The following is a 72,089-nucleotide window of genomic DNA, read 5'->3' as shown; positions in this document are numbered from 1 at the left end:
GGACAGATGCCCCATCTGCACCAGGATTCTTCTATTTGATTTAGCACATTCAATTAAAAAAAGGTCACGAGCGAATCAATAAAACTCCAGCATATATTGGATTCGTGTTGCATCTTTCTTTTTAAGGTCCAGCTTGAGGTTTTTTTTTAAGATGACGTGTGTGTATGAACTCTTTACTCGACGCCGAAGACACAAGGCTTATAATAGTCCCCTCATTATAGGATAACGTGCGGACTGCTCTATTTCAGGCAATGGCCCATCTGTGTCTACGCTCACCGACGGGCCGCAAATATAGCCAGACACTTCCAGGCGGGAAGTCCATCAGCGCAGGGCAACCCTGAGACTATTAGACACCTACAACGAGGGGAGGACGGGGGCGGGGGTAAGGGAGGTACGCTCAGCATGTGAACAACTGGGGCCCATGTGCATGCTTGTCTCATAAATGTAACCCTGCTTCACTCTTACGGCGCAAGAGCGAGGAAAGATGGGGCGGGCCTCAAACCGACACACAGACGCGGGGCGCGTTTGAACGAGACACACTTTTCAGTTGGATCACAAACAAAACGTTAGAGAGAGGGGGGGGGGGGGTGGGGTCCGTTTGACCGGATGATGCTGTGGCAAAGAACGACCACGACAGATCCTGGGGTGACTGTAATAACCCCCCACACACACACACACACACAATGCTGCAGTAGAGGACAGCTGTACTTAATTCATTTGATACGGGTGCCTGCTTGACATTGCTGCATCTCTGCAACAAAGCATGTCGAGATGGACTGAAGAGCACGCAGGGGCACATCTCTGTGCTGCTTTCTATCTATCCATCTATCCATCTATCCAGTTCTACACACCCCTGCTAAAGAACAGGAATACATGTGCAGGATATGTAGGCCAGTCTGAATACAGACTGATGGAGCATGTTCTCACTACAGTGGAGGTGGAGATCTAAGTATAATGCAGTGTGAGGAGGAGTACTTTAAATCTCAGCGGAGGACAGTCCATGTCTCTCTGTGTATGTGTATGTATGAGTGTGTCCTACAGGGTCGAGGAGGTGAGTGAAGGTGGTGGAGGCGGAGGAGGTGGCAGACCTGGGGGGGGGGGGGGTCTCAGCGAGAGAGAGGAGAACTTTAAACAGTGCCAACCTGTGAGATAAGTGCATGTGATGCAGCAGAGGAGGAGGAGTTGGAGAGAGGAAAGCAGGAGGAGGAGGAAAAGGAGGAGGAGGAGAGTCATTGAGTCACAGCATGGCGGTCCGCATGAACAAGGAGGGCGAGGTCCATGAATTCTAAACAGGTCTAAGCACTTTGAGGTCTATGTGTATGTGTGTGTGTGTGCGTGTGCGCGTGCGTGCGTGTGCGTGTTCTAGTGTACTTCTTTGAGCCCACCAGCCAGAGAGAGCATGGAGTTCTTATTTAGCACAGGAAGCGCAGCTCTGCTTAGCAACCACAGCCCTCCTCCAATCACAAGCAAAGGGAGCAGACTTCAGCCGAGGATGAGTCTTTTCTGGGAGTGCACGGAGTCTGACGGAGGACTCTCACGCACCAAACTGGTTTTTAATGCAAACTTTTTATGCAAGCTCCAATATGGCTGGCCGACAAAGACAAAAGTATACGTTCCCCGTGTCTGTGCTTTTCTAACGTCTGGATCCAGTAGAGGATTCAACGCGTTCTAAACCAGCCTAATCCAAAAAATATTAATTATGCATATCCCAAAGAGCAAGGTAGTCGTGTTAATCCCCAAAACATTCATTACCCCCCCTCTTCTGCAGCCACACACACACGGTACCGCGCAGCAACTTGGCATCACGCCGACCGCCATGAACCAATAGCAGACGCCAATGTGACTTGCTCGGCATTAAAACAGGAGGGTGGAGTGAGATTTGGACCAAATGCTCTGTCTGAACACTGAGCAGTCTGTTTGGTTTAGGTGCGTGAGCTAATCCTTATGATCGCTCTGGAGGTGGTCAGTGGGCGGATGGTAGGCGAGAGCAGCATGCCGATTTGTCATATGGCACCAACAGGGCCTACTTCTGCTTTGGCTAGTGCGTAGCCAATGTGGGCTAGCAGTTCTGCAGCGCGGAGCTGTAGGTCATTAAGTACAGGATTTTTTAAGGGAATCGAAATATGGCAATCCTGCTCATGTCTCCGGCCTCCGCAGACTCAAGAGAAAAGCACTCGGATTGTGCATCTGCAGTGTTTGTACTCTCGACAGTACTTCTAATTCATGCTCTAATTGCAAAATTCCACGGGGACTGGCAATAAGCCGTGAGGACGCTTTGAGTGGGCCAGAACGGGAAAACAGAGTCCAAGGCTCGTATTCATTCGGTCCGTGTTCCTGAACACGATGTCCGGAGACGACGGCGGTTTTCCGACCTGCACCGATGTCTCTGCATTCCAGGGGTTATGTCAGATGGTCAGCGTTTAAACCCCTCCGCCCCGACTGCAGCAGCTTAGCCGCTCAGCCAGCAGCAGATGCAGACTCCAGGATTTCCTGTCTCTGCACCAGATGGGTTTAACTCTTAATCACAGAGCTAGAAAATCAGGAGGTGATCGAGGAGGCATTGACGACGGTTGTGGAATAACACTAACCCAATACGGGCATCTGCTCCGCCATGGCGGAGTGACTGGCATGTCGACTGCAGTCACAAGCCAGTGCTCCTCTCCTCACTCGTCTCATCACCACTGATCAGCACAGACGATCACGCTCCCTCAATCTACAAGCTTTACAAGCCTCCCACAGATAAACGTCGCTGTGCTGCGTCAAAGATTTTACAGGGGAACGGATCAAAAAGAGAAGAGATTCCAGAAATGCCTTCTCTTATCCAGTCAAATCTTCTTTTCCTGCAAATCAATTTCCTTCTGGATTGCCTTTAAGGCCCCGTTTTTATTGTACGCATGTGTGTACATTTATATGTACATACATAATGTAAATGTATAAGTATATTGTTGATGTTTTTTTCACGTTGTTTTTTCAGGTGACTTCATGATCTCTCATTTCCATGAGTGCTAAATAATAATATTTGTTTTGTAGGAATATGTTTAAACATCTTATTAGAAATAAGTGAACCATGAACAAATCAGACAACCTTGTATGCATTAGTATGACTTTTTTTCATAAATGGCTCATGTTAATATCTCTTTAAAGCACCAGAATTCAAAGTGACGGAACATAAATTACTACCTTTACAACTAATGAGCTCTTTTGAGCTATTTTACTTAAATATTTAATGCCAGGAATACACTTTCCATACTGCAAAATAGCCTGGTATATAGATCCCAAATAGAAATTGATGCCAAATGACACATACATTTACAAATAAATAATTTAACCACTTTTAATTGCTCAGGATTATTGATTCAAAGCAGGTGTTTACGTTAGGATATCACGATAAGATCATAAATTGCAAAGTGAGTCCACTGAAACTTGATAGGCCTTATCTCCTTCAGACATGCAGACACCACACCAGGCTCCAGTGTCTCGGAGCGCAGAGCCAGGAAGCTGGTTGGATTGCAAAACTCAGAAACGTGGATTTTCCCACCCTGGAAGAGGCTGCAGGTTCTAATCCGAGCCACACACCGGCGAAAGAAACGAGACACTAACAAAGAGGACTGGCTGCACTTCACAGCCTCAGAAAGCCATGGGACTCAAACAAAGGAGACGGCAGGTCTTTAGCACACATCACCCATGACAGAACCCCAGCTGATGCCCTTTAAACATGGGGTCACCCCTGCCAGAAGGAGGGTCACAACCCCTGGGAGCTCTGTACACCCCCTTTGCCTTGACACCCCCATCCCTTTGGCTAAAACCGCTCTGTCCAGCAGCCACTGCAAAGATGAGGCGACGGTCTTCAGTGGGGGGCTGGTCATTGGGGAGTTGGCTTTTGGGGTGAGGGGTGTTGGGACTCGGGCGCCTGCTCGCAAAAGATTGATGTTCCCAACAGAAGAAATCAACTGAGAGGAAATCACAAACTACCAAAAACATAACCACGATTCACCGGGAGTGAGACACACGATAATCCTGTTGCCGTGGCTGAGCTGGATCGCAGACTGGGTCAGCGCCGGGCAGACAGACCCATCACGCAGCGAAGAGATGAGCCATGTCAGCTTTCAGAGCTCCACAGAGGTCGGCAGACAGATGGGAATGGAAATGAGCCGGCAGAGAGCTCATTTTAAATCTGGCCCCCACACATCTGATCCAGCCATTACACTGGCCTGTTGGCATCCGTAAAGACACACACAAGTGTAGACCAACACAGCCAGGTGATAAAGATAGGGGGATTTTTTCCACTCATTCATACAATCACTTTTGATAACACCTCATAGCTGAAAACACACCAGCCTTTGCCCTTTCGACAGACACATGCCGGTTTGGTTGCTCCAGGTCTGAGGCTGATTTCATCAAGTCAGGAGAACAATGCGGTGAGAAGCGACAGACACTGGCCTCAGCCGAACGGCTTTAATATCCCGTTCATTAAGGAAACCCGGCACAATTCTGCTGCGTCAGAGCATCGATCACGTATCGCCTCAATGTTTTCATTTCAAACACTTTTTGGAATTCCTATTTTATTCCTATACTCATTTCCCATAATTCCTATTTCCTGAACATTTCCATGCTAATCAGAATTTTTTTTACATTTAAATCATACACTCTTGCACGATGCTCTTCATTTGAATGGCATTTACAATTCAATTTAGAGATATTTTTAAGCAAAAATAATCAAGCGGGGTTGGAAGTAAAGAGCATTGAAAGCACAAGGAATTGGTGCTTCTTGCAGTCGAGGGTAATTTTTGTTATCTGTCCAATGTATATCCCTCAGTCCTTTATCAGACGGCCATCTGGTCAGTGAACTGGACACAAGGGCATGTGATTGGATGGTGTGAAAAGAATGGGGGGAAGGCTGGGTCAGTGTCTTTGGGAAAGGTTCAGAGGTCACGGCCCTTTGACGACACATGTCAAGGCCCGGCTCACACATAGCCTGCATGGTCTGAATGAGAAGGCCTGCAGCCTCCTCTCAGCAATCTTCCCTCATCTGCACATTAAGCAAAGGCCCAAATGACCAAAGGGCTGGATTTGATAGAAAACAGACACAATGGCTGCCTGGTAACATCCCACGTCTGCTCTGCCTTCTGCTTTTTGTGTGGAGGCTGCAAATAATTGGTCATGTTTCACTTTGTGCATTCAAGAAATCTCTGGAGTAACTAGTGAGTTTAAGAACAACCCCCCCCCCCCCCGCCCCAAAAAAAAACAACCTATACTTCACCAAAAAAATAAATCCAGCACATCAGATACTTAATCAGCAATTATCTCCTGCAGCAGCCGCCACAAGCACAGCGTGAGGTGGGAGTCTAGACAGACGATACGGGCAGAGGAGGCAACCTGCGAGGTTCTCTGATTAATAAAACACTCTGACATCAGAGGGAGGCTGAGGCAGACTGATAGCACCAAGTTTTTGTTTCATGGGTAAGCCGAGCCAAGCGAAGCCAGTGCCCCCCCCACCCCCCCACAAACACCCCTTCAGCAGCTTGGCCTGCCAGCCAGGCTGATGTATGGCAGGGCGCTGGTGTGCACCTCCATGAGGGCGGGGCCTGTCTGCTAACTGGGACACGACTGACAGTGAACCACAGCCAACATGCAACTGCCCCTTTTGCCACACGGGTTCATCGATGCTACCCCCCCCCCGAGTATTTCACACGCCCCGAAAAAGACTGTGCGCATCGGAGACAGTATTTGGAGAAAACATATATGCATCGAAGGTGATACGTCATCTGTTGACTACAGGTAGGAAGACATTCGCCACAGGTGCAAGATCCCCCCCCCCCCTCCCTCCCACCCCGCCCCCGTACATACTGATGTCTATGGACTGGAGATTTTGTCAGGAGTCTGTGACCAATTTTGCGGATCACATGGCATACATTAGAAATGGCACCTGCGTATTGCCTTCAGGGTGCGAGAACCAAGCGCATCCTTTCCGCCGCGCTTCTGTAAGGCAGCATCGGGCTCAGTGAGGCCTCCCTTTGAGACGCCTCCTCCTCCTGCATGGCTCCCGGTCAGACTGGACCAGCTCCACGGTGATGCATGCAGTGATGTCCAGTCATTAGCAGAGTCCCACACAGCAGCTGCCCTGTGACGAAGGCACAGCCACCTCGTCTCCCGGTCCTTTGTCCATGTTGAACACGTCCAACCCACGCGAGCAGTCTGGGCAGCAGCACGCCCTCCACACAGAAACTCACATCTCATCACAATCCTCATTAAACTATCATCACCTTTCCCAACTCGTGGCACTATAGTAGTCTCCCCCGCCCCCCGCCCCCCTTTACACTAATATCATCAGGGCTCCATTTATCAAAATGCCCTTGGGGGGGTGCAGGATGGGAGGATTTGCTGTCACCTCTTGGAGACATGAGGTGTAACATAAGGAGAATAGAACGTGCATCACGCACGAGAAGGTGAAGCAGGAACTTACTCTGCAGGAGACCCCGGCCCGCTTCAGGTCATACTTTCCCTTCAGCTCCTTCAGCAGCTGCTCCAGGTGACTCTTCTCCTCTTTGTCCGTGTACTCCGGATCCAGGAGGACATAAGCCCGCCAGTTGGCAGAGTCGAACCCCCAGTGGACCGTCCGGTTCTCCAGCCTTTTGTGACTGTGGACCACAAACTTGTGAGGTGGGAACATGAGCCTGCAGTCCACGCACTGGATGCAGGTGGCCCCGGGCCCCGCGTACAGCTCCGGGACAAACACGCCTCTGCAGCGGCCGAAACATTCGTGGTAGACTTTGAAACTCTTTTCGGTTCGCTCCAACTCCAGGGAGCCCAAGTCCTTGTTGCAGTGAGGAGGGAAAGCCCCGCCGTAGACCAGCGCGTTGCAGAGGCGCTCGGCGTCCGTCTGCGTGATCAGGCCGCAGGACGGGGCCGAGAAGGGCAGGATGCCCACCACCTTGAGGATCTCCAGCTGGTCCGCCGTGCACCGGGAGCAGTAGATGTGGAGGTCGTCGCACACCGAGTTGATCTGCTGCAGGGAGAAGTCCCGCAGGACGCTGTTGAGGATCTGCGGGAGGCAGAGGCGCTTCTCGCCGCCCACCGCGAAGCAGGAGATGGGCTCCCGCTCCAGGACCGTCTCGCACCTCTCCGTGGAGCGGTCGGACGGGATGAAGAGTGGCCCCGACATGATCGGGGGCGCCTGGGCCGGTAAGCTCAGCACGATCTCGGCGGATTTGCCATCTTTGCTGAAGAGCGAGTCCTGGTGCCAGCGGGCGAAGAACGCCGCCGGCCCGCCGAGGGAGCGCATGGAGCTCAGGTGGAACTGCTTCAGAGTTTGCTGAAGTCCGGGATGGGGCTGAAAGCTCGTGACCTCCATGTTGGAACCGATGAAGATGAATCTGTGTTTTTTTTTGTTGTTAAAAACTCTAAAATGAAAGCTCCGATTGACTTGTCGGCTCGGGCGTGCTCAGCATCCGGCTACGCGCTCCGCAACGCGCTTTTCCATGTCACCAGGAGAAGCTTCCGAGCGCGTCCATTCAGAAAAGTGAAGGCTGCTCTGTTCACGGGGGCTGCTCTGGTAACGCAAGACGCAATTAAAGTCGACGACGTCCGACTCGAAACTCGTGTTATCCGACGCACGGTCACCGGGTACTTTCAGTTTTCTTTTTTGCGCTCCTGCGGTTTTACGCACTCCTAATGCGCGCTTGAAATATGCTTCGTCTGCTCAAACTAGAGGACGCTCCGTCTGTCTCCCCTCTCAGTCAATGTGTGAGTCTCTCTCTATCCCTCCCCCCTCGCTCGCTCTCTCTCTCCCTCCCCCCTCACTCGCTCTCTCTCTCTCTCTCTCTCTCTCTCTCTAGCTCTCTCTCTCTCTCTCTCTGTTTGTTTGTGTCTGGTTCAGTCATTGAATCCCAGCCAGGAATGTGACTGACTCCCTGGGCTGGCTCTTCCCTCAGCCAGTCGTTCCTCCCTCTGCTACATGGCAGCTGCACATGAAAAGAGGGGAAAAAGGAAAGAAGAAAAAGAAAAAACCTGAAGGGAGGAGCGGCGGAGCTTAAGAAAACAGAGTAAATTGGAAATATAAAACTCAACTTTAGTGCTAAACTGTTTAGATCAACATGTGTGCCTTCCTTTAGAAACGCGTTGAACATGTAAATTAAGTATCGGTACAGGTTGCGTGTATTTTACTTCACAACTGATGTCACATGCTACTTAAAAAATTATTCAATTAAATATTTTACAATTAAAGAGCACACTACCTAACATTATAGGCTACATCAGTTCTAATTCACCCCACGCCCACTAAGTAAAGTACTCCATTAAAAATGCATGAATGCATCTTTTAGAATTTTCAGATTTAAGACCATTTTGCTGGTGCATGGTCTTTATTTAATTAAAAAAAAAATATATTTTAATATTTCGTCCAAAAATGGAAGCCTGAAGTCAAATTACTAAACCAGTGTTACCATGACAATGAAGGCCTAAAGCAAAACTGTCACATTAATAACTGAAAAGCAAAACAGGTACACGTTTTGATTAAAACTCTTTTAGCTGTCATTAACCTTTCCAAAAACCTGCATTAATTTCAATTACCATGCTGTCTTTAAATGTTATGCTCTATCTTCCAATGGGCATTTACAGATGAAATCTTTAGTCCTGTTTTGTACATGTCCACTGGAGGGCGCCACACATTGTCCAATGCATGTGGTAAAACATGGAAAATTCTGGGCACAATATGTCAAAAAAAAGGAAAGAAACAAAGCGTACACATACAGTGAAATTTTATTAAACGATAAGAACAAAAAGTAGGTCATTTAAAATAAATACGGCGCCACCAAACTTACAGCACGGGATTTAAACAAATCACCAGAAAAATGGAAAGACAGCTTTTAATTTTGGGTTCGAGTGACGTCAGTGCTGGTTCATAGGGGCCACATTCACAATCTGCACACAGATGAAAGATGATGTTTGAGGAATAAATGTTAAACTTAACAAACAAAATCAAAATCCTTAGTATAAAAAAGATTTTCACTTTTTAAAATGTTTTATTTAAACCCAGTTTAAGCATCTGAACAATAAAATGCTTGGCAGTTTTAATCTGGTTTAACAGATCATAATTGCTCCCAGTATTTGACGCTTCACATTGGACATCATACAGATGCCATTTTCATGTACTAGTGTTTAAAACATATATATATATCTAAAAAAAAAAAAAAGTCACAAAAGCTTTCAAACAGCATATCATCCAGTGGCCAGTGTAAATTCTTAAATTACAAACCCCAAAAACATTGTGGTACATCTAATCCTTGGGATAATTAATACATTAAAATTTCCAACAAAATTAATTCCCCTTTTCCCTCCTTTGAAAACTACATGTTACTATCCACAGATAATATAACAAATGACCTGAGCCAATATTCTATGGATCAAGAGAGTGACTGAAAATATTCTCCTTTTCGGAGCCTGTCTGCAGACCTCCCCTCCAGCCGCTCGCGGCCTCCTCTAATCTACTTAACAGTAACCTAGGAAATGGGTTTAAGAAGTGTTGCCGTTAGTCCACGTAACACAGATATGTTTATTCATGGAAAACTGGCAAAATAAGAGACACTACTCCAACTCAGGAATCTTATTATCATACTGCGGTGGCGGCGTGATGGGTTCAATGGTCACTGGATTATGGGTGGGGGTGCGGATCTGGATGCGGAAGTCCTTCAGGTGCAGCTTGTCTGATTTGATTCTCCTGACCCGGAGTGGCCGCAGCAAGCGGCTGGCCCGGCTGGTGCTACGGGTGGGCAGACTGGGGTTCGGTGCGAGGCCAGGTGGGTCGGTCTGCGGCCGTGCATCTTCAGCGGATGCTGCTGCAGGGCCACTTGGCGCGGTGTCCTGGGTGGGTTCTGCTCCCTCATTTTCTACGGCAGCTATGATGTCCTCGTAGGACGGTAGCTGGGAGGTGCTGTCGCGAAGGTTGCTGCGGCGGACAGGGTACTCGTCGCTGCCAACGACCTCCTCGTAGCTCGGCACGCTGAAAGCAGTTGGGTCAGCAGCTCTGTAAAAGAGTATGAGAGGCGTATCTGAGCCAAGTGGTGCGATGCAGAACAGGGAAACATCTAAATGATTATCTTATGTTGATATGATGACGCTAACAAAGAGTGGCGCATTCAGTAAAAACAGAAATATCACTCATGTTTCAAACCATATAATGTCCAATATTCAGTCTTTTATAGGATTGTTCTGGTGTAGGCGAAGGCCCGACGGACGTATGTGGCTGCATACGTCCGTCCGGCCTTGTATCCGTCGGGCCTCCCGTACTGGATCAGGCCATCAGAACAAATTACTTTGAGAGCAATAAAACTACGAAAAAAGACGCCACGTCAAATAGCCACCAACTTATTTTGCTCTCCATAATTCATTCATAATATGTCAGGAGGATTATTGCAGTTTTTTTGTGACAGGTAACATTTCTTTAGATGAATGTGCTGAAAAGCAGCAGAGACTCACGGCTGCCCGGCCACATGATCCATGAGGGCGACTCCCGTCGCTGCTGGCTGGCCTCGCCTAACGCTTGCTTGTCTCTTACTCCTCACACCAAGACAAATGGATAGCAGCAACAAGACTACTCCAACTCCAACCAGCACCATAGCCACTGTTGACGATTTTGTGCTTTCTGGGTCCTCTTCTTCATCGTCTCGCCCAGCGGTAGAGTTGTTTGACTTCGTGGATGAGCTGTCGGAGGACTCTCCGTCCATTGGTATCACAGTCCACACAATCATGACAATACCCAGGGCAATGAGCCCCACTCCCAGGGCACACAGGGCATAGTGAGCCCCTGAACCAGAGCCCCCTGACCTGGAGGATCTGTTACGGCTGCTTTCACAGCATATACCCCGACTGGAACACATCCCTGCAGGGCAAACTGCAACAAAGAGGACATTCAGTAGAGCAAGGACAGAGTACTTCACCAAGAGTTCATAGAGCAGCCATATAAAGAAAAATACATTTGAACAAATACTTGTGTCATAAAATGTGGTGTAATACGACAGAACAGACAAGAAAGGGCACTGCAGGAAAGTGGCTTCCTCCACCAAGGCCCAGATGTTCCTGGTAAATCTATTTAAACCCTAATCCAAACTCCAACAGACGATGTGTGATTATTAGTCAGAAAGTCATTGGCTCTTAGAATCCTCAGTGCAATATTAATTAGAGGGCGTCTTCCCTAAATAGAAGCAAACTCAAAGCTGTTTCAATAACTGTTCCATCAGGAGACGAATCAAACTGATCTGTAGGCTGGTTAACCTGAACCCTGGGTGTTTAAGAGAGCAGGTTAAAAAAAGCAGACGCTTGCGTGTGGAGATAAAGGAGGTTAATGACATCCGATGGTGGAGTAGCCACACAACACATGTCCCAACATGGCAAACAAGACGCAGCGAGTGATTCAGCCTTCAGGAAACGAGTGACACAAACATTTGGACGATGGTATTTGGAAATAGAATCGCAAGACCTGCCAGCGTAAAAGTACCGGTACACAATAAAACTAAATGGAACGCATTTCCAATATATTGAATCACAACAGCTCAGCAAAATAAAAAGCTTCTTGTGTGACGCACGTGTTTCTGTCATTTGATTACTTTGATCAGGCGTTGAAGAACTGGACTTCTGGCTGTCTGTATGTAAGGAATGCGTTCAGACACTTTACTGGACACATGGCACAAGGGTCAGTCTTTGATCATCGATTATTTATTAAAACCAATCATTCAAACGTACTCGGGACCTTTCACTGCAGTGTGAACGTCTACAGCTTTCATGAAAAGAGCCAGTCCTGCCTCTCAAATGGTTCTATTTAAATAGTTTTAGATGGCTGAAACTTAAATTAAAGCACTAAAGACATAGTTTTGCAAGGCAGAAGCAGGATTTTTGGGAGATCCTGACTCACTAGTCAGGAAGTCCCAAAGCTGTAATACCGTCTACAGATGTGCTGCCCTGGTAAATAAAGGCTGCCGTAGTTGAATTCACTCACTTTTGTCTTTGGTTTGACAAATTGAAGCTAAATCTGGTTCTACATGCTCTTTGCTGTTGTGACAGACGCAGCTGTGTGCATGAGCATCACTGCTTGGAGAGCTACGTTCATATTACTATTACTTCATCCCAATTGGTCATGAAGATATTCATGATTTGAAGCGACCTGCATCCAAATGTACCACATGAGCATATCCGTCCTCTGAAGGGGAAGGAGTGGATTCCATGCATGGATCCGTTTTTGATTGAGTCATCAATAACACATTGCCATGTAAGAGACATCCTGACCATTCAGATTCATGATGCAGGGCAGGACTACATACGACAGTGAGTCAAAAAGATCCAATAATGTTGTGTTCACATAGCCCTGGAAAAAACAACAACGCAGGACTGAGTCCCATCAGCCCACGAGACCCCGTCCTGCATCAGCACCACCGTAGCACAGGATTCATTTGAAGGGGGCTTGATCAAATTATCTTGAATTAAAATGTTGGTTAAAATGATATCAATACTGTAAATCAATAGTGAATCCAATTTTACTAAAACGATTTATAATGTTTATAATTTATATTATATTTATAATCTCCGTCTCCCATCACAGTTTAATTGAGCAACAGAAAAACGGGATGAATGTGATTTATCTCACACAAACTCAGTTCTACAAACCAAAATAGATACAAAATAAATTAATTTATTTAAAAAAAGTCCTGAAACTGATTATTCCAGAAATGTCTTTTCAGGTCATTTTCAATCACACCTTCTCAGAACTGGACGGGATTCAGGTACGGCCTTGATGATAAACGATTTGACACTGTGTTGGCTGTAAATAAGAAATATGCTGTTCACACAAAATATGAACCTGTTTAGTCTTTATCGGCTGAACCACATTAGGACCGTAGTTTAAGACTAAATGTGGCACAATGCGCTTTATCATTATTGGGCCCGGTTTTATTCTGTGGAATAAGACTGTGGTCGGGTTTTACCCTTGTCCTGAACAGAAAACCAGACATTTAACATGAAGAAGTTCAGGATTTCTCTGGCTTTCAATATTGTTGGAAACATTTGGATAATGTATCCCATATATATATATATATATTCATTTTGTACATTTCCACATGGAAATCCTACATTTTTAATATTAAAACATTTTACTTAAAAAGGAGTGGCATCTCTGTTTTTAGGTTGGCTGCTGCAATAATGATCAACACTTGGGGCGGCTGTGGTTTAGAACTTTAGATTCTAGATTGGGTCATCCAATAATCAAGGTTGGTGGTTCAGCCCAGTCGTCCTCCGTTGTGTCCTTGGGCGAGGCACTTCACCCTGCACCTTCCCCTCCGGCGTTTCACAATGGTATGAATGTGAATGAATGAAAATCAGAGCGTCGTTGTAAAGGAGAACTGGTTCTTTGTTTCACTTTGAGACGTGAACGCGCTCGTCTGACACGTTCGATCCAACGCTGCCTTTATTAATAACCAAATATCTGTCGTATCGATCGATTCACGGTGGGCCACTGGAGCAGTTGTTAGTGGAAACCCCGACTGGTCTCAGGTTAAACTTAATAATAAAAGTATTCCAATGACACAGACTTTACATGTATGAAAACTGCAGTACTGCTACCGGTCATGTACAGGTAGATTCCCCTCCATGGAACCAGTATGAGGTGAAAACAGGTGTGATCTCTGACACACACGCACACGCACACGCACACACACACGTCGGCGACTGACCTGCAACCTGCACAAAGACACGCCCAACGTGGAAAACCTAAAACATGCCATCAGGGTCATTTCTAAAGGCAGTTTGTCTCGTCTTCTAATGAACTGATCGATCTTCCCACTGCGCCGGCCTGCTGGACGGACGGGGACCCGTGCGTGGGTGCGTGCGTGCGTGGGTGTGTCCTGTTCGACATCACCTCCAGAATAACTGTCTTTCCAGTAACGATCGCAGGCTCGACGTGGGTTTTCTGCGTGAATAAACCCGAAGCGTAAACCTGTGTAACCTTACTGACACCGGAGTGACACTATAACGCGCGCGCGTGTCCGTCCTTCAGCCAGCGCGCGTGCGTGCGTGGGTTCAGCGCCCACGCTGTGTGAGATCGATCTGCCTGACAGGAGCGTCCAATCCACTCAATTTACAGACACGCACGCACGCACACACAGCTCCGATGAAAGCCCACGCACGCGAGAATAAAGGGCCATCGAGGGGCCGTGCGCGGGGGAGGAGGCCTTACCGTTTCACCGCTCAGTGGTCGAGGACTTCCTGCTCATCGGTGCGCTTACCTGCGTCACGCAGGTGTGTTTCAGGCGGATCACAGGAAGACGGACACGCGAAGCCGAGGACGCGGCAGTTTCACGCCCAGTTCAAATCGATTTCTGCTTTTGAAAACGACCCAAAGTGATTTCCCTCCGATGTTCACCTTTACGCAGAGTTGAGGACAACTTTGATCAAACTCCAGCCGGTGGAGACGCGTCCTGTCCCCGCTTGGTCCTAGCGCTGCTCATGTGTCAGTCCTCCGAGGACAAACCAGCAGCACCGGAAGGCTCGGGCATTTCATTAGAATTACGCACAATAAAACACGGCTAACGTCAAGGGGAATGAAGTAGAGGGGAAGAGACCAAGGCTGAGAAGCTCTCTCTGTTTTTAGATTCTCTAGCTGTTAGTAGTACTATTATTTATTATTGAATTAATAATTGTAGTAGTGGTAGTATTGTTATTTGTGTCTTTGAAAATAATTTATTTTCTTGAATCTTCATTTGACAAATCAGAAAGCAGAGAAACTCAAAAACAGCTCAAGGTCCCGTCTTCAGTTCGCTTGTTTTGTCCAAAGTAAGAAGAGGAAGATAGTTTTTAAAATACTTTTTATTTTAACAAATACAAATGAGACATGAGACAATATGGTACAAATATTCTTTATGAAAAAGCTTCTTCCTTGTTTTTCTTCTTCACAAAAAACGGACATTTGCGGTCTGAAAGCATTTTACAGTTTGCTGCTGTTAAGAAAAAATAAAAACAAGATTAAATTTGCAATGGAAATATTTGAGAGAAAATATAAATGGCTTTGTTATATATTTACATAGTGGGTCCAGATTTAACTGTGAAACCACCACAGTATCCGTATCGGTAGAAGGATGCTGAGGATGGAAATGCCAGGGAACAGGGCTAGAGGTCGACCCAGGAGAAGATGCATGGACGTAGTGAGGGAGGACATGAGAGTGGCTGGTGTTGGGGAGGACGATGCAAAGGACAGGGTGAAGTGGAGAAGGTTGATTTGCTGTGGCGACCCCACATGGGACAAGCCGAACATTACATTACAAATAAAGTCAAACATTCTGTCTAGGAGGAGCATTTCAAAAAAGCCCTTGCGTTCTTGTTTCCGTTGAAAGTCCTTAGTACATAAATCATTGACATTTAACAGTACAATTTTCGCAATACCATTAAAAATAAAACCAATATTAAATTACACCACAGATGCAAACTAACAATACATTTAAAATAAATCACACCACAGATGCAAAATGACAATGAATGACAATAAATTACATAAATTACCAAGACGCTTAATATGTGCAACGTAGGTTTAACATCTTTACATTTTCCCTAGTTTTTAAATATTCCTACTTGGATCACAATGCATTAGCTTGTCACCCAGCTCATGTCATGATGCTTTGTTACCCTTTCATCCACAAAAGTCTTTCTAGCATATGCTTCACATGCAATAATTAGTTTTTTTGCAAAATTACCAACAACAAGAACAAAAAACTGGTTCAGTTGAGGAAAAATTGTGACAAGTATTTTCTTTCCTCCATGAAAGTTGTGTTTCTTTCTTAGACAAACACAGTGAATAAATAGCCTTGGCTGGAGGAAGCCCAGATATCTAGTAAAAGGAAACAAATACCAAACAGTATGCAATTCCAAGTCTGCCGTTATTCAAACACAAGTTTTTATGACTCGCTGAGCTGGTTGCTCTACTTGCACAAACATGTCACACTAGTGAAATGACACTAACTCCTGCTCCTCCGGGGAGAAACCATGCGTGCAACATTACGACGAAAAAAGCTCACATATTGAACATGAGAAATAATAAAGTCGACAGATGAAACAAAAAAATAAAGATAAAATTATACAGGACAAATTAAAAATAGCTAAACTTTGTCCACGTTAAACCCCCAATAAAAAACATTATCCAAAATATAGAGAAATGTAGGAACAACTTGCCAAATATTGAATTGATAATCTCCAGTTGCATTGAGCTGTACAGGAAAGACAGAAGACACACCCAATGTCATTTGAATGGGACACACGAGGAACATTTAAATTAACATGATCAGCTAACATCGCTCACTGTTAGACCAGTAAAAATGATTTTTAATGTCACATTATCTCTAAAATTACCATTTTAATATGCCTTTATTATCTTTGCTGTGCAGGAAGTTGAATATTTTCACAAGAAATTCTCTAACATGAGAGGAAATGTGTCAGCCTGTCATTGAACTGGTTCATTCATCCATTCATCCAGCATGACAGAGACCAGTAGGATTTACATCCAGTAAGATTAAAAGTACTTTAGAGTCTGAGATATGTTCAAGAATAAATAAAATGGAATTGTGCAATATGCACTAATTAGATGAATCAAAAATAAATGGTAACATTTAAAGTGCTTTTATTTCTTCTATTTAACAGAAGCCAACTCAACTTGAAATAATGCAAACGCACCACCTTCTGATGTTTTTGTTAAGCCTTGTTTAATCCCTATAGCAGATGTAAGTCACAACCGCGTCCCCTTCTGGATGAGAACAATGGAAAAGACCAGATTTGAATATCCCATAGAGAAAAGGTGAAAGAACAGATCCGTGGCAGGGGATTTCTGGAGGAGATGAAACTGGAGTGAGGGTTCTGGCCGAGTGTCCGTGGTTTTACACTTCACACTTGGTCACAGGTTAGTTTATGATGTGTAAGACGTGGTATGCACTCATTCAGCAGCAATGCAGGTGTTTGAAAAAAAAAACAGAACAAAATGGATTCTGCACACTGACAGATCGAAATGTTGCTCTCTCTAAAGACAGAAAATAGAAGCCTTACAGCCAGAAGGAGACAGAATAAGTGACCGGTGCCAGAAACAAACAGCACCTGGAGATTCACTTAGGGAGTTTTATGGAGGCAGCCTGAGAATAAAGTCGTCCTGTTATAACGCCTGTCATAAACCTCCACCCCAGCATGTATTTAGCTAAAAAATGAAATCTCATGCAACCTCATGTTTCTGCTGTTAATCATGTGGCTGCACTGGAATACTACGCATAAAGCAGGTTTTTCAAGAGAAAAGAAAATCCAAATAAATTATAGGAAAGCCGAACGTTGAATTCCAACAAAAACAGCGCACAATCCAATGTGATGCTGGCGTTTCAAGGTTTGCAGTAGTTTGCAGCCTTTTGTTTCCAGACTATTCATAGGACAACAGGCCAAGTCTCTTTGAGGAATAATAACACACCTTTATTGTAAATGTTGTTTGACAATAAAGTCCCCTTTAATATACTGTACATTGCAATCTGACAGCTGGGTGAAGACGGACAGTAAATGTGTACATATTAATACCGTGTGAGCGCTTGCTTTCTATTTCCCTACAGGTTTGAACTGGTCTAATCTTCCTGCGTTTTTAGTGACTGGAGGTGCTGCTGCCCCCCCCCCCCCCACCACACTGAAATGGCAGACAAACCTGTTTGTACTATTTGAATTAGCCCCAGGCCTTCAGCGCAATACTGTGTGACATTTCAAAAGCCTCACGGAACATTGAACTGTACACAACTCTGTACTATAAAACATTATAGACATTAAACTGTACAAAGTAGACTGTTACATTCTCTGCGTTGAGTTCAGATCACAAGTAACAACACGAGCATACGGAGGCCAGTTGCTTACATTCTTTACATTTTAAAAACCAACTATACCTTTCGTCTCTTTTTACACATCACCTACACGGGCCGATCCTTCATTATTGACAATTCTATAGCAACATTAGCAGTCAAAGGAAAAGCAGCAACATGTGACACCAATAAAAAAAAAAAAAGATCTGACAAGCTTTCAAAAGTACACAATCGATCTTAAAGAGAGAATACGCACTTAAATGTGGACCTCTTTTGGGTATTTATTTCCTTCACGTGTCCAGATTTCATCATTTTGTGTTAAACATTGGCCGAACTGTCCCAGTAATCATAATTGTGACGCATGTTCTAGAATAGGGTCAGAGGTTGAAACGGACTCAAACTAAATCTCATTCATGCACAGTATGAGCTGCTGTTGCATCCCAGCTCAGAGGGTTAACATCATATACGCGTCTATAGCGACACCTTTTAACTTTCAGGGACTTGTCAGAAATTGTTGAATGACAACTACTGTGCTGTGAGACCGGCTTTCGTGTTCAGTTATTTGTGTAGGTTCTTGCGTGATGCCGATGGCCGCGGCCCGTTCAGACGTTGGTGATCTCGACGCCCTTGTAGGTGTGCATCGGGCTGCCTTTGGCCCGAGGAACGGCTTGAACTCTGACCTCTCTCGGCAGAGAGCCACAGTGACTGTGGAATCCCAGCGCTCGCTCCACAGAGTGGCTGTTGGCGCGCAACCTCAGCGGACTCTGCAATAATGAAAAAGAATAAAACAAAGTGTGCGGTTTCTTTTATGACTCGAAAATAGGAGCTCGAGCTCTGAAGGGCCGACGTGTGGTGGCATTTAGTGGGATCCAGCGGTGAGGGTGCAAACGGCGACCAACCAAAGAATGCATCACAATTCCCTTGCAGGCGTGGGAGAACAACCTTGTGGCTGTGAAAAATGATAACGGCCATTTTCTGGGCCGCTGTGGAAACATAGTGGTGCTATTACTGTAACTGTCTCGGCCCATTTTAAGGTGCTGAAGACGTGAATACCAGTATCAGATGATCATGAAAACCTGATTGTGGATATTATATTTATACCAGCCGACCCCCCCTAAATACTGTAGGTCACGTATTTAAGTAAAGCCTATAAAATTAAACAGAGAAGCCTTGAAGTAATGTAGAACAACATTGCATTGTATGCACAAGGCTTTAATTCAGCTGTATGGAAATGTAATTGTATGTTTTGCCAAGAGATGTTTATGTTCTGCAGCTGTGGGAAAATTGCAGGCCCACATGCCTGAAGAACAAAGAGAGCCAGCCTGACATGCTGCACATGTGGTGCATGGCTCAGCTCCCGACGCCACGAGAACACCCACAGAAAGAAGGACCTAGAAATAAACATATGCAGGCAAAAAAAGGGCCTGATGTTTGAAATAGTTAAGTCAACACGCCTCAGTCGCTGAACCTCTCTGTAAATGGATTTTATAGCATGTGTCATTGTTGAAATAAGACATCGTCCAATAATAATATATGATACAACAGTGAAATGATACCTTGCCTGGTCTTCTCATCGACAGTCTGTCCTCAGCAAAGTATTTAACAGCCACCGGTGAGGAGGATCCTAGAACCTCAGTGCCCTGCTCCGGACTGCTGCAAGACGATTACAGTCATTTAAAAAAATAAACAAATAAATCTGTTCAATTGCAGGAGAGAGTATTTTTAATACCGTAGAATGAAGTTGCTTCCTGCTGGAAGAAAAGTGTGTTTTAACGTACCTGTGAGGGACAGCGAGCAACTTCATCTCTTCGTAGAGGTGACGATGCAGCATGTGTTTGCTGTTGGGGAGACCCAGGGCTTTGGCCATGGCGTCTGTGTCGAAGGACGGGTCCAGAGCCATCGCGGCGCCGTGAATCCCTTTACCCTGAAGGTTGTCTGCAAACTCCTACAGAGCACAGGACATAGGCTGAGGAGGAGGGACAGGAAGGAACGGAAAACAAACGTGTATTGCCTGTTTCCACAGGTCATCACTGACCTCCGACTCACCTTGAGGTCTATGTCTCTGATCCATTTCATTACTCTGTGACACGTCCAAACGATGGCGTCCCGGTCTTGGTGCTCACATTTTGCCCGTCGTGTCTGCAGGGCCTGGGAAAAACGCAACACAATGCCAACTGTGCAATCTCCTATTTGGTGAGAGAGGTCAGGGAAGGATGTGGCTCTGCCAAGGTCAGAGCCTAAACCTGGATCTGTAATTCCTACCTCCTTATCAAAACTGAGAATCTGCAGGAGCTGGATGGCCAGGAGGAGGCTGTTCTGGTGGCACTGGTCGCTGATGTTGAGAAATCTGTCCAGGTCTCGGCGGCTCAGAGAGTTCAGAACTCGCCCGTCCACTAAATGAGTCTGGAAGGTCTGGGAGTATTGAGGCAGACCCACGTCGCTCAGCCATGAGGCAGCGACCCAGTGATGATCCATCTCAGATGCTTTTGATAATCTGGGAGATTATTGGAATCACTGATCAGCTGCGGTAGATTGTAATTCTATTACTTCAAATACAACTGTGTTGTTTACTCTGCAAAAAAACCTGACATTTTTTAAAGTCATCCACTGTTTTTTGTTTGAACATTGATTTTAATAGAATTTGCAGAGTACTGCGAAATGTATTCAATTACTTTCTACTGCCAATCTGCAGTATTAAAGTTACTTCATTACGTTCTACTCCTGAACTGTAATATACGATGTTCATTTTTATCAAACATCTGTTGTTTCATTCGCTGCTGCTCACCCTTGGTCATTTTCTGCTTTCCTGTAATCCTCAATGGCCAGTCTTAGTTTCCTGCGGTGAAGGGGGTTACCGATACCCAGACCCAGCTCTAGATCATCATCTGTCAGACCGAGCAGCACCTAAAGAAAGAAATCCAATTCTCTATCGAGCAAGAATAGCAGCTTAATATGTCTCCTTCCAAAAGTACACACTAGTTTGTTTTTTTTAAACCGAAGGTTTACCTTGCCACTTTTGACATTTTCAGTGCAGGCTCGGCTATACATGGGCATTCCCATGACAACCTCCAGCCAGGCCTGGACCGCACCGGCCTTCCACTGCGACATGCATGTGTTTCGGGTGAGCTCTGCCTGCTGGAGTCGGTCCAGATGCTCCTCTCCATCAGACAGGCTCTGCTGCGTGGGGCTGTCAGAGTCTGGATAGGTCAAGTTATGGCGTGGTACACAGGAGGGGGTTCAGAGGGACACGGAAATCAAGCACTCATCATGGAGATGGATTAACATAAAAACCTGACAGTATGCACCAGATGATGTAGTATCTCCGTGTTAGTGTGTATGACATACAGAGCAACACACTTGGATGTAATACTAAAATACCAGAATCTCTTTGGTATAAAAGAAAGTTAATTCATCTGAATCAAAAACGAGATTTGAAGTAGTTTCAACCCAACATACTGGCATAAAAACTTCAGTGAGATTACACGAAAGGACCACTAGGAGGAGCCAGAATAATTCAGTAATGTTACACTTGTTCTATAAGCGTATGAATGACCTGTGATACGTATGGAAATAGCTCATGAGGTTTATTTATTAACTACTCGGTTAAGCCAGGCGCATCTGAAATGATGTCGGGAATCCGAAGAGATACAAACCATTTTCTTCATATCATTAAGAGTGCAGTGGTCTGGACAGATCTGAATCTACCACAGCGTTTAAGTCCTTTACACACTTCAGTGGCTATCTGATGAGTATGAAGGGGTTTAAGACCATCAGGATAATGTATTAGAGACACGGGGATTATTCATAAAACATCATGCTCCTGCCCATTTCCCACCTACAACACTGAACAGACAAATCCAGGATGAGCTGGGTGTTTGCCTGATTCATCCTCACATGCTGACAAAATGTTGCATGCAAAGTTCAACATTGCCTTCAACCAAAAAACAAAAACAAAAGTTGATTTTTAAAAAAATCTTTCCAATGGACCCGAGTGATATGAATAATCCCCAGCGAGCAGGAACAGACAGCTGGTAGTCACAGATGAGGAGTTACTCACTGGCAGGAGAGAGCTGCCATTAGAAATGGCAGGAGGAGAGGGAAAGACACGTTAGACTGACACAAGAACAAGAGCACTCATGGAACAGAAAACCGTCACATACCATGTTGTTTTATTTTTAAAATAAGGTTTTATTTCAATTATAATCCATTCTGAAAATGCTAAAAACCTGAACATCTGGCTGCAACAGCTGCAGCAGATAAATATTTGAAGTTAACTCTTGTTTGTCTGCTTTTAAATAAAATATCTCAATAGATTTATTCTTTTCATGGAACATCTTCTTAAGTACAAAGCATTTAACATAGAATTATTAGGGCCATGTTAGCAAGAATTGAGGCGAGAATATGCAGAAAGGAAAGTACAAAAACAAAACAAAAACATAAAAGGGACTGTGCATTCATAATGTAAAGAGAGAAAACTGGATTAAAAAGGGAACAGCAACACAGGAGCAATGCAGAATTGCGAAGACCATTAAGTTTGACAATGAATGGACGACCAGTCAAAGCAACACAGAGGGATCATGCACATGTCTGAAGCCAATTCCTTTGTCACATGTTGGCACATGTTACATAGCTCTCAGTAATGAGTCACATGTAAACAATGTTCTGAGGCTAGCGCACAAGCAGCGGCAGAATGACAGACAGGAGTTTCGTGATCCGTTGGCCTGGTGGCTTGCGTTCGTCAGCAGGTGCCTGACTCTGCATCGCTGCCATTTTGGGTTGTATTGTCGGGCCTATGCAATTAAATTTGTCTGAGACAGACTGACTCTAAAACCTTTGCTTGCCCAGCCAATAATTACAGTAAATGGGAAAGTACACTTTCCCCGCATGACGCTGTGACGCTGACGTGCATTTGTCAGCAAATATAATGTTCACACAACTGCAGAGTCACGTCCGCGTGGGTCCTCAGCCATCCAGGCGGAGTGAAACCACGAAGAGCAAAGACGGCGAACCAACTGGACTCGCTTAAGTTTGGTCAGCAAACAATTTGAAATTGCAGAAATCGGCCAATTCAACTGAAATAGATCCATTTCTAAAGTGATCTGGTAGCGTTTCATCTTCCTGAATAAGAAACGGGCTGGGTAAAACTTAGAATGCGAAGAAACTTAGAAACACATGTTGCAAAGCATGATGAAAGCAACTTGTAAAGTAACAGACACCAAAGGGCATTACAGTAAAATCACTCGCGTCACAATAACTCCTATTCACATATTAACAGCGTCCTTCAAGTCTCCAGTTATAAAAAAACATAAAACACTAAGACAGGAGGAGGATAATACAGCATAAACATTTATACACATAATAACCCCATAGATATATTTATATGCATGTAAACATATATACATATGCATACATGTACATCTATAAATATATATCTAATTTACAAACATACAATTTAAGTGTAATATACTGTACATTTATGGGAAAACAGTCTCTTAGATCTTCCTATAACCCCTTCCCACCCAGACAAATTCACACGCTAAACTGTCTTTACATACAAGCCAGGTAGACGCACACACTCACACACACACACACACACACACACACACACACACACACACACACACACACACACACACACACCATCACCAGTCGGCATCCTCCTCTATGTAATAATCAGGGGTGGCTGTACCATCAAACAGGCCGGGGTCCAGTGACTTGCGCTGCTTGCCCCGAGCAAAAACCCGTGACAAGGATCCCAGAGTCATCTTCTCCTTCTTCTTCTTACGCTTCTGGTCCTCCAGGTCCTCCATGGACTGGATGGAAGAGGGGAGACAGGAAGATTGAGTTTGTCATCTTATGTGGATGAGTAGAAGCAGTCGGTTGACATTTTGGGAGATGCACCTGTTCACGTTCGAACTAAGAGTTAGGGGAGAAAATTCCTGTGTGCGGTAAATATGAAGCTACTGCCATCAGTCTTAGCGCAGCTTAGCATAAAGACCGCTGCCCTGGCTATATCACACGGTCACAAAATCTATTGCACCGTTTAAAAGCAGGATGGGGGCGAGAGACATCAGAATTAGATTGACCCAGACGGGGGGGCCACGTTTGTAAAATAAGTAAATACCTTTTGAAACTCAAATAAGAAGTTCTAGGCTAAAATAATGATTAAAATCATTATTATTTTTGCATTTTTTGATTCAGAATAACAAACAAATTCAAAATGAATATCTTTAAATGTTGTAATATGTGCAGTGAATACAAACAAATAGCTGCTCTATGTAACTTGTAAAGACGACATAGGTGTAAAGACCCACCTACACAGGAGAGAGACGGTCTGATTGGTCGATAACAAACTGACGCAGCTGAATCATTGAGCATTAACCAGCAAATGATAACAATCACTTCATAAAGAGGTTGCGGTCAATCGGCTTTAGGCCTGCATCTATTAGAACATTTACCAATCAATAAATGATAGTTATCAGCCAACAATCATGTTAATTCATGATGATGGATTTTTATTCCTTTTGACATGAGTCAGGCCGGCTACTTTCCTCATATCCAAACTTTACGCTAAATTAGGACGAGTGTCCTTATATCTAGCATCTAACAACGTTCTCAACCACCTCTCAGCAAAATCTTGTCCGAAAGTTCCAAAGACGTCACACTATTACTTCTGACCGATACACAAAGTAAAATGACATCACCACCACCAAGCAGGCAGGCTGACACCCAGCAGGCCAACAGAACAGACGGTCAGACACAAGCAGGAAGGGGTGAAGAGGGGAATAGTGTAGAGGTGTGATTACTTGGTCGAGGGGGCCAGGCAGCTCTTACATTGCAGAGGGAGTGGGTCCGGTGACGAGGAGAGTTGATGTCGCTGGGCGTGGATGAGCGGTCCCCATCAGCTGCTGACGCATCAGAGATGATAGAGGGCTGTCTAGAGTGGCAGGGACTGATCCTGACCATAGCTGGATGCACCACACACACACACGCACACACACACACACACACAAACACAATGCATGCACACACATTGAAAAATTCCCACAGTTAGCATGTGAAACCTCCAGGAAGCCCTCTGTTAGTTGAGCCTTTCAAAGCAGCACCAAGCAGCACAGCGGCTGAGCAGAAGGCAGCACCTACCCGGTCTGTCCGTGCTGTGTCCGTGGTAGAGGGTCTGCTGGCTCTGGCGGATGGCGGCGGTCAGCGGGAGGTCGGCCTGCATCACCCACTCCTGACTGCCGTTCACCACCGGCTCCACAGGCATGGCCAGCGAGTGGCGCTTTGGTACGTCTTTTGTCAGGGTGGCTAGAGACTGCTTCGCCTGGGAAACACAAGAAGAGCAGCACGAGCTGAGAGGAAGAGAAACGCCCTTACAGAAACACAATTATTCATTTGTGCGTTCATTTGCATGCCTTATTATCTTCAGTGCCTCATGGAGCCATGAATGTTTTTAACTCGGATTCCTTTGTGAAGGGAATATTAAAAACTTTTGCCAAATGTTTCAGGAAGTAGTGAACCTCTTCTGATCCTTACAACTTAACACGTTGAAGCTATTACCGGTACTTTCATACTTAGCATCACTATTCTTTACAAAAATATAATTCGCATTGTTTATGTATTAAGAAAAAAATCAATAACATTGATGACGTAAAGCATTAAATACGTCGTTCCTGTGCTGCTATCAATAAGTCAGCCAGTTTCTCTAAAACACTAAACCCCATTGTTTGAACCGAATTCTCAGTGGCCTGCACTCATTTTTCAAATCAGCTGAATCAACAAGTAATTGTTTGCTGTTGAACATTGAACCATCTGATCGTTTGATTTTGACAGAAAATCCTGGGATTTAATTTTTAATTTGTTTTTAAGCTTTTGAGAAAACGGGTGGAGGTTTCTAGAAAAGCTTTTTTTTTTTTTTTAGCATTTTGGAATTACTGTTGCACACAGCACCCTAAACTTAATAGCATCTAGATTGCATACATCCACACTGCCTTTGTTTATCCGTCAGTGCTTTAGTGCTCTGTTGTCGTTCCAACACCGAGACAATATTACACTGTGGCATGTTATTTTTATACCATAAACACACTACACAAATGTGTACGTGCACGCTCGACAGCGATGCAGCCCTGATGCGCCAACAATTCAGATCGGTGACGCTGCCTAATGGGAGGACCTTGTGGGTGGTGGTGAGATTTGCCGAGGGAGAAGTGAGAGATTAATGACACAGACTGACGACTGAACCAAAGAGGCGCCAACACGCACAAACACAAGGCGTGAACTTCTGCCTTCGTGTTGAAGATGCAAATCTCCACAGCATGTGCTTTTACGTGACATAAATACAGAATCAGGATCACAAGCACAAAACTATTTAGTTCATACAGACAAGGTGATAATGTTCGGATGACACCAAAGTGCTATTCACAGTGTTCAGGCTGCATCCGTGCGCAGCGTGACTCACCATGGTGAGTTCTGCCTCCAGTTCTTTGACCCGGTTCTCCTTCACGTCCATCTGGCAGCGCAGGATGTTCGCTTGCTCGGTGGCTTCTTTGGTCTGCCTCCTCAAGTCCCACTTCTCCCTCTCCAGCATGTCCTTCTCCTTGGCCAGGGCTTTCACTGCATCCTCACTTTCCTGAAGAGCAAAAACAAAGACACGGTTTACCGCTGCTGAGGGTCGACTGGAGCTCAACATCTGTTTCAAGAAGGATGTCCTAACTAAATTCAGAGAGCAGTGATTTTGCTGATGGTAGCAAGGAAACTTTACTGGTCCCAAAGTTGAGCACCAGTCATCTGGGGCTTTGATACCTTTCGGTGTTGGTCGTAGTTGCGTATGAATTCTCGCAGCTGCTCCTCTCTGCTCTCCAGTGTTGTGTACAGCTGCTGCATCTGACTCACCAGGTCGGCCTTCTCCACCTTTAAGCGCTTACGATCCCCTTTCATAGCTGCAAAAACACCAACACAATCATGCTGAGACAAAATCAAATCGCGTTACCAGCAGCCTGCCTGCCTGCCCTACTGTAAAGCTGAACATCAATAAAACAGGTCAGAGATCCGGCTGGGATAAAGCTGTGCAATTGCAGGAAAAAGCCACCAGGTGAAGCTGTATCTTCTGTTTATGTGGGGCTGCAGATGTCTTTTTTTTTTTTTTTAATGATGCAATGATCTCAAAAGATAAGTGTCACAGTGGCCGTAATCCACATGGAACTGTTGAGGCAGGCGAGTTTGACACGCTGTTGGCTCATCCCTGAGACCAATTGGATTGACTATCTTTCAACTTCATTCTCATACAGTCGAAAGCGGTCAGCCACGATGCTAGTTGCACTCTTTTACGACCACCACCCTGCTCAACAGAGAAGCAAGGCTGGAGCCTGTACTTCCCACAACTTCACACATATCAGCATTCCTTATGTCAACGTCTCTTCATATTTTATGCTGAACATTAAAAACCTGTTTTGCAAGAGTTACACAACAGTTTTTCTTTTGAGCATGTACTTAACTAGTCCACTCGTGAATCTCAGAGCACAAGAGAGAAAGCGGGCAAAGCGTTCCTCTTTAACCGGACTTTATGCACAAATATTTACAAGCAAATAGTCTTGATGTTGGGCTACAAAAAAGAGCTGTTGGCTGCAAAATAGGAGAAATGAAAATAAGTACATAATCAGCACTGCATTCCAGGCTGCACCAATGCTGTATTAATATTTCAGAGTTAAGCTGCAGTGCCATGAATGATGGATGCTAAATAAAATGAAGTGAACCTGGACTCTACTTGGCTGCTCATCAGGGCCGACACCCTGACCAGAGAGAGCTTAATGGCGAATCACGTGCACACATACTGTGTCTTATTTTTGCATATATACCGTATATAAAGTAATGCACAAGGACTGAGATGGCTGTTGCCCATGTGTGGGGACAGATATAGGAACAGTGCCTGAATCTAAATATCGGCTCAGGATATTGGTGCTCCTGGGTGATTCCCTCTCTACCCTTCTGGGCACCAGCATTCTCATGGTGAAAGAATTCATGCACACAAAATACACAAAAACATACGAGCACTAAATCTAATCCATTAAATGAACCGTCACATTGTTCCACAGCAGGTTTACTGCAGTGGACTGGCAGAATTTGAAGGGCACAGCATATCACAGTTCACCAACTGCTACTATTAAATATGCCCTTTGATGTCTTGAACATTCTGCATATCATTCTCGTTAGCACAGTTAGCCATGGAGCTATCTTGACATTGACATTTACTGAACTCAGCTGCAGGCTTGTATCATTTATTTTATTTCCATTCAAGAAGTATTTAACTAATAAAAATGTGTTAATAAAAACACAGTTTGACTGCATTTTGTGGTGGTGGGGTTTGGTTAGTGCAGTCTCAAGTGCATCGTTCCACTAAGGCTAAGCTGTACATGCTGAATATTCACTTAGTGTAGCTATTAGAAGGAAGGCGCTCCGGTGTCATGACCTCCGTGTTGACCCCTGACCTTGTAAGGCCTCCTTGGCGCGGTTCAGCTCCTGCTCCTTGTCACCCAGCTGCACACGCAGTTCAGTGGCAGAGAGCAGATTGGCAGAGCAGCCTCCTTGTGTCTCCTCCAGGTCCTTAGTCAGCATGTCCTTCATTTGCCTGAGCAGATGGACCTCCTCTTGAAGCTGAACCACCTCCTCACGCAACAACACTAAGGAGAAGGACAGAGAGATTTTGTGGAATTTAGAGCAGGCAGAGAAGGAATGAGGAACCGAAACCGATACAGAGAACTGGGATTGGAAATAACATCGGAACAGAAGAAAAATACATATATAAGACCAACAAGCGAAGGACATGAAAGAACAAGAGCCAATGATTATGTCATATAGGATGAAATATTTGATGACATGAACACACCAAACCTCTGAAGCAGGGGTCTCAAACTCCCGGCCCGCGGGCCATTTGCAGCCACGGGATGCTAACTTTGCGGCCCACAGGACATGACAGTTTAATATTAATGCAGGCCACGAGTTTTATATGACGTTTTTATATTTTATTCAGTGAATGCTATCTGAAGAATGTCTTGAGTTTTGGATTGTTAAAAATGCTGAAAATAGGGTAAAATGTAAAATATTTTTTACATGCTCTTTCCCCATGTTGTGTGTGTGGAGCCCTACGTAGTCGCCCCCCCTGTGCTGCTTAGGGAACTGCATCAGGGTCCCTGCGCTCTCCTCGCTCCTCCACTCCCCGTTATAGACAGGCGCGTGACGACACCTCTTCCTCCGCTTCTCTACCTGCTTGGGGTTCTGTTGTGCCCCCCCCGGCGAAACGAAGGAAATGAGCTGCAGGTGCGTTATCTTCACCCTCCTGCTGCCAGTGAGCTTGCGGCTGTTTGCTGGAAGCTTGCAGACGTGCGTGACCCGTTCACTCTCCTATCACAACACACCCGATACTTTCCTCCGCCCGTTCCAGCCATGCTTATAAATGCTGCTCCGTGAAAACAGAACCAACTTGAGGTGTTGATGAAATTGCTTGATACATAGGTCCACTGTTTGCTCAGAGCAGAGCAAACCTTGGGCCCAAAAAGCTATGTAAACTGAGTGGGATTGAATAAAACATATGCTAGTCAGTACGCACCATGCAGTGGATGAGGTGACATCATCTGGGTTTAGTTCTTGCAGTGATCTTGGCCAAACTAATAACGCCCATTCATTTAGCTTCTCATCCAAGCCTTCCAACAACATCCATCAAACCAGCCTCAACCAGTCCATCACTCTCGGTCCCTTTTCTCTCCCATAGAACATCCATACAGACACAGAACCAAACAACCAAACAGTGGGAAATGGCTGCCGGTGATGATTAAGTTTAGGAAAGCACAAGCAGCATTTCCTGCTTGAATGTGAAGACTGGAAATGTGTGGGCTGGTGATCACAGACCAAGGATTAAGATGCAAACCACTTAGTATATACATGAATGGTCAAGCATGCTTAATGCGAGCTGCGCTGGAATATTACGTTTGGACAAGCGGTCCTTTGAAGCAGCAATGTGGAACATGTATAAATAACTTTCCCCAATATTTTCCATAACATAGTGTGTGTGACAAAAATATATCTGACTCCCCACATACCCATCAGGTGCTCATCTGGAAGAATCCGCTATTTCCTGAATCCAAACCAGCAATCTGATGGATCTGATGAAATGTGAATCACTCTTGTGCACCGATCGCTCCGTCAGCCAAACTGCCTCCTGCAGGGAGAGGCTTTGGAGCTGGAGTGTAGCGTGGATGGAGGGGGAGGGACGGAGGACCTGGGAGCTTCATTTAAATGTCAAGCCAAGTCTGCTCTTGTCTCGTCCTGACAAGCTTTAACGAGACAATAAGCTGAAAGGTTTTCACACACTATATAGTAAAATACGCATGAATCTAACCACTCAAAGTCTAATTAAATGGGGAGTAATTTGTGTCTGTTTAGGCATCTTCACTATACACTGCAACATGTTTAACATGCTTCACTAATATACCAATACCTGTCATAATCATTAACTCATTGAATGCCAGCCATTTTCAACTCAGCTATACGCTGAGTGCCCCAGGTTTCACGCATTTCCTCCGATTTTCCAAGCCCCTATTCTTGACTCTGGCTGTGCAAAGATTAAAGTCTCTTCTTTCATCAGAAAAAAAAGTGTGTTCCTACCATTTTTCGTTCCGGCGTTATTGGCCGTTGAAGAGAGGCAGATTTCAATGTCAGAGTTGGCAGTGAATGTTTGGGTTTAAAAACGTCTTTAGACGTGAATGGCACTCAAAGAGTTAACCATTCTTTTTAATATGCCATCTGAAAGTAGGGCTAAAAGTTCATTGGGACATTTGTCCAAACATAAGACCAAATTATGAGATGAGATCTTAGAGACAGGAGTCAAGAATCTCTGCAGTGACGGCAGCCAACTGTTGTGGTGTGTGTGGATGTCACTATTCCACCTCAGTCCCAAAGTCAAAGCAGTATAATCTTATTTACTGCGGTGGTTCGGCACAATTATTTGTGCCCAAGAAAAAAACCCAGAGGCAGCAATGCCACTCGTCTAATCACTCAGGTACAGAAATGAAAGCAAAACACTTTGAAATTACTGAGGTTTTTTATTTTTATTTTACAAATATTTGCGGGAGGTGCAGCTCATACAGCAGGACATCGAAGCAACACATTCTGATGGTGCTCCTGTACACGAATAAATAAAAGACAACCAATGCGTTACAAATTTAACCAACATTTCCAGCCATTTGCTAAATGGTTAAAAACAGCACATTTTTATCAGCTCTTATTGATAAACACAATACGTATGAAGCAATGGAGCAATTTCAAAGTCCTGTCCTCCACAGAAGCCTGCAGCAAACGGGGAAACATTATGTGAGCATCTATCTGCAATGCAGATAATTGATGCAAACTGTCGGCCTCCCTGAGGGTAAGTGAGCCAGCAGCACGTCTCTTTAACTACTTCTGAGCTAAATGATCTGATAGCTACCGGCCAAATTAGCTCTTCCTTATGTTTACCCCAGTGATGCAATGAGTCACAGCCTAACTTCAATACCTCTCTTGACTATGGCTGTAAATGAAATTCCTGCTCAACAACAGCATCATTTACTGGGTTTCTGAGATGAGTGGCCACACTAGGAAGGTGCTACAAACATAAATACAGTCCAGTTAAGTGCCAAAACACAACTCATGCAACATGTTTGTGTTCTGCACACTCAAAATAGTATTTTTTTATATATATAATTCTGCTTCAAAACAAATCTCAATTTCAGCCAATCAACAAATGGATCTGCCTGAAAACTTAACCTTCTCGAGGTAAAGACAGCAGATGGACAAAATTAATATATACAGCAAACTGTGAGACGCTTCAGCGCTCAAAAACTTTACAAGCTGCAAATCAAACACACCTATTGTTGATTAAGCAGCAACTCAATCAAATCAATCTGCGTAATTGACTAAAGTCAGTGTGACAGAACTGACGGGTGAAATACCGAGTTTATATCTAGTGATCAAGTGAAAAACCAATTGAACATTTCCTAATGGATCAAATACAGACAGTTTGGATAAACCTCCCAAGGCAAACAGCAGCTGTAGCATCATATATGTAATATATATAAAATAATTTAGAATCATTTCATTAGTCTGCACCAAGCGTATTAGCCTGTTTCCGCTGGATTAGGAGCTTTGCGTTTTCGTATGCTTGTGTGCTCCTCAGAGCTGATTATCTCTGCACTGTATTATGAGAGAGCAGCATATGTCTTCTTCACCCTGCATTCAACTAATTACAGCATGAAGATCAAATGAGATTGCTTCTGCAGAAGACAGCATCTGTTTCATCTTTTGATTCAATTTAAAGCATTGTAGCCCCGACAGGCAGAAATGAATGGATGGACTGAATTCATCCCCTCAAATTATGTCTAGACAACAAATCTTCGATGGTCGCCGAGGATGGATGATGCGGTAGAGGGGAGAATACGTCTGAGGTAATATACGGATGGCATGAAGCATCCATTTCCAGATACAGTCACACCTTGACATTTGCTTTGAGCCAGAATGTTTGCTCAGCTCTCAGGGTGGCAGTGTTGGTCTATCGATTCATCACTTTGGTCCAGACAAAAAAAAAACCTTGTTGAAGGACAGTCACTAAACATAAATATTGAGATAGATATTGATGATAGTCACGGCCGTCAGAGAATGTATCCTGATGACTTATATATTTATGATTTGAGTTGAATTTGACACATATTTCATCAGATGGCTTTCAATGAAATTTGGCGATGGCATTCCTGTTTCCCTCGGGTTGAGTTCTGCCTCATCATTTTAAATGTAGAAAGCTTAAAGAAGCTGCTTTCAGTAGTCAATGCAAAATAAAAATAATGTTACAAAGTTAAGCAGCAAAATGAGAAGCTGTAGCTTAATGTGTCAGGACAGAAGAAAATAAATGTTTAACTTCTGAAATAAATGTTTTCAGATGGTCCTAATGGAGCCATCAGTGGGACAGCCGTTTTACTCAAAAAACAATTTCACGCTATCGTACCCACCAACCGCATTTTTACATCAAAGTGCTTTGATGGGATTTGTCTTTCTAAACTACATAAAAAGCATTTGACTTTGTGAGTTCAATTGCGCTCATGCAGTTCTTAAATCTTCGGCCTATATTGTGTTTAATTAGGGGTCGTTGAGAAAAGACGACCGAGTTGTCACACAAAGGAAAACTCTGCAGAGGCTCCCTGCTGCTGACAGACTTCATGCCTCAAGTCACTGGTTCAAGTCAGACTGCTGCGATCAGGCTCTTTGTAATCATGAATACTAAACATATTCCGCATTGTTACTGTAAATATGTGCAGCAGTCAGACCCTTGTTCTGTCACAGGCTGAAGCAGCAAATAAAGGTAAGAGCAGCGGGAACAGGAAAGAGGAAAAAAACACAGAGCAAATGATTTTCTGAAGCGCCGCATTTTCCACCGCCTGCAATAAGCTGTGCATGTAAGGGTCAGGTCGACGCTGCCACTCTAATACATAGGAGCATAAATAATGTATACCGCTGCCCCACAAAACTGATTTGACCAAGTCTCCATCTCTTAACGGCCTTTCTCCTCCTGTGTAGATGAAACTTCACTCGCTGCTCAAACTCATCTTAATAATTGTAGTATATGTGCAGGTTATGTTCATTTTTCAGCACCTTTCCTCTACAACATACTTGCTACTATATGTCTGAAGCCTGTATAGCTCCACATGTTTCGTATGCACATAGATTTCCTTTTGATGACGTCTGTTTTTAGGCCTCTTTGTACCTGGTGTGCAGCATGTCTGTGTAATACGCAGCATCAACTAGGAGCCCCTTAATTCATTAATCGCCAGTGGGTTTACATTACAAATTAGGGCGGTGCATCGATGCCAAGAACAGATTGCTGTAATTGATTCACACATCTAATGTGTGCAGATTGTAGGCAATCCGCCAAGGATGTGGCACTGAGAACTTGGACGTGGCTGTTGACATTGCTGCTGCAGAGAGCTGCATCTTTACGAAACACACCCTCGATAGCGTTGTGGCGGTGTCATCACTACACATGACTCTGGTTGACATGGGCTGGAGTTACCCAGCGATTAAGAAAATGAACCTGGCTGACGTGAAACCTTAGAGTCCTTTGACTTGTGCCAGTAAATCCTTGATAATGAGGCGATTTTGCAGAGGGACTGTTGTGTTTACGAGCAGCGGAAATCCTCGTCTTCAATTCAGTCGGTCATAATGAGCCATATCCCTGTAACGCGGCTTCCTCCCATTTCAGTGACATGTCTGAGCAAATGTCCTCAATCTGCTCTGACTCTATCACTGGCTCAGCTCCAGCATCCCCCCCCCCCCAGTTTTACACTTGTGGAGGCAATGAAAGTAACAAGCATGCTCGATTAGCCGCAGCTAACAGAGACTGAAGCCAAAAAAAACAAAAGCAGCCTGCATCATGTTGGAAATGATGGTCTGGTTGAAAGAACAAACTGTTGGCGTGACACTTCCAGATCAACCTCAGGTTGCGCGAGCCACAGCAGGAGTCACGCAAAAGATAGTAGGATCAGACTCGTCTCCACTCATTCATAGAACAGAAGCGCACGCATGTCGACACAAAAACAAAGATAAGCACAGTTCACGACATCCAAGGAGAATATATCTCTCCCATAGGATACGGTGCTATGTATGCAGCTTCTCTTAACATCCGTCACCCATAATGCATCATCACTGGCTCGCTAGATGATGGAATATTAATCCAAACAGTAAACATTAAACCTATACGGCAATATGTAGAACGTTCTCTCAGATTACTCAAGCGTTAATCCTTCTGTTATACAGAACTGAATCCGAACACACAGGGTCACATTTATTTACAATGCATGTGGAAGATTAACAGAGCACCATTTAATTTCTAATGACGTGTCATATCTAGGTCAGTATTTAGTTCTTATATTATTGACAAATAAGACTGTGATATGTATCTAAATAAATCAACACTCATTGTTAAAGGCTGTGTCAGAGTTATTCTACAAAAACATTGTTTATAAGCATTGTTATTATTATTGAGTATAGCATTTGAATTCATGTATTTGTTACTACATGTATTATAAATAATTTATTATTCTCTTACAAATACAAGGAGTTTAAATAATTTAAAGTCACACACACACACACACACACACAGTCAGCCTGTCCTCTCCCTCTGTCCTCCTTTCTCCCTGACACTCACCGGCCTTCCCGTCCTCCTCCTTCTCGGACCTCATGTCCTTCTCGCAGGCTCCGCTCGGCTCCACTGTCAGCAGTGGTGTGAGCTCTCATAGCAGTGGGGGAGAACAAAACACACACACATACGTGCAGACCAGTACTCGCACCATTCACGCCGACGCACACAATGCTCCTCTACAGCTGGCCGCTCCCAGGCCAGCTCTCTGAGGCTCCGCCCAGACAGGTTACCAGGAAGTGGCCTCCTAGCTGGGCTGCATTTCCTGTTTCTTTCTGTGTCTCCTTGTCCACATTTCTATGCACCTGTTTAATGACACGCCCTGTTGGGATCTGGGAGAACTATTGTCCCACGCCCACTCCTGCGTTTCACGTTTTCTCCCCTCGAGTAAAGACAAGATAGGGGGGAGGGGAATATAAACGGCACCTGAGGCCTCAGGTAGGGAACCAGGTGAGTCAGTGGAGCTCTCACTCCACCTGATGGCAAACAGCGTGTTACATTCACCGTCTGAACAGAGATGAAGCCCCCCGTCGGAGGCGAGCATACCGCGTACATGCTCTCTGAGCCCACAGCACCTGTGTGGACTCGTGGGTTGACATTACTCGCTTCCTGAATGTGAAAGTGTGTTTTGGGCAGAGGAGGCAGGAATGTAAACTTAACTGCTGCGAGTGTCAGATTCAATATAAACACCTCAGAAAATGGATCACGGTTGTGCAATGAAGAGATATGAAGCTTATGCTCTCACCAAACTGCTTCAACTCTACCCTGAGATTAATTTATTAATAAGAACTCTCCCAATGTTATCTTTAACACTCCAGGGATTTCGGGCTTCTTGCTTTCTGCCTTCTGCTGAGTAAGGAGAATTCTATTACTACATGTTAAAATGAGGACTTGGCCGTAACAACATGAACACGTGTTTGAGGCTGGCCGGCTTTGTTTGGAGGCCTGAGATCCTACGACAGGGACAAAGGGTAACAGGACTGCATTCATTCAGCCTGCAGGGCTCGACAGGATATAAGCATAGCACGGAATGTGTTGGTTTACGGGCACTGGAGTAACACAACTCGCACAACTGTGATCTTAATGTGAGTGCAGCTCTGCAAACCTCTTTGAGTTTTGAGATGTGACAGGAGTTCAAACCAAGAACAACGCCCCGTCCTTCCCGTCGAGAGGTTCGTCCTCGCTCGAGTGATGCAGATGTGCTCCAACCAGATGTTAGTCAAATGAGGCGGGATCACAACAATAGCACCTCAAAGCTTTCGCAACCAGACTCAATCCTCTCTGCACAATCAATGCCGAGACAAAAAAAAAACTGACAAATGAATAAATGACACCACACTAGAGGGTTATTTGTTAGAAATGTTACACCCGATAATTATTCCCCCCACTTGGTTCAAATTCTAACCTCTCTGAAAGCAGCTGCTTTTTATTGTCTGAAGAAATACAGCATTTAGAACTAAAAATGTTTTTCCAAGGTCCCGCTGTAGCTGTGACCCAATCGCTGTGCTGCGTTCACCCTAACAGCGGTTCAGTCTGACGCTTTTCACCACTCACTGTCCTTGTTCTTCAGCTTATCTCTCTGTATCACTGCGCTATTAATTTGCTTTGCTCACGTTAAAGCCAGAGGAAATCCTGAAAGCCTCCTTGTCTACCAGCCGCCGCCTCCCTCTCTCCTGCCCTCCTCTCTCGCGGCTGCTGCGGTTTGACCTGTCAGTCTGCATTATCAGTGCTGGAGAGCGCTGATAGGGGGCCGACATGGAGCGGCATTAACACGCTCGCTAACCTTCAGAGAGAGGAGAATCTGAAAGAAGCAGAGGAAAAATGAAAGGAGTGACGGGCAAAGGAGAAAAGTGACTAAGGCCATTGCTTTGGCGATGGAAATGACATACGTCTTCTCTGACAGCCACTGAGCTTCCTTGCTGAGCTTCAAGGAGCTGATTGGATGACGAGATTTGAATTTTGATGCGCACTCTCTTGCTTGGTATCAGTGTGAGACCAATAGAGAATAATAGCATTCATTATGATGGGGAAAAATGGTTATGGACTGAGCGACAATATAGATGTGATCGATACACTTTACGATCCTTTCGTGACGCTTGTTTTTGCAGGTTTGTCAGGTTGATTACTGCATCCCAGCGATGGAGAGAGACCATCATCCTGAGCCGCACCAGGCCACGCCATTAAATGGCTTATTTCTCAACCTGATGACAGTCATTTGAGAGAGCAAGCTGCCTCTCTTTCACATCAGAACAGGACTCCACTGTAATATAAATCACAAATCACTTCATTCTGGCCTCGCCAGCGTCTCTTCACCAGTATTACGTGGGGGAAAAAAACATTATTTAGCTGGAATAAATCAAAGCTCACACTGAAGGGAGGCCCTTGAGGCCAGTGTGATCTGACTGGTCTTCCACTCAGCCTCAGCAGGCCTTTGGCTCCAACGTTAACCTCTCAGTCAAGCTCACAGCTACGTGTCTTTGAACTGCCAGGATAAATCACTGAGCACACTTCCCGCTGTCACCAGGCAACACTATCTTTGGAGCGAGGCCGTACCTTTGCTCAGCGAGCAGTCTGGAGTGCCAAAGTCCATCAGGGTGGAGATCTCGGCCGGATAACACATGTCCGTCACGACCGCCTTCTGTCTGTGATGCATCGACGGATCTGCTGGGGGAAAATGGATAAATCAGAGCAACGCCGATAAACATTTTAAACAGGCTTGTTCCATTAATTCACAATTACAATTTTGCTCTCATAAAAAGTTCCGTTTTTGGTGAAATTCCACAACTTTTCCTTTTCATTCTTTTTACTGATCCTATTTAGAAACACAGTTCCTATTATGTTGCTCCATTATCCAGACTCATCCAAATGTCTTCTCCTTAATGGGTTCTCTGTTTGTCTTTTTCAAAATGTTTTCCCTTCTCGTGTAAAACGTGATCATGCTATAAAAGGATAACAGTGATCAGTGACGATATTAACATCTTTTGTTGGACTAAGCAGTGATTTTTCAGAACAGATGCTCTGGAATTAGGACAGAGATGATTGCCGCTTCAAACCAAATGGATTTCTGCTGGTCTCATGCATCCGTCTGAGGTATTATAACGTGGATATCGTATCTAATAAAAGCATCACCTCCTCAGTGTGTGCAAAGTTAAATGCGCTTTCTAGTTGAACCGTAGACCCTTTATTGTTAATGTTGCCTCAGGTTCCCTCTGAGCGGTGCCTTCTGCACCTAAACTATGATCTCATCTCATCTCCCAATCTGCATCTTCTGACAGCTTTAATTTCTCTATGGTATTTCTCTAGATCGATTACCTCTCCCATCCTACTCCCCTCCTCCATCCTGAGCCGCCGATAACTGTTTAGATGCTGAAGCTGACCTTCTCCTCTGTCATTTATATGGAGATCTGAATCTGCTTTATTTGCGGCAACAACAATAACTGGCAGCTGGTAGGGGGGTGGGGGGGAGACACAGTCCCGAAAACGAAATCTATTCCCGCGCTTTAGGTGCCGAGCTTGGACTTTGATGCGACTGGGAAAGCCGTTGCTTTGAAGTGCCATCATGATTTTGAAGAGGCAGCCAGAACTATGAACAATGTACCTTAATGTTGAGATGCACTGTGTCTGGAGTCAAGTTATCATTAACGCCATTTATTAACCAAAGCTGGAAACACCTTGATTAACTGTGCCTTTCTCACTGTAGAATAAAACAGACTCGTCTTGGCTGCTTGGTCTCTGATAATGTTAATATTGAGGGATGCTACATATTCGTCACACAGTAACAGCTGTACAGGTGTAACTCCTCACGCCCTGCGACGAAGACATCAATCAAGCACAGTCTTCCCGAAACACGCTCCACTCGATAACATTTTATACACCAAAATGTTCCATCCGTCCACTTTTGCTCTTTGCGGGAGTTAGTGGGTTCCTTCTGGGCTCTCCAGCTTTCTCCCACCACCAAACAGCGTTAAACTGGTGACGCTAATGTGACAGAGAATGCTTTGATGCTTTTCCTGTGATGAACTGGCGGCATTCACATTTCCATGGACTTAAAACTGTTATTATCAATTGTTTGAAAATGAAAAAAGCGTCATCCTTCTGTAAAAGCATAACCCCCGACACCGACACAAGGGAAAATGAAATGCACATTCATTAATGGGAACACTTTATGAGTATGTGTGACTCCAGAAACACCCACAGGGGTGTCGGTGGATGGTAGACGGTTCCAACACCAGAAACAACTTCCTTTCATGGCACTCGGCTGAGGGATGACATGCACGGGACATGATGGATAAAGAGGATAAACACGCAGTGGGAGGCAGAGTGGGTATTGAAGCAGACAGAGGACGTAATTATGATTGCATGGATACAGCCCTTCAGCCAACCTTTAATTACGCTGATATGCAGTCTGACAGGCAGGCAGAAAACACATTCATTTCAGTCATCTCCCTCGAAAGGAACGTCGCCATGCTCCTGAGGAACCCCAGCATTCTGAAGCGCAGGCCTGCTGAGCGCAAGAACACTAATGTTCTGAGAAATGACTGTATAAATCAGCTTAATAATGTACAACGGTGTTGGGTCAGGCCATAGAATGCATGTCAGAGATCTGCTTATGGAATAAAACTGCAGTGTAGTATTCTACTGATATTGATTTAAGCTGTACTGCCTCAGAGTCTAGCTCTTTGCCGATACAGCCATTTGTTAATAGCTAATTTCATGTACTTTACAGAGAGCGATGATAAAACAGCATTTGAATAAAAGTTGATATATATTTATGTAATAATCCTCAAATGTAAAACCTTTAAGAACTGAACAATTTTTGCGTTGCGGTGCGATTATTCCTCATTACATTGACAAGAACACAATCCAAATTAAATTTCACAGCAGCCCCAGCATTGAATGAATTATCACAGCTAAGTGATGGGATGGCTTTTGGTTTGACTAAACTTTGGAACAAGACCGAGCCAGAAAACCTCATCCGCTTATGCAAGACAATGGGATTATGTTTGGATAAAGTCGGAATATTTCAAATGGGAATATTGTTCGTCTGCGACTCTGGCAGTCGAAGGTCACTTGTGGTATTATTAGTGATGTGGAGCTCATTCAAATCTCAGCACACAGAATGCCAATAAGGCACTCAGTACTTTGCATCTCCATTGGTATTATTATGACACAGACAGAAATAATGATCTACAGTGAAATCTTCTTTATGACGTATCTGGATGAGAAATAAGAAAATAAGTCATGAAAATACTGCGTAAAACCAGAAAATGACAAACAGAAGCCTCTATGAACACCAGATGTCAGCATGAGAAATGATACTTTAATAACAGGGATGAAGTATTCTTGGGGAAGCATCATTCCACACTCTTTACAACCTAAATAAAGCAACATGTTTATTTGTCTTCAGAGACAGACTGAAAATGAAACCATATTCTGTGTATCCAAAGTCCAGTGTCACATTTCGAATACACAAACCCAACATGGAGCCTCGACACCAGCAAAATTTCATTCCTTATAATATTTTACTGTGCCTGGAGCTGAAACCTTACTGTCCATTAATCCGTGTTTATTATCACACGTGACAAAAAGAATCAATACTCCCAGTGCTCACAGAACATTAGCCATGAAAGGCTGCGCCACAGCTTGGAGAAGAGGTCCGAGTGTTTGCAGTAAGAGCAGCAGCAGCATCCTGTCCTGGTGAAACGCACATGACAAAGCCCCTTCAGGGACACATGCATTACATCAACGGGGAAGATGTGTCCAGGGTCACCGGTGTTATGCTCGATGCTGTTCAACTGAGCAGTCCATTTATGAGTGGAAGGACAAAGTGACAGAAGGATTTTTCAAAATCAAATGTAGAATGCTGTGCCTATTTCTAGGCATTTGCAGTTCATGTTGGATGTAAAATAAAGAGTGCAGCCCTGAATCAGTGCAGCATCAGAGACATTCTGTGTAATTCAGTGTGTAACTAGAAGTGATTTGAGTTTGCACGTCATCTGAAAGGACAAGGCTGCCAGGGGCCGCTATGAAGACGTGTCATTTTTGCTCAGTATTCTGTGTAAGTAGACAGTAACGCCTTTGGATGAGTATCATTTCAATCACTGATAAAGCACACAGCTGCCATCCGACCCATCTCTTCCCTCTCCTGCTTGCACCATGAATGGACAGCACGTCTGCGAGCTAAAGAGGAATAAAAGTTCCGACGGCATCTCCATCGCGAATGTTAGGAGAGAAAGCAAATCCACGTCTCCAGGTGAAACCGTCACTACTCATCAAGCTGAATAATCCAACCCAGCGACGCAGCCCGGGGAGTCCAGCGGTGGGTGTAACACAGCGCGTGCTGATTCCCTGTCCGTGGCTGCTATAATACCCAGTAGCAGTGCGCATGTGAGTCGTGGATTGAAGTGCTGAGTAAGACAGAAGTTGGGTAAATGTGCAAATAATAGTCTGCCAAACCAAGTCTGCCATGTTCACTTGGCCTAGAGTAGACGAGTCAGCCGATGATGGAACGAAGGAGGAAGCCATGCCGGCAGCTTTAACAGCTACTGCAGTGTCGATCAACCAAAATATCATCTGCAGGAGTAAATGAAAAAATCAATAGCTCGGAGCTACCAACTTAGTGGTGTGTCGAGAAGCAACTCCATTCAAATGGAAGCACATTTTATTGATTTTCAAATGAAGGTCTTGGGGTCTGACATATTTTGCTTCTGTTATAAAGCGCGACCGCATGCTGGTGTTGCTACTACTGCTTTTTACAGCTGCTAATTGCAGAGGGAATTTAACAGTCATGCTGTGCTGTTGGCATCAAGCGTAATGTGAAAAAAGGCACAAGTGCCTGCGTGCTGTCTCCTGTTGTAATCATTCAGTCAATCGTGCAGGGAGTCTGAGAGATTCGTCATGGTTGGGGTTTTAATTTAGTCTTTTATTTGTTTGTTATAGTGTCTGATAATCTGTGATCCATCCATCCCATCAATATGAAACATTTTAATACTGAATATAATCAAATGTAAAAGTAGATCTGTAATCTGATACCCTCAACAATTTGATGTGAAGTAATGATTCTATGAAATAATTGTATTTATGTTTTACTTCAAAAATGAATGATTTTATTTATATTAAAAAAAAAAAAAATATTTGTATTTGCATATTTGGGTGAAATATTTAATTTTTTCATGCATATTTTGCACTATAAATAGATAAATCTGATTGAGGCTTTCAGAATGTAAAATGTCAGCTTTTAATTGAAAGGGCCAAGTTCAGCTCTTTCAGGCTGCTGCGAGAGCCAAAGCTGTCCACGTTTGCCTAAATTCAGTCACATCAATGCATGAACAGAAGTACACGGTCTCCAATAATGAGAATATGGCCATTACAGAAGACAAAAGCTAACAGCTACAATTGTTCTTTCGGCAACAAAGGCTAAAAGTCAAATGTTGATTTTGTGTGTTTCTGATGCACCCGTTTGATCTATCCATGCTAATTGAAACTTCTCAAGTATGGCAGAAAGAACTACACAGAATGGCTACGCCAGCGGAGCTAAAGTTTATTACGATTATTGTATCTGAAATGTTTACTCAGCCACTTTGTCCCGCCTCATTATGAACAATACTTCATGCAATATAATCACTCTAGCATTAAATCATAGTTAAACAAATTAGCTCTGGTTCTAATGCTGGAGAAGTTAAAACCCTCTAACACTAAAAGAGAGGAGGAGTCCCGAGGATTAAGGATAACCTGCAGGATGAGGACGCTACACTTTCACACCTCTTATGAGCCAATAACAAAATCAATAGTCACCACATACAGCACAACCATGACAGGTGATGCAAATACAAAATGCATCGGTTGTACAATAAAATCAGTGTCAAGATCTTTTGGTACAGATCTTCAGTTTCAGTGCACTGAAATGAATCCAGTCAGGAATAGAGGAGCTTTTAGAAACACTGACATGATCCCATAAATCCTTCACACCAACGGTCATTACTCTTTTACTGCAATCGCATTGTGTAATGGACTCCAATGGAGAAGGGACGTGTAACGGTGGCAAATACAAATAGTAAAATAACTGTTATCCATACTGGAAGAAATATATCTCAGACTTATGTCCCTCTGGTGATGTGATGATGTCATGGTGAGTTTTGTAGTAATGGTGGAAAATTCATCAAATGAAAAACGACTGGGTAAATTATCCACACCTAGGCACGGCTAGTGTCAGAATATGCTGCAGAGTCAATACCTTGCAGTTGCATCAGGACCTGAATCCAACTTTTGCTCAGCACTGCTCAGAATGAATAATGTTTCAGTGCAGGCTCAATCAGAAGAGATTTGACCACTTATACTCTCCGGTGTTGAGCCAGAGAGCAGGACAGACACAAGTTTGTGTGCAGCAGAGCGGCCACATCGAAAATCCAATCATCCTCCCTTCACTGTCGAGGCATCAACCTACACAAGCCGCTAATTAGAGGGATTGCAGTGGAAGTGCTAATTAGCATCTCAGTTTTAAGTTAACCACAGTGCTTCATGAAGATACATCACAATCTGTCCCTAGAGCGCAGGAAAAATCTACCAGAAACCAATAGTTTCAGAACTACAGTATTTACACTTTGCTACTGACAAAGGTGCTATATATATATATCTCTCTCAACGAATTATTAATTATTAATTCATGATAATGCTTGGTTATTTAACCATCATCATGCAAAGAAACAGCTTGACAGCTGAAGCTGATGTCAGACAAAGAAAACGCTTTAATGAAACTATTGGTAGGTCACAGAAACCGATGGCTATAATGATATTAAAATAGATTATTCCACTAGTTGTGAGTCATGTTGGTGTAGATAGCTGCAATAGATGCTAGTCAGAATCTTAATCAATTAGAATATGAAAAATAAAAGAAGTTTGGGTTATGATCTGGAAACGAAGCGTGACGGACGAAGACAGTCCATCGTCCTCCACATCATTCATGGCATGGAGAACACTGGAATACTGCGTAGTACACATGTACACTGTTAACAGACGTGCAGTTAAGTTGTCTTAATGATTGATTCACACTCACTGAGGTGTTGAAGATTGTTCAAGTTCCGGAATTCTACTTTCAACATTCTCGATGAAGACATTAACTAGATTAAGTAAAATTTGCATTGCTGGTGCAGAAGATCCTTTAAAATCAAGACCGATAACAGATCGGCGTAATTCACTACGTTTTTGTGACACCTTCAGATTGCGTGGGACTGTGCAGACCTTGCTTGATCAACTTCTGCTCGGTAGATTTAATGCACCTATTAGGGCGGATGATTTGTCCTTTTTGTGTAATTCCCTGCATAATTCTGTCTTTGTTCTGTCTGAACGGAGGAATAATCAGCCAGCACAAGGGAAAACACCTGTGAGGATGGACCATCCTGCTATTTGTCTATTTGTCGTATTATCTACGAGGAAGGGAACGCATGTTTAACGTTAAACACTTCTCATCTCATCGTGTGAAAAACCTGCTCTGGAAAATGGAGCCTTCTTTCACCAATAACAGCTGAATTTGACGAGACAAAGAGCCGAAGCCATTTACAAGAGATGAAATGAGTCAAAATTGAAGTGGCTTAATATGAAACTTTCATATACTGGTTGAAAGAATAATGATGAAACGCTGTCTCGGTCCAAGATGGCACAAAGTCCCCAGCAGAACGTAAGGACAGCGGCCTGACGCAAGCTGTGCTGAAGATTTCTGTTGTAAAACAGAAACTGAAACATAAATGGGGAAAGATTGCAAAAATGAATAATTCAACAAATGTAAATTTGCAAGATATGGACCATGCAGTCTTTAAGAGTCTTTTTAGCGTAGCATGCTAGTTCACAGGCTGCACTCTTTTCATTCTCACACCCTTCGTCTTTTGCTCTCCTGCAGCTGCGGCTGCAAGGATGATTGCTGTGGGGAAGCAGGTCAAGCAGGCAACACTCCGGAAACTCCAGCAGCCATTTCTGCCGCTGCATATCAGTGCAGTGCAATCCACTAGCTCAGTGGTCCGCAGAGACCAGCTGTATAAGATGAACTAGCTGAGAGCCATGCAGGCTCCTTTCTGCTCTATATCAGAGACTCTTTATCCATCCTCCCTTTTAGCACGTCACCACCAATACTGCTGGTGTCCAGCAGCCTGTCTCCTTCCTCACTGTCCTCTCTTGCTGTGTCCTCCTTCATCAATCAGCCTCTTCTCAAAGTTTCAAAACCCCCAAATCCCTCAACTCATCTTCTCCTTTCCCTCAGGATTTTTTCCCCTCGTGATTATTAAGATTCCTCTCCCGTGCCTGCACTGGAACTCCTAACCCTAACCCTAACCCTAACCCCCCCCCCCCCCCCATCTGCTTCTTCCCTCCTCTTTAATGGTCCTCCATCATCTCCCCACAGCTGGTTCTGCGTCACCGATCGCCATTTGCTCGATCCCCTGAGGCTTCTTCCCAGGAGAGTAACTGCAGTAATAAGATTAGAGAGGCTCGGAGAGGCATAGCGCCTGCACCCTGCAGGGCAACGGAGAGCCATGAAGTCAGGAACAAGAGTAGAAATGAAGCAAGCGCTTTAAAGTAGCTGCTGACTGATGCTGATGCGCATCGGCCTGACAGAGTCATGTCACCCACGAGCAGTAAATCTGAGTTACGGCACAATGAGGGTCGCATGTTGGAGCTTCATCTGCTGGTGTCTTTATACTGCTTTAAAACCCACAAATCTAGTTGAGGATAGAATAACATTAAAAATAATAATGACAATGCATGCGCTGCCTGAGAATCTGGCACAAGAAGATGTCCACCTGCTGTTGCTTTAGAATACCAAATGCATCATAAGAACACACTCTACAGATAATTTAATGCAATTAAAAATAACACCAAACTGATTAAGCCGAGTCGCTCCAACACCTACGTGTACTGAAATAATGAAGTCAGCGGGTGTTCGGCCGTCTTTATATTTAGCCGTCCTTCATCTCCATACCTGATCCTGGCCTGGAAATGTCAGCGCACCATGCTGCTTCTGGATCAGCAGGACTAATGCTCAACAGATTAGCATAGCACAAATAAATGTCAGGAAACAGTAAAGCCATTAAATGCCTAAAATAATAACATTCAGGCTAAAATGAATTTCCACAGGAGCTGAGGATCAGCGCCGACAAAGAACAAAGGGTGCCTGTTGCATTGCATTATGAAGCAGCAGTAAAAAGAAAGCTTCAGGAGAGTTTTGATTTACCGTGTCTGACTGTCGGATGAAACCACCGAGCAGTGCTGCATAATTACGCTCTTTCAGCTAAGTCCTGTTTCGTGATGGGTCCGCTCATGAAATGTGAAATATATCATGTGCATTCAACCGAGTACAAAACACCTGAAAAAGAGGCCTTGAGCTCCAGAGGTTCAGGTATTACTGATCACAAGGTTAAATGATTGTGCAGCATGTGAACATCCATGCTCATTTCATTGTAATCCTGCAGAAAAACTGCCTCATAAGTCAAACATTACTGCGCTGGAGCTGCAGGACGCTCGTGGAGGTCAGAGGTGGATAGTGGCTATTGCATGTTCCGCATCGCTGCATTCCTGACCCTGGTATGGAAAGTAAGGCATTGCTGTACCTTCATTCGTCTCGGGGCCATGCGGCTCCCGTGGTATAAAGCTGGGCTGCAGCTTCTTCACAGCAGTCAACATAAAGGAAAAATCCATACCTGCCTTTTGTGCTTTCGTTCTCTCTTTCAGTACATTTCCAATGCTGCTGCAGCATCCGTTTACTGGGAGCAGGATGGGACACAGAACACGTGAGAATCAGTTTATCATTGCCATCACCCACTTTATCATTGCGTGGTAAAAGCTTCTATCCTGCGCCACCCAAAAATTGATTTACCCTGCTACCAGCAACCCCAGTATGGCAGGTGGGAACACTCCTGCACAGGCCAGTGGCGCCGATAGCCGATGGGTTATTATCATTCCTGTGCCGGGACCTCCATCTTCCAGCCGAGTAATCAGATGATTGCAGTGGAGTGCATTAGAAAGCTAATAGCAGCCGACGCAGAGGACTTGTGTAAGGCCCAACACAATCTTGGCGTGATCCTTTGATACGAGCAGTAACACAGGATTGCACCCACTCCACTCGGAGCATAGAGTTTAGCAGAAAGCACGTTTCCACTGCCTCTGGTACCAAGACGGCACGTGAACAGGACAATGAGACATTTTAACAGCCTCTTCAGCGTGTTAACCCCCGACGTCGACGCACCGCCTCCTCCTGAGATTACTTAAGCAGCGTAGACGTTCAGAGACACGGCATGACCGTGTGTTTACAGCCCAGGCACAGTTTGCAGATATAATAATCACTCTTATGCTGTTGACTTGGTTTAAACTGTTGTTTTAGCTACCTCCATTGTTTTCACCTGTGAATAACAACAATGGAAAAAGGTCCTGGGGTTCAGGCACATTTTTATTACAACTGCTTTCAACGCTTAAACATAAGACGGAGCTAGTACAGTTAGCTAAAACTCTAATGCAGGCACACACCATTCCTGCCGTTTCCACCCCTTGTCATCTGCACTCAAACATTTCTGTGTGTTGCTTTTGTTATTGTTTTCAGGGGAGCAGCAATATCCTCCTGAGACCCAGCCCGTTAGCATGTCCTCTGTAGTGGACATTTGTCCATTACAGAGGACGCATGTCCAACGGGCTGGGTCCCAGGAGGATATTATTATTATTTTTTAAAGTGATAAAGCCAAACAATGTTGATTTTATCTCAATTGCAAGAAATGCACACATGCGACTAATATTCCAGTAATTTGAAAAATAAATGAGAACACAATGTTGCATCCTGTTGGAGGTTGAGTCCTTTTGGATCCTTTGCAGAAAAGGATATTACTCTAATCACATTTTTTTGATTAGTAAGTATGGAAAAGAACCCTGAACGCTATAAAGCAATGTCGTCAGAAGTCATTCTTACTAAGATGCTTCCCTCAACTTCACCAGGATGTATGTTGAGCCTCATTTACCGCAGTTTGCACATATGATGAAACACATTTTCCAGCAGTGAATCGTAGCAGCGTGGGAAAGTAAAGCGTGTCTCAGGTCTCATTCCCAAGAGGTAAACTATTTTATCATGACCATCAACATCTCAGCTCCAAAGTAAACCCACGTGTGTCAACGCGAGACAACCAACACAGAATTACTCACAAATTGCGAAAGGGGAGGAAGATGATGGGCAGGTTGCACACTTTCATCCTTGTGTCATGTGAAACTGCACACCATGAACCAAAGCAGCTTCCTATTCCAGACCAAAGTGTCATCTCTCTTTTAACCGCAGGCTGAAGCTTTTGTAACCGGAATCTCCAGTCGGACTTAAAGGGATTTTGTGGATCTGGCTAAAACAATGAGGGGCCCAACAAAGCAATCTGACAACCTGAAGACACGTTGCAGGGAATGCGTCTGTGTGTCCTTTCAGAACACAATTTAAATTGAATTTGTTGCCTCGGCTTCACTGAACACTGCGTGGAAAGCGACACTTTAATGACACGTTTCATCACCAGCTTGAACTTGAACAACTTTCAACGCCGTTTTAGACACAAACAGCTGTAAATGTGTCCATTTTGGGTCAAAGGAAGAAGAAAAATGAGCCCCATTAGAGCATATATAGAGTCTAGCCTTTTAAAATGTAAGCTTTAGGTTTGTAGCGACCCTCTTAGCGAAACACACCCGGTTTCTGTCAGCTACATGAGAACAGACAGCGGCCCTGCCTGGAGGAGAGAACCAATTAGCCCTTTCTCCATGGGCCGCCACCTGACGGCGTGCTCATCCACATCTAATGGAGGGGAGCCTCTCAAGCCGGCTCATTCAAGCCAATTAAAGCCTGGAGCTGTATTATCCCACACTCATTACCGTTCTCTCAGGGTTCTGCTCTTCATCACATCTTGCTTTGCAGTTTTCTCATAACGTCTTTTTTTTTTTTTTTTTACTGACGGAAGAATGGACAAAAGTGCCCTCCAACAACAAGCAGACACACAGACAACAACATGCTCGCCTGTGAATGACTACACACCGGTTTGGGCATACGCTCCAGTATGAGTATAAAGAGAGGAGAAATTAAATGTGTGTTGATAAACCCATGAGAGTTGGAAACATGAAAGTACCCCTTAGTACCAAACAACACAGAGTATTCAAAATATCCATAAACACTCATGGGTGCACAGGACAATAAAACGAAACACGGGGTTCAAACTGCTGAACTCATGTCACATGGTCTCCCTTAAACTGTCCAAACAGTTTACACATACGAGATGGATGCCACATCTGGAGCGACTCAAATGCCCACATTCCCTCTCGCAAAACACACAACTAACGATGCAACAATAAACCTCCCAGAAATGAGATGCATTTTCACAGAACGCTTTGACTCAGCACTGAGGTGGTTGGATTTCCCCCGGCAACTGCAGCGGTAGTGGGAAACACAAAGACAGAGCAACTATTGCTCTACAACAGATAAAGGGAGCAGGAGCGAGCAGCAAAAACACAGTCTCACTTTAAAGCAGCGCTTTATGATAATATATACATTTAAAAAAAAAGTATCGTAATCGGCTGTGAACTGTTCAATCTATGGATTGAAACCAGAAGCAGTTATCACTGTGCAGGTAGAGAACAATAGTGATGAGTATTTAACACAAACCATTCCAAAGTGGACCGACATCTTACCTGGGTATAATTTACATTATAATACCTTCAAAAGAAGACGCCCTGCTTTCAGTCAGGAAGACAATCTCATTATTGTGCATTTATAAAGAAGAACTCCCCATCTTTATTAAGGGATATATCATCCTGAAATCTTAAACAGACAGTGAAAGGCCATTATAACTGTAAATATCGAGTTAGTTATTTACACTGATTTGCACAAGTCTTATTAGGAAAAGCTCAATAGCCAATAGTCCAGACCTGATGCAGCTACATGAATTTAATGATAACTACAAAACAACTGCAGGAAATTAGCAAAATTGCATGTTTGAACTAAACCACTGATGTTTCTCCTCCCGTGGATTACTGTCATTTAAGTTCATCAACTTACTGGTTATGATTACCTCCATTGAGGCGAGGCGGAGGTAATGTAATCGATGGGGATTTGTCTGTTTGTTATCAAGATAACTAAAAAAGGTCTGGACGGATCTGGATGACATTTTCAGAAAAATGTTGGGGAATGTTACCAGGAACATATAATTTAAATTTGGTGATGATCCAGAGTAGATCCTGATTTCTAGATCACTTTGAAATTGTGTTTTAATCAATTTAACATTGCAGTCAATGGAGCCTTTCTAGTTGGCTACATTTTAGAGTGAAACGCTGTCCTTTTAATTGTTGGAAATTGTTTCACCTTTAAAGTTTGTAGATAAGTCTGAGGTCCTGCATAAATACTAGATGGTCATCTTATATTTTAAAAGTAAATTTAAAAGTATGTGTCTAGGCTTTCTGTGTTGCTTTTTCTGTTAAAACATGCTGTTACATCATTTTAATACATTTTTAGGATAGCTAAGCAAATCCATTAATTGTTTTCCGATCAGAGCTCATGTGATTACAAAGAGCATATGTAAATAGAAAATGAACATGTGTGTGTTTGTACCCTCTGAAGTGAAGAGCCGCGTGACGGTCCGACGACCACAGCTCTAATCGCTCACAGTATTTAACACACCTGTAAATTACCCTCACTGGCCAACAAGCCTCCTTTCTCTGATGATCCTCCCCCTCTGCACTAATAACACCATAATGACGCTGCTGTTAGTACAGTCCTGAGTCACTATGCTTTATGGACTGACCTTAAAAATCAATTCAGCAGCACACAAGGTCTATTAATGGAGCTCCTCTCCTCTCCTCTCCTCTCCTCTCCCCTCCCCTCCAGTGGTCATTCTATACCTCTGAGGTAGAAATCTGCATCATAAAACAAGAGTAGTAGTCTGTCAGATATATATTCATGGTTAATGTGGACCCACAGGTAAACACAAATCAGTAAAACACAAACAGGTATGGCCTGTATCGCCTTTCCCTCCATTACAGATACATTTGTAAATAAACTGCTTCACTTTTGTTTCTCACTTGAGTTTTTGGTTCACATTATTTAGAAATAAAGAACGTTTGTGCCAGGGTTGGAACAGAGACTCGCTTTAGGAGATCACATTCCTGGACAGCAAGAGTAGCCGAGTAGTTGTGGTTAATTAGAGGAGTCTGTGGGAAACCCCTGAATCTGAAACCCCCTCCAAAAAAATAACAGCCCCCTATTCCACCTCAAATACCAGCAGCCGTGTAGTATGGAACTTATTGCTTTGAGGTCAGAATGGAAGATTCCATCAATGAGCTGTCAACCTACATGTAAAAAGAACAATGTCAGAGAATGTCTTAGACAATATTACCAGACGTTGGAGGAGGGAAAAATACAAGGATGACAGCAGTTGAAGGGGTAATCCACAAATTTTACCTGGTAGTAGTTGCCAGGATTACTTCACAACCGGGGAGCAGTTACTCAAACAAGAATGACCATAAAGGTGAATTCTCTCCAAAAAGACCCGGCTCCATCTTCACTGAGGTGCATCCTCTGTATATCTTTGGTAGGACTGCAGAGTATATTATTAAAACATCAACATTTAAGTCTGCCCAAGTCTTCCATCCGTCCATCCTTTTGTAGCTGAGATGACCTCAACCGTCTCGCCTACAGCTGCATGAGTTGCTGTAGTCTGTTCCAGCTGACTACAGGCCAGTTCATCACATAGCCACACATCGACAGACAATCATTCACGCACACACTCACACCTTCGAACTATTTAGTGTAACCAGTTCATCTATGCTGCGTGTTTTTGGAGGCGGAAGAAATCAGAGAACCCACGCAGAAAGGAAAATCCTCATGCTTTATAAAGTTTTAATTTACAGCACCCTGTTCCAGTAAGCAGATATTTTAACATCATTAATGGATTGCTACATATATATTACACAATGTTCACAGTCCAATTGGGAAGTTTACCAAATTATTTGTGCTCTAAATGTACCTCTCTAGCCGCTCTTTTCCTATCTTGTCCCGTTTACTACAGTTGTGTGTATGAAAGGAAGGCCATGTCCTCAATGTAGACATGTTGCTTTATGGGCAGCGTAGGATAATAAGACCTTAACTAATAGGAACAAATACCACTGATTACTGCAATACTAGAATATTTGTCTTAATCTTAATCTGACAACCAAAATAAAACTCATCAAAAAAGCCATGCTTTGAAGGTAAAAATGATAAATAATAGCATCTACTGTAGCATGTACGGTAGTGAATACCCGAGACATACAATTACAAGTTAGCAATGCACTATAATGATGATGATGAGTCACACAAAGAGATGTTTATCCTGCAGGATGAACATTCTAACATGTCTTTTTGCATATTTATAATAAATTTAATCAAATTGATTGACAAATAGAAGAAAAAAAGGAACAGTGAGAGGAGCCACCATGAGAAAAAGATGCCACTAAACTATTAAAGTGAATTCCTACAGAGCCTTACAGATTAATTTGTTTTATTGCTATGCATGAAAACTGAAATCACGGTGGCTATAAATGATGAGTAACGCAGCAGATGCCTGCGAGGAATATAAACCTCGTCTTTTTGTATTCTCATTTTAACCTAATAGTCGTAGTGGGAAACAGACACGAGAAAACTAGAAAGCAATGCAAATCAACGTACAGTTTAATTCTATTTTTCATTGCTGTTTATGGATTTTATTGAGTAGCCTATGCATAAATGAATAAATAATTTGGAATGACTCATCTCATCATGAATAGAGTAACTGGTTTATTTTGGGAGTGTTTGTTTTTACTGTGGATACAAATGTATTCTAATTTTTTTTAAAGGCACAATAAAAGCAATTAATCTTTGCATATTGTGAGATTAACATGTTGCAGGTAATCAGATCCTTTTATGCAGAACATTGAGGTAGGAAATAGAAGTATGAAAGCAATTTCAATGTCGAATCATGCCATTTGTCTGATTTTCCGATAGCGAGGGGTGGATTTAACAAGCCTGGTGATAAAGATGTCTCTTTGAATGGTGTCCTCTATAATAGGAACGCACAAACATTGCTTCCAACAAAGTAAACATCATCGTCTCTCATGGGATAATGGAAGAGCACACGGTTTGAGGAAAGCTTCAGCCAGAAACTTAGTGCAAACAATAAACAAATGTGGAAGAATGCATATAAGCAGTCTTTTCTACACAGTGTTTTTGTGTTTGTATACGTCTGCGTAAAAAGGGCACAGTAATTGGTGACCTGATAAATATTTGTGCAGAACCTCCTCAGCAGAAGAAAACAGAGGCATGCTTTCAGCACTAATGCTTCAGGCTGCATATCAAATACAAACTGCACGTCAACATTTGATGATGATGATGATGATGATGATGCGTCAACAGGAACATTAAAATGCAATGTTGCTCTGCAATAACTGTCTGAGTTTTCACACAAATGGGACACAATTAAAGAGGCATTGGTAAAAAAAAAACTCAATGACATCCATGCTCTCATAAATGACATCAAATGCTGCATTAATTTGAACTTGCAGTTTAATGTCACTAGGACATTAACTGCAAAGTGAGTTGCAGTCTTTATCTGGCAGAAGTGTGTGTGTGTGTGTGTGTGTGGAGATGGAAAGTTAATTCAAATAGCATCGACAGATTATTCTGATATTTTGGAATTGTTTACCAGACAAAATGTCCAAAAGCAAATCACTTTCTCAAAGCCAGGAAATCCATCTTTAAAGTTTTTGTTTAGTCAGAGCAAATTATTGAACATATAAACGCATTAGATAAGAAAAGAAGAGTGGAAGAGAAGATTCAGGAAGTTCATCAACCCACCAGAATTTTTAAAAGCTCAGGTTGACATATTTAAATAGTCCATATTGTCTCATCAACACAAAAACAAAATGCCAAGATCTTCAGTTAACCATCACAAAGAACATTCATTACAAAGATGGTTGACTTTAGAATAATGACGTACATGTAAATTTCATTCTTCAGTGAAGACTAATCAGTCAGCTCCAATTCTGTTGACCCAAAAGCTTCCAAATACGTCAGTGGGCCTGACAAAATGACATCCAGACTGATATAATGAATATGCATGTTGGCATTCAATGATAAATTGCTGTCTGCAGACAGTCTGAGTGAAAGTTTGCCCTACAAATACTCTGGAATGTCCTGAACATAAAAACCCAAAGTATTTCCCAATGTTCAGGATGTATTCAGCCTAGTAAGACCCATGATTCATGGAGGAGACAAAATCTTCTTCTTATCTTCTGCTCTGCTGGAATGTCATGCTTTGCATCTTCTGAATACAGGGGGGGGGGGGGGGTGCTGCACTTCCTCAAAACTCATTTTCCTCCATGCCGAGTCCATTCTCTTCTGGGAATGGATTTAAACTGCAGCCAAGGCAACAATATGTACCAGCAGCAATATGAAGTCTCTGCTGCAAAGGCAATGAGGCATTTTAATAGGATGATTTGAGACTGCTGAGAAGGCAGGCAATCTTCCTCCCTCACCGTCTATCTCGCTCTTCCTCTCTTTCTGAACAACCGTTTGAAGTTTGGGCTCAACAGGGGTTTTGACTGATTTAAGGTGAAAATGAAGGGTTAGCTATGCAGCGTGTCGGCATCGGCGCGCCGTGGGAGTTGGGTTCTTAAATGTCTGATAATTATCTCTGCTTCCTGCTGTGAAGCAGGCTCAACACCACCCATGCAGTGGCCTTGGAAAACCCCATTAGGTAGTGCTGAGCAAAACAGTTCGCCTCATTTTTTTGCGTTATTGCAGATTCATAGTGAATATGTTTCATGCATGAGTCTAGCATGTGACTCATTAAAGGATAAACTTATCATCCAGCACATGGGGGAGAGCCGTTTCAGGCACCCTATCATCATACCTCGGCAGAACTCCATCCCAGCATACCGTACACAGCATCATGTCAATCAGGGTCAGGGGAATGCCTTTAAGAAAGTTTCCCATTCCTGGACCTACAGTCTTGTTGTTTCCAGACACACATGGTGCAGAGGAAACTTTCAATCAGCCCAATAAAAACAACCAGGAAGCAATTCTTCTCCGTCAAATGTTGTCATAAGTACGAAAAGTTCTTGTGTTCTGATTATCTACAGCCCATTTCCTTTTCTGATAGGAAAACAAAAAAGCAAAGGATGTAATTTGATGCATTCCAAGTTATGATGAGGGGCTCATGTGGAGGAAATGGGGGGGGGAAAGGAGTGTAAAAGGGAGTGAGGAACATCCTCATTATGTTCCTCTCAGTACTCCCCAGCCAATAAAAAGAAGACACGCTCATAATGTGTTCTTAACCCGAGCCATGAACTAGATAGTGGAAATCCATAGGACAATGCCGTCAAAGAAAAATCATCTGGGAAGCAAAGACTGCTCTTAGGAAACGGAGAAGCGTACCATGGCGACCACAGCATGCTCTCACTGCAACATTTAGCTCTTAGAGGTAAGGTTGCACTAGAACCGAACTCATTGCTTCCGTTGACTCGCACTGTGAGGTTCATTCAGATAAAGCTCATCTGGAAATATTACGTAACGGAATATCTGTTTGAGATGTCTCCTGCCTTTGTCTCTTTGGCCGGGTGCCGTCCCGATACCGCTCCACCGACTGACTGCCAAATTACCTGCCTGCCCCTTCACAGGCTCTCCTCTCAGATGACAGTTTGCATCAGGGATTGCATGTTAATAGACCCCAGCCATCTGCCACCCCAGCAGAAGGAGTGGCATCACCAGCTGGCGTCAAGGGCAGCACTTCTGTCACCTCTGCTAATAGACCTAAGACGAGCAAAGGTCAGCCGTCACACGTCAACTCTGACCCTTAATCATTGTTCCGACATGAAATCAGCTGAACCATGCTGAGATTTCTGTGTCTTTTCAACAATGCAGGCTCCTCTGCCCCTGTATGGACATGAAAGTGAATATGTGCCACCCTAGCTGCCCTCTCTGACCCGCGTGTAGCCAGACTCAGGAGTGGAAACGCTCCGCTGATAGCCCCCACAGTTCTGTCAGTCCACTACTATAGCTGGCATTCTCTTACAAAGCAAAAAAAAAAATCATGAGCCTTTATTTTTGGCTGCCGTAAAAAGCGTGTGGAACGCTGCCAGTAAGTACTTCCAATGTCTGATCATTATTATCAAGCACAAATACACTCCTCTAAAGTTGACAAACCAACAAAAATCAGTCAAACACTACATTATTGGAACCATAAAAGCGCACGACTAAATTCCAAATACTGCAGTAAAGATGGACAACAAGCCGATTAGCAGTGTGTGTTGGCTTCATCTGCTACATGCACAAGTCATATATATTAGTTGGTTGGTTTCATTTCTTCATCTTTCTGATTGTAGGTGTTTGTTTGGATGTGTAAATAGTGTTTTTTCAGCTTTTTGTATCTTACTATATATTATTATATTATATTCTATGTCTCATATTAGTCTACATTCAATATTTGTGGAAGATGAAGAGTGATGTAGAAATGTTCCAGGAGAAGGGAACTGCATAGTTTGGGCACAGTTTCTCACGCTGCATTGATCACAGACAGAGTGTTGCAGGGGGAGGTCAGGGGGCATGTGTGCGTGTGTGTGTGTGCGTGTGTACAGGGGGAAGGTTAGTGTGCATTCCATACTCTCTCTGTGGCGGGCGGTCCCTGGAGAGCCTTAGAGAAAGAGAAAGAGCATGAGTGGGTGGGATTACGTCTGTAGTTTTTTTTTTTGTATTCCAAGTACTGCTCATGAGTTTGATGAAGTAATGAGAGATACAGGGCCGTTGACAAACTAGGGCCAGATGGCGAGCGGGTTCTTCCCCACAATTAGTCTGCAGCAGAGAACATCATCAGTCAGTGCATCATCTCTACAGAGAAAAAATAATCACTGCATGCGTCATTTGCAGAATACGTCATACTTCATTCAGTTTTACTGAATGCTGTACTGTTTAGAGGAGGGGCAATTGGCAGCACATGGTCCAAACGCAGGCTGTGAGAAGTCCCTATTTTAAGAGTGCAAGCGTGGTTGGAGATCTTGTGATCGCTGACATTTGTTGCATTAAGCAGGATAAATGAAGAATTCCTAAACAGATTCCAAAGACATTTCATGGACCCTTGAGCAGGGAAAAGGTGATCAGTTTGGTTTTTTTAAGAATGTGGGGATGTAGTCTAGAGGCAAATTGAAATGTTTTGCCTTGAAGCAGGAGTTGTAATAGATTCAGTTTTGCTGATTCTACTAAGATTTTATGAAAAGGCGAATCATGGAAGTGAAAAGGCGATTAAATTATAACAGATTTAAGAGAGTGCTGTACTGGGTGTTCCTCTGTGTCATTTAATTGTGTCCCGCTGCTCGAAGCATGGAGCCATGTTTTTTTTTTCCTTCTTTTTGAGTTGGTTGTGTTTTTCAATTGTTTCTGTACAAACGTATGTGGACATTAGTCTGCTGATTCACAGCAGTTGGTGTTAATAGGCAGGCATAAAATATAGCTGTAAACACACGGGAATAATATCATCATTATGGTGATGAAAGTGACTTCAAATGTTTTTTTGTATAAAAACTCCACATGGCATCACAATCAACTGAGAAACTCTTTTTGGCGTGAACTGTGGCTACCGACAAAAAGGAGAAAACACACAAACGTCTTAGTTCTGTGCATAATATAGAGACACTTGAATAACCAAAGTCTCCTAAATAATCTGACAGTAACATACCATCGTTAGCATTTGTGTTTCACTCTTTGTATCAGCACCAGCAAGTCTTTGTCATAAGCTTTGCCAAAGCAGGAATCAGCACTGCTGCAAATTTATTAGGATATAAACAAAAAGCCATGAACACACATTCATTAAAACAAACAAACAAACACTCCCTTAATCCAAAGTGAATAATCACTTTTCTCCAAAGGGTGAATGTGGTAGTTCTTCTTAAACTACTGAATGTTTCATTAGGTGACAGCAGAAGTTTTAGCTTCTTTTAACGTCTGGCTTTTGAAGCAGACTTTCTCTCCTTGAAAATCGACTTCTGATGATATTTTATGTGTTGCACACATTAAACCTTTTATGAATGAGCAAGATTTTATAAATTACAGACTGGACTTTTGTTCAGCCTGAAGAATTTCATCCGCATTCAAGTTCTGGAAGGGCTTCAATTTCAAGCCATGGAGCACGCTGTCAAAAATGACCTTTACTATTGTAAACCTGAAAGTAAGTCTCACTATACAAACCGGAGATTCATACAAGAATCTCTCTTTTCTGTCATTGTTCTCTGTATCGAGTGCGTCGCCACCACCGGCCTTGTAGCTATGCTTTAAAAGGGTTTATGGATTAATAGTGGTAGCCTCCCCCGAGTCCATGATGAGGACTTCTTCACCAACTGACTTCAGAGTATTAATCTACTCTCAGATTGAAAATAAATAATGTAATATCCCAACCCGTTTACAATGATTTCAGAGGAAACTACATTTTCATATAGCCATTGTTCCTCAAGGCAAATCGAGTGTAAGCCTGATGTGATTGGCCGGCATAGTTTAGGAGTGTTAAAGCAAAAATATTAATCTGACGGACTAAGAGGAAGGGCCGATAATAAAGGGTTCCATCCCCCCGACAATAAATACATTACTGTCACTGGTTTGAAGTAAAGGTCTTTGGCAGGATGTTGCAAACATCTTGCCAAAGACCTTTCCACTCTCTGTAATGTAATGCAGTCTAAAATGAAGATAATTAAAGTATTTTAAACGCGTATACCTTGAAAATTAAATGCAGCGTGTCCAAGTAAGTTGAATCGATCCTGATACTGGATGTGGAACGAGCATTTTAGGGTGCTTTAATCTTCTGTTCCTGTTATTAGTTCAATAAGGTGAAGCTCCAAAGCCAACAAGAACAACACGCTCCCTCGCTGTATTCACAGCGGGATTGGATATCTGTAAGAGATGTTATTGAAGCTGTGCAAAGTCTGACATTTCAGTACAGTGTATTTATAGAAAGTCGGTTCATGTTTATTAAAAAGCCTCGCCTGTGCGGCTGCTACGATCCTGCAGAGGGCAGAACCAACAAATGGACCGACTAACAGCTTGGCCTTGAGAGGGATACACCCCTAAAGAACACTTAATCTCCCTAAGCCACAGGATGCTGACGGCAGTTCATCAGCCTCCTCGAGATCTCTCACCAACATCTGAAAAACATCCTTGAGCCAAACCTTCTCAGCCTCATCCTTCCTCATGCAGGCTATAAGCAGGCTCTGCTTGCTGCTCGTCAGTCTGAGGGTAAAGAGGGAGTCACCGGAGTTTGGTTCAGTCTGATCAGTCACCTGACTGCTGGTCTGGCCTCGTCCCAACAGGAAGTATGACATCACTGCTCTGACATTCAGGAATTTGGCCGTGTCAGCCTGACTGTTCACAGTGCAGGGACAAAATGGACCAAGCAAGCTTGACACAATTGATGCCTCACTACATCCGTGTTGTTCCAACAATTAAGACTGAAGACTACAACCATTTCCAGACCAGATCCAGGCTTGGGAATGGAAGACACCCCACTGACAAAGGGTCCACCCTGAACCTGGAACAATAATCAATGAATGATTCAAAGACTGCCAACATGACAACTTTGCTGCAAATATATATATTTGTAGTGTAATTTCCTCAATGGGGCCCCACTGCATTCTGAAATTCATATCGTTCTGTCATCCTATAAGAGCTCAACTCCCAATCAGACAACGTTTAGATGTTGTCCACGTCATTGGTCTCACAGGTCGACTGTAGCTCAAGTCTTCTGATGAATTTATTTTTGAAAGCCAACAAACAAACGGCTGGCTTTATAAAGGTACCCGGATGATTACAGCATATCCATTATGCAACAGATGAGAGGCAAATCTTTATTGAGTGCTTCCAGTTTGCCCAATATAACTTATACTGGCCATCCCTGGAGGTTAATGGTCAATGAAAGCGCATAGAGAAAGCAGCAGCAGTGAAAATATCTCCGTTGGATCCATCAGCAAATTTGTGATTTGCTGATTTGTGAACTTTAGTCCACCTGTATGTTGAGAATGATATTTATTAATTCCTGAAAATGTGCGCAGAAACCAGAAAAGCTGATTCACGCATCTCCATGTCCGTAGGCTGAGGTATAAAGACGAGCGCCATCACGCTGCAAACACAAGCAGACCAGTGTTTGGGCCACCAGCCAATCTGAGGAATCACCTGCTGCTGAACCAGAAATTCCTGATGAAGCGGGTGATTTAATGGACACTGACAGCCAGTTGTTCACGTAGTATCATCCCAGGAATCCATCAGACACACCACAAGGCCAAAAGCCTCTGACACAAGCTCTTTTTTCTTTGGATTTGCACAGGGCGGCGATGAATTTACGAGTTGCTCCGTGAATTGATTTGATCAGGAACGGTGGCGTTTCCTGTTTAGCTCGCACTTCAGGGAAGCAGCGTGGGACATTCCTCTCTTGCATTACCATTCCACTCAAAACCATTGATTAGTCCAACATGTCAGCCATACAGTGTAAATGCAGCACGAGGGTTTTAATTCGACACAGACCTTCATCTTATTACAGATGAAGCAAACAGAATAGCCTGAACAATGTCAATTGGAGCTTTATTTAACCGTATTTATTTAACAAGCTAAATGTGCAGCTATTTCCTGTTGGTTGTTACCTTCAAAAACCATCAGGAAACATCGGATTTTATAACATCATGTCAAGATATTTCAGATCATGAAACCAGATTATTTTGGCTCATGCAGTTCCATGAAAACTCCAGCATAGAGCCCCCCCCCCCCCCCCCCCCCCTCACCGTGGCACTGTCCCAAGTTAAGGGACGATGCCACAGTGCCACCAAACCCTGTCAGAGAAGTTGGCGCACGGTGTTTGGGAGCAAAGCTCAGTTTGAAACTCGGGCACGGAGCAGGAAAGGAGCCAGAGCTGGAGCGAGCGCAGCCCCAGAGGAGCCCAGCTGCTGCCTGGGAAACCAAACTGGTACCGGTTCTGGCTGACAATCTCTAACCTCAACGGCTCCCATCGAGCAACAACAACAACACTCGGCCTGTCTCCGGCTCTTTTTCCTGCCTTTTCTGCTGTCATCCTGGTGTGGAGAACAATAAGTCGGTGAACATTACAGTCAACCAGCTACAATATTCCCACACTATTTCTCACTGTGCATTTTAAATACTTCCATGTGTTCATTTCCTCGCTCTCACGCTCCGAGCCCGGGGCTGAGCGCACACACATTGACACAAACACACACCCTCACCCTGGTAGCGGAGGCTGTCATCGTGCTGGTTGTGCTGCTGGTACTGGTTCAGGGCAGGCGGGCTGCTGGCACCCAGCTCTGCCAGCCTGCGGCTGGTGGCAGACAGCTCCGAGCGGAGGTTGGTCACTTCCTGGCTGGCAGACTGGATGGCCCCATCAATCCTCTGAGCCAGCTGCTTGTTGTCTTCCATCATTTTAAGGATTTTCCCCTGAGGACCAAATCCACAGAGAACAGCATGATGTCAGGTGGAGCGGCAGAGGGGCTGAAGCTAAGACCTTGTCCTCTTCCTCTTTTCCCTCCTCCTCCTCCTCCAGTGCTTCTTCTCTCGCAGTTTACTTCACACATATAAGACAGGAGTCCGTCTTGTGTTCTCCAGCGAGCACACCAGAGACGATGTCTACCTGTTACTGCATGAAGATGAACGCCTGTGTGGCCGAGCACTACACAGCCAGAGAAAACGTGGGTCTCTGTGAGCGTGTCAGCGCAGGGCAAAGGAGAACAAGAGGGAGCATGGGAGAAAGACAGAATCCGGAAAGGAAAGAGAGAGTGAAAGAAGAAGAGAGCAGAGAAAGAGAGCTGCCGCTCAGCAGGCGGAGGGGGAAATGAATTCTCCCGCCGAGGAGAATGTGCTGTGAGCAGCTGCTCTCAGAGAGGACCCAGCACACACTGAGATGACATGCAGTGTTTAAAATGGATTGTACCATGTAGTGGAGGACCGGGGGAGAGGGGACACAGTTGGACTGAGCGGCGCTCCAACTAGAGAGCATTGTACACCCCACACCCTTTAGAGTCTGTCCTGAGTTAGAAGTCGGGTCCGTAATCTAGTAAAGGTGCAGCTTGTTTTACTCCACTGTATCTCCCTTCAACCGGAGCTTGGCAGCAGGACCGGCTCCTTTGACAAACACTCGTCAAGCCCTCTGTATCGTTTCCCTCTCACTCCAACATTCCCTTCCTCCCTCTCACTCAAATACCCGCTGTCTCTTTGTCTCTCCCACCCCCCTCTTTTTTCATTCCCTTATATATATTCATCTCTTTGTCCTAGGAAAGCTCACCCCCACATTGGTGGAGAGGGAAGAGGGCTGGCCCAAGGCACCCAAAGGGAAAACATTTAGACTCTGAGAGCAAACTTAGCAGAGGACAGAGGCACAGTCCTCGAATGGGCTGAACACAGAGACGAGCAACCCGGAGAATTACAATTGGTGCTGCGGCGAGAGCTGGTGGAGGTTGTTTCTTTTTTTATGCCCGATCAAAAACAGTTGGAAGGACTATTCATTTAAATCCGTGGGTCCTGCAAACAAACTTCATCGGCATCAACTCCCCCAAATGTTACACAGCTGCAAATTCCATCACACACACAACATTTGGGAGTGAGTGGACGTTCACTTTATAACAGTCTTACGTAGTGTGCCAAGGCATTACATATTGGAATCTGAATTTTACATTACATTTACCAATTGAGAAAACGAGTCCCGTCTTTGACCAGACATCATCCGAAGTCCTAGAAATAAAGGCTCAATACTTGCTGGTACTCAAAACGAAGATGGGACCGCATGCGTCGCAGAATGTCGAGCAAATGAAGCAGAGGACTTGCTGTTAGACTGGAGGTGTGTTCGTCACACCTGTGCACTGATGGTGATCAGATCTACTGCCTCTTCTCCTGTCGTCGCAGTCCATCATCCGTCTGTCTTGCCATTCAACTCATGACCTACGCAAACAGTTATTAGTTATTAGTGAAGACGTTGGGAGTGGGAGGAGCCCATTTTATCCCATCACATGATGAAAGATCATTAACGGCGTCTTCTAGACAGTCGCTGTCCCAGATTCAGGTGCTGGCCCTGATTTGTAGCTCGTGTTCCATAGCCTGTAGCACAGGGGCGGGATGAGGGCGGCCTCCTCCTCGTCCACGCAACTGGTTGTCTTAAACAATGTGACAGCTTCTTTTATGTGGAAACAACCACGAGCTTTGTGAGGGAGGGGCTTCGTGCACTCCGCTGTGGAATGTGAGGAAATTAATGATTTTTTAGTGTCAAGGGTGGGAACGTGTACCGGATACACATCAGCAGCCAGACAAATGTTTCAAGGAGAGCTAATAGTGTGGATGTCCCAAACACACAACGTCCCCCTCTGTCCCCCTCTGCCCCCCTCTGTCACCGCAGACGGACTGAACTAATGTCGAGTGCACGTTCATGTCGCAGCTCTTTGACTGGGGCGATGCCGACTAGCTTTTATAAATGGTCTTCCGAGCAGTGCTTTAATGGATTTGGAACACTTTTCCAAACTTGGTCAACTGTTGCTGTCGTTAGTTTGCTCGCTTGTTTGATGCTATTTAATGGGACGTTTAATTAACTGTGGTGAGGGGGGGTGCAGTTAAAAAGAGGTATTGATAAACAGTCACCATGACTGTCTGCCTGGGTTAATTGAATATCGACTAATCCTCTCCACACTGGAATGCTTTCCATCTTTTCCCCAATAAGCAAAGTGATATTATGTCCTGCTTAATTATTCATACATGTCTCATCAGTGGACTGGGGGAAATGTCCTCTTTGTTGTACAGGACTTACTACAGTCTTTCAAACCCTGTTAGACGTGAGGCGTGCACGAGGACATATTAAAGTATGTTGGACGGTGTGTGATTTGCAATAATGTATAATTAGACACAATGGAATCAGCGACCGTGTGTTTGATGTGAGGGACGCTGGGGGAGCAGGAATAACCAGCAAAAACCTTTTCTTCTATATTGTTTCTCATTCAATATATAATTACATTTTAAGGCAGATCTAAAATGTTCATATTTGGGGTTCATTTCATGGACAATTTATTGAATCACACAGCAAATTATTTTTGTGTGTGTGTTTATGTATGCCAGAGAAATTAGAAGCCTCCATATATAGTAGAGCTGCTCTGAATGGAAGAGTCAGCCGTTAAATAGCTAAGCCTCAGTCGGATTATTTATGTGCAGGCATGATAAATGGCACATTTAGATTTACTTTTGTCTGGGGTGGGGGGCGGAGAGGGGGTGGGGGGCGGAGAGGGGGGGGGGGGGCAGAGTTAAAGAACAAAAGTGTTGCATGTAAAGTTTTTGGCTTTTTGACCAATGCGCTGCTTTCCCACAGCAGTAAGACTGCACTGTCTCGTTTTTACTTAATCTAACATGATGGTGAATTAAATTAAATTAATGGAAGGAATATGTCATCTAATGTGTAATATGGATATGGAAATAATCACTTTACAGCAGCAGAAAGAAAGAAGCCATCCGGCACACGGACAGTTCACTGCTTTGAATGCAGCAATGAAAATGACTCCTTTGGAGGAAACCATGGGGCATTTCTGTCATTGGAAGTGAGGAGGAGAGGAAGGCTTGAGCCACACAGAGAGACTGAGGGTCAATGAAGGAGTAAACAGTGACTGGCAGGAAATGGAAATAAATCTCCTTCTCTCTCTCTCTCTCTCTCTGCTATGCTGCTGGTTTTGTTAATATGCAACTCTTTCAACTGCAAAAACTTCATGAAGTAAGGATGCACTAAATGTACGTTTAGTTAACAACTAACCTGAGATTAGAAAACAATCAAAATCTGAACGCGGCATTCAGTATTCCAACTGCAAGATTGCTTTGATGCACATGTTTGGTTTTAAATGTCTCCCTGGAAGGAAAAGGCTGCAAAGAGAACAAACAATTAATTATAATCTGAAAAGTCTTTGTCTTTCAAATAAAATGTTTTCCCTCTGTTGGGAAAAAGAAACCGGCTAACTGACACTGGATCAGAAGGACTAGCAGCTATTAAAGGCACCTTTTCCGAGTCCAGCCAGCTTCTGGGTTCTCTGCTCACTGAAACCTTCTCCAGCAGCAGCTTGGCTCTGGCTTGAACTCTGGCTGAAGGATAAACTCCCATCCCATAACGCTGGCCTATCAAGGCCGAGATAAGGCCCGAAGAGAGGCACGCATCATCAAACTCGGTCAGAGTCGGTCATTGAAAGTCCTCCCCAAGTTCCCCTGAAGCACCTTGCAGCCAAGCTGTTGCCTCAACTCTGAACACTGGCAGAGCGAATGGATGACGCCGCTGAGTGTGATTCATGGAGCCAGATGCCTTAAAGCTTGTCTCAGTGGGGGGACCGAAAGGATGCAGGATGGCAACTAGCATGATGGAGCATAAACCTCCATGGTTTCACATGTCTTGCATCCAGCCTGGACTCATTTTGCTTCTACCCCCACCCACCTTCGATCTCACATCTGCTCCCTGCTGGCTGTTTTATGTCATTTCTTCTTCTCCCATGCAGCGGTCTCTAGAATCAAACGCCGTGTCTCATCTCATTACGTCTGCTCAATACCAGTATGAGTTTTTTATCTAGTTTGGAGACGTGCTGACAAGCGGCGCTGAATGCTGCAGTAATCCCTGATGACATGCAGATCACAAACAGAGCCTGGGTCTATCCAAAAATCTATTATAATTTAAATTCCATTTAAAAGTATTCAAGAACATGGAAGTAGTAGAATAGGTAAAAATAAACATGTTTTATCACAGTCCTAATACAAGTTAGAAGAAAAAACACGACAGCTTATGACTATTGATCAGATGCTGAATAGATCAAAGGAGCAGCCTGTGGATAATGCTGCAAAAGAATATCTTTCAGGGTAAGATATTCTACAACAGACGCTTCTAGAACATTAATGATCACTAAGCTTCTCTTCTTCCACCTCTTTTTCTATCCTGTCAGAGCAGCAGAGAGAGTGTCCCGAGGCAGCTGCAGTGGAAATCAACCTGACAGAGCTCTCCCCGCTGATTTACGAGGCACGTTCATCATTTGTTGGCTGATAACGGTGAAGTTGGGAGCGCAGCACCGCCCAACGATCAGAGTTTGTGAGATTGTTTGTTAATCTCCCATTAATTAAATAAAGCAACACCTTTGAAGCCAAAGTGAGACATTCAGAAAGAATCAAAAAAATGTGTGTTTACTGTCCTGCTGAGAATTAAATGAGAATCTTGATGCTACAGCCCAGCAGCTACCTAACTTAGCTTAGCCTAGTGCAAAAACTAGAAACACAGGGAAACATCTGAGCCTGTGTGCAAGCGTCCGTGTCACTCTGGAGCTCACAAATAAAGAGACCATGCCATACATGTCAGCAGTACAGATAGAAGAGGGATAATCACTTAATCGTTTATTTACAAAATGATAAATTATTACTGTAAGTGACCGAAGCTGCTGAACGCCATGCAGCTGACAATGCAGACCATTTACTGTTCCCTGCAGAGAAAACACGTTGCATTTGAGCTGAGACCAAGCAGGGATTTTCTGCACCAAAGACCAACACTCCCAGGTACATTGTGGTACTGCAGACAAATATATGACAGTTTCAGGGGGGAGGGGGAGCTATGCAGTGCTGAGGACAGATTAGTCCATAACGGAGAGCTGTTTCAGTACAGTATACCGATAAGGAGCTTATCCTCCTGTCAGCGCTTGTAAAAGGCACATCTGTGAAGCCTATTGATTAAGAGCGTCATCTCGCTATCGCGCTCCCACTCGAGAGGACGGTTCCAATGAATGGCAGCAGTAGAGACAAGAGTTCCATCACTGCTTTACCGCCGTTCTCATGCAGCTTCTTTCTATTCATGCCACTGCATAGTACACTTTTTCCAATTTCTTCAGATCCAGGTGACATCCTCAATCCGGGTTTTAATAAAATCTTCAAGGTTTGAAATTTGTGGACCAGAGGTGAATCATAAAAACAATAAGAAACAACAACACCATCAAAATGATCACATAAAACAGTGATTTTTATGTCCCAGCACTAAAGTGAACACAGTAGTCACGCAACAACAGAGAATATATATTTTTTGCATTTGAAATTACTTTACTTACTTGATAAAGCAAATAGAGCAACATATGAAACTTGAAGGAACGTGCTGAAAAATGAGCAACAAGGAGAGAGGAATATAAATAAGGTTTAGAAATAGAATGGCACAGAGACAGTGAGGAAGACACAAACGCATGCACAGTTGCAAAGCCATTTATTATACTTCAGCATTTATCTCTGTGACAGACACTGGAGTTATCAGAAGGACGAAATTGAAAGACATTCAAGCGTGCAGCAGAGAGCCACTAAAAGGAGTCGAGGAACAGACGCGTATAAACGCTGTGTTCTGGGTTTAGCATCATGCTCTGTATGGAGAGCCGTTCAAGCAGGTATACTGCGCACCTGAGCTCACATTCATACAAACATTAAGATGCAAAAGCAATTCAATGCAAGGTGCAGACCTGACAATAGGACTTAGTCTGTTTTAATTAGAGCAATATGGCTGACTCATGCAAGAATATAACTGAAGGAGAGCAGGATCGTTTTCCAGGTGTGCTTAGGCTGCGAGTATGAACAGCTATTTTGCATATGCTCTGGTGAAAAGGGCAAAGCAGTTATGCAAATATGTTTAAGAAGGCAAACTGTGTCGATGAGATACTTTTATATTCTATCTTTTACTTAATGGCCCCATCTTATTCTAATTGTAAATGTGTGTAATTTTAATTTGTTTAGCAGGCTGGCCCCTGCAGGGGCTGGGAGTTGCATTAATTTGCATGCTAAAGGAGTTTCTCTGAATACAAAACTTGTCTGGCTCAGAGAGTCGAGCTCATTTAAGGGATTATAGCAGGATATTAATATCAAGATCCATGGAAAGCTAAACAATGTGATGTTCTTTTCCCATTTCTAAAACATTTGCATGTGGGAAAACTAATTACCATAGTGCAATTCTATAGCCAGGCAGAATAGATGAAATATGCTCCGGAGTACGCACCCAAGCAGAATACTTCATGCTTTCCTTGCAGACATGTGCTTGTGTATCTATGTGTAATATGCATTTGCATCTATCATGGCTTTTGCTTGAATGCCTTGCAAGCGTTTGAGTATGTGTGTCTGCTCTAGCCTCCATTGAGGCGCGTGTTGCCGGTGGAGAGATAAAAACACTGTAGGAGTGAAGACGGAAGGCAGCGGAAGGAAAGATTTGTTGATGAAGATCAATCAAAGTTCAGCTTGTTTGCCATGATCATTTTCAGGTTGTGCTGCACTTCACAAGCCCTAAAAACAGTCACCCTGCTTCTCCCTGAGACATCCCACATTTGAACATAGATCAGGTACGGGGGCTGGAAAGCACTCTGGCACTTTAAATAAATACCCGGCTGAAATGTATAAACCCGAATCCTAAAGCCAACAATAATCTAAACAATTTAATGGAAAGTGGATCAAAGCCAGCACACTGTAAAATGTCAGGTATTGCATGTGTACACAACGATCCAGTATGGGTGCATGAGGTGGCGAGGTTTACTTTCTGCTGAATGCCTTAATGGTTTTTCAGGAATATACTGGTTAGTATTATCATGTTGAAAATATGAGTGGAATATTAGCCTGTAAGAATGTTAAATCCAACACTGAAATGTGTTTCTTTGGTTTCATACTTTAGTCATTAATAATCACAGATAACATGAATCTGATTTGAAACGAGCGATCAACTACTAGGTTAAAATTAGATCAGCTCAAGTCAAGTCAGCTGGCATGAAATGTCAGCATGTTCAGTAGATTCAAAATAATTATTGGATGTAAAAAAAACTGCCATCATCTGCTGATGGAAGGAAAAATCTAGCACCATAGAAGCTAATGCAGTTTCATTCAGCTTTAGATTGTGTATTTTCATTCAGACTCATGACAAAGCATAATTTATATCGAGGGATTTAAAAAAAATAAAAGACATCAGATTAAGACAACTCCAGATTATGCAGACTGTTTTACAAACACAATTTAATCCGAGATACTTTTAAACTCATTCACAATGGCGTGGCCACACACTAACATGAAGTACTGCAACCAACTTTTGCCACACACCAACTGCAGAGTACCAAAAAACTGCAACCAGCCTTTGCCACACACCATCATGTAGTACTGCAGAGTACCAAAGTACTGCAACCAGCCTTCACCACACACCAACATATTCACACTGTAGTACTGCAGAGCATAAGAGGGTTCAGAGTAGGAGTTGAGGAGAAAATGAATCCCAGCAAGGCTGCGAAAGAACAGAAAAACGCATTAAGGACATAATTCGTTACACAATAAGAAGCACGCAGCACAATCACGCCCATGGCGTCCATTAAAATAAGAGGCTTACTGAACCTACTGAAATTAGGTTTTTATTATGGGCATCTATGTTTGACATTTCTGATCCAATTTCCAGCATTTACACAGTAAATCATTCCGTTTTAATGTTTATGCCTCGAGGATTCCCTCCTGCTCCCAAGAGGCACTGACACGATGCAGAGGAGTGTTACTGCATGATTTGAATATGGTAAACTGGGAGAGAACGACAGATTAGGCAGAGTGAAGCATCGCATTCACATTATTGTGGATTAACAGCTAAAATTAAATACATTTATATGTTATATGAACCTAACGGGAGAGATTGCTGGAAAGTCCCCCACAAATTTAAAGCCTTGGTTCTAAATCTAAATCGTAGCAGCACGGGTTCACTGAATTATTTGTATCTGAATATTTTAAGGAACTACTTTGTGTTGGTTTAAGATACAGGAATAACAATCTCACTGAGATTATACAGTATTTGACATGTATATGACTTGCACTGCAAATTAAAATATATTTTCTTGGATTGCGAAATTTCTGTCTGCAAAGTGTTTAGTTATTTTTGATTATTATTATTATTTGAGGCACAACCACCGGCAGACGAGGTTGTGACAAATTCTCTCTATATCTTTATCATCTTTAGATGCCACAAACACGGAAAAAACAAGAGACTATGATAATTTGACACAAACATTAAATAACTCTTAACATTCGGTGCACATAATGGTGCACTGTTATTTATGTTATTAAGACAGAAATTGGCCGATTCTCTGAGATTAAGATACTTTACTATGTTAATTACTTTTTCAAGCTTTAACAAAATTGATAGATTTCAGTGGTTTGACCTGATCTGTGTTTGCACCGACCACCTGATGGCATACTACTCAGTTACTCTCTGAGTTTGAGCCAACGCTCTTATTTATGAAAGTCAAACATTGTAGATGGAGCAGCAGGTAAAAACACAGCTCTGTCACGCATCAGTGTTGTTGTCAATGTGAAAACAACATTCAACTAATCTACACACTAAATTACATAACAGATTGTGACGCACGATTGTTGGTAAACCGGCAGCGAATGTAGCCGTGGCTTAATTCTAAATTCAAATTGAACTACTGAGATCAATTATTTTAGGTGCCATTACGAAGTGGAGAAATTAGTTTGCTTAACTAAACTGTCTAGCTATATAAAAACATTTTTTTTTTTATCATGGATTGAGTTTAAGGAAGTTTATCCCTCTTAAAAGTTTGGATGAAGCAGATATTTTTAGCTTTTTCTTATCAAAGTACTATAGAAAGTAGAGGAGAAATGACTCGATGCTGAAAAGAATTATTGACAGAAAACCAATCGCGCTGCATACAGAGTTTTTATTCATTATTCTATCAAATAAATCCCCATAAAGCTCCTTGAATATGCGTGTCCGATTCATGCAATGCTTTTCTTTTGTCTGCTGAAGGAGCTCATACCCCCTTGCTCTGATTACAGGAGCATTTCACAGCATTAAAAGACATTTCAAAGAAAAACAGCCAAATTATCAGCCACTAAAACGTTTTGTCAAGTGAAAAAACTTAAAACGAGGCTTCGCGTGAACAACTTCTGGGCCAGACGCCTGGCTGGCCCAACCGATCACTTCCGACGCCCAATCATATAAAAGATAATTGATATTCCTCACAACACATCCGCATGCTGTGGAGAGCCTATCTATGAGATCAATAGCGAAGTCACTGGCTTTGATAGCGATTGTCCCATTTCTGATTCCACAGTCTTTTTGCCCCTGCAAAAATTCTGCAATTGATGAGAAGCCGTGCAAGTCAAACGAGACAAGGTGGGCAGTGACAAACAACCGTGTTTACGAGGCTCGCCTGAAGTAGAGAAAGTTTAGAGAAGGGGAACAAGAGGCACAGCAATGTCACTGCACGCCACATTAATGTCCCCCCACATGTCTGCCAACACTCAGGCTGATGTCTCTCATGAATTATTCAGGCCTCGGCGCTTTGGAGGCAATTCAGGCAGCATTATCAGAAGGAAGTCTGCGGAGGAGCCGAATGCTAAATGATGGACTAATATGAGCGTGTGTCCCCCCCCCCCCCCCCCCCCAATAAGTAAAAGAATGACGTGGAAGGTGGGCTCTGGTATCTCCTGTGTAAATCTCTCCAGGAATTTAAGCAGTCTGAGGAAACGGGGGGCCACCTCTGCACCAAATCAAACAACGCCTAAACAGAAGGGCTGCAAAGAGCGTCCATCACTGAGGAGGGGGTGGAGGGAGGCGGGTGGGTTTCATTTCACACACACTGCAACCAAAATTGGGGTGAACATCTTTGATCTGCAGGAGATGGTAGAGAGCAGAGCAGCTTTATAGCAACGCTTACGGGTTTCCATAGAAATACCCCCCCCATCCAAACTCATAGTCTGACATGCATCATTTCATGTAAACAAAGCCATATTTTCATCTTAGAAGCATCCAGAGAGCGTGTGCACTGTCTTTATTCATGCACTGGCATTTGTGTAGATTTAAGGAGTATTTTTATAATAATGTTGGGATCCGAAGAAAACACAAAAAAGCACCATCTAATCTGCGATGCCACGTTAGGAATATGTCCCTGCACGAAGATCTGATCATGAGCCGTAAGAAACCTTCTCTACGTCATCTCCA

The 72,089-nt window shown here is 43.7% G+C and overlaps 3 protein-coding genes across 3 annotated transcripts in view; all 3 read right to left on the bottom strand.

The window, feature by feature from the left end:
* The window catches only part of skib (v-ski avian sarcoma viral oncogene homolog b), a 23,518-nt gene extending 16,167 nt beyond the window's left edge, over positions 1 to 7,351 (bottom strand). The window contains exon 1 of the mRNA XM_068742712.1: positions 6,464 to 7,351. Coding sequence (XP_068598813.1) covers positions 6,464 to 7,351 — 888 coding nt within the window. The remainder of the gene's footprint in view (positions 1 to 6,463) is intronic.
* A 1,396-nt stretch (positions 7,352 to 8,747) lies between these two features.
* Positions 8,748 to 10,874, bottom strand: tmem51b (transmembrane protein 51b). The gene is made up of 2 exons (XM_068742819.1): positions 10,474 to 10,874; positions 8,748 to 10,021 (listed from the first exon to the last, which is right to left on the bottom strand). Exons 1-2 carry the CDS (start codon positions 10,872 to 10,874, stop codon positions 9,583 to 9,585), a joined length of 840 nt encoding a protein of 279 aa, XP_068598920.1. The 3' UTR covers positions 8,748 to 9,582.
* Positions 10,875 to 23,487: 12,613 nt separating this feature from the next.
* Positions 23,488 to 61,519, bottom strand: kaznb (kazrin, periplakin interacting protein b). The gene is made up of 10 exons (XM_068742394.1): positions 61,358 to 61,519; positions 53,436 to 53,464; positions 46,277 to 46,281; positions 37,612 to 37,719; positions 28,331 to 28,522; positions 26,649 to 26,785; positions 26,305 to 26,475; positions 24,990 to 25,170; positions 24,681 to 24,814; positions 23,488 to 23,659 (listed from the first exon to the last, which is right to left on the bottom strand). The coding sequence occupies exons 1-10, from the start codon at positions 61,517 to 61,519 to the stop codon at positions 23,489 to 23,491; spliced, it is 1,290 nt and encodes a 429-aa protein (XP_068598495.1). The 3' UTR covers position 23,488.
* Between the last annotated feature and the right edge of the window lie 10,570 nt (positions 61,520 to 72,089).

The sequence above is a fragment of the Brachionichthys hirsutus genome, chromosome 8, assembly GCF_040956055.1.
Source record: "Brachionichthys hirsutus isolate HB-005 chromosome 8, CSIRO-AGI_Bhir_v1, whole genome shotgun sequence".
In the NCBI taxonomy this organism is placed as follows: domain Eukaryota; kingdom Metazoa; phylum Chordata; class Actinopteri; order Lophiiformes; family Brachionichthyidae; genus Brachionichthys; species Brachionichthys hirsutus.
Note: the sequence above shows the minus strand (reverse complement) of the source record. Positions and strands in the feature narration are given on the sequence as shown.

What these genes read in the sequence shown, in the direction of transcription:
- tmem51b (XM_068742819.1), bottom strand. Translation starts at nt 10,874, where the DNA reads ATGTGTTCCAGTCGGGGTATATGCTGTGAAAGCAGCCGTAACAGATCC. An exon ending in GATCATGTGGCCGGGCAGCC is followed by an intron (nt 10,022 to 10,473) that starts GTGAGTCTCTGC and finishes ACTCTTTTACAG; the next exon opens with AGCTGCTGACCCAACTGCTT.
- kaznb (XM_068742394.1), bottom strand. Translation starts at nt 61,519, where the DNA reads ATGATGGAAGACAACAAGCAGCTGGCTCAGAGGATTGATGGGGCCATC. An exon ending in CGCCAAGGAGGCCTTACAAG is followed by an intron (nt 26,786 to 28,330) that starts GTCAGGGGTCAA and finishes GTGTTTTTGCAG; the next exon opens with CTATGAAAGGGGATCGTAAG. An exon ending in TGGAGGCAGAACTCACCATG is followed by an intron (nt 25,171 to 26,304) that starts GTGAGTCACGCT and finishes TGTGTTTCCCAG; the next exon opens with GCGAAGCAGTCTCTAGCCAC.